General features: G+C 38.0%; 3 protein-coding genes across 7 annotated transcripts; 1 reads left to right on the top strand and 2 right to left on the bottom strand.

The window, feature by feature from the left end:
• The first annotated feature begins 21,065 nt into the window (after positions 1 to 21,065).
• LOC144998904 (protein transport protein SEC24 C-like) lies at positions 21,066 to 27,094 on the top strand. 2 transcript variants are annotated; one of them, XM_078958632.1, is made up of 25 exons: positions 21,066 to 21,215; positions 21,424 to 22,178; positions 22,271 to 22,525; positions 22,615 to 22,689; positions 22,773 to 22,871; positions 22,973 to 23,084; positions 23,167 to 23,294; positions 23,385 to 23,504; positions 23,590 to 23,670; positions 23,776 to 23,853; positions 23,957 to 24,049; positions 24,152 to 24,206; positions 24,283 to 24,359; positions 24,536 to 24,607; positions 24,697 to 24,780; positions 24,869 to 24,988; positions 25,057 to 25,125; positions 25,230 to 25,307; positions 25,415 to 25,553; positions 25,654 to 25,818; positions 25,928 to 26,073; positions 26,194 to 26,379; positions 26,454 to 26,542; positions 26,640 to 26,671; positions 26,771 to 27,094. In XM_078958632.1, the coding sequence occupies exons 2-25, from the start codon at positions 21,435 to 21,437 to the stop codon at positions 26,875 to 26,877; spliced, it is 3,204 nt and encodes a 1,067-aa protein (XP_078814758.1). In that variant the 5' UTR covers positions 21,066 to 21,215; positions 21,424 to 21,434; the 3' UTR covers positions 26,878 to 27,094. The 2 variants fall into 2 exon arrangements, with proteins under 2 accessions (XP_078814758.1, XP_078814759.1); XM_078958633.1 differs by having other exon boundaries at positions 21,075 to 21,215; positions 21,415 to 22,178.
• A 5,697-nt stretch (positions 27,095 to 32,791) lies between these two features.
• Positions 32,792 to 36,648, bottom strand: LOC144998905 (Transducin/WD40 repeat-like superfamily protein). Of its 4 annotated transcripts, none has more exons than XM_078958636.1 (10): positions 36,451 to 36,648; positions 36,037 to 36,149; positions 35,756 to 35,833; positions 35,553 to 35,618; positions 35,392 to 35,481; positions 35,185 to 35,317; positions 34,936 to 35,054; positions 34,278 to 34,345; positions 34,123 to 34,171; positions 32,792 to 33,999 (listed from the first exon to the last, which is right to left on the bottom strand). In XM_078958636.1, exons 3-10 carry the CDS (start codon positions 35,765 to 35,767, stop codon positions 32,980 to 32,982), a joined length of 1,557 nt encoding a protein of 518 aa, XP_078814762.1. In that variant the 5' UTR covers positions 35,768 to 35,833; positions 36,037 to 36,149; positions 36,451 to 36,648; the 3' UTR covers positions 32,792 to 32,979. The 4 variants fall into 4 exon arrangements, with proteins under 4 accessions (XP_078814762.1, XP_078814761.1, XP_078814760.1 ...); XM_078958635.1 differs by having other exon boundaries at positions 35,756 to 35,841; positions 36,451 to 36,630; XM_078958634.1 differs by lacking the exon at positions 36,037 to 36,149 and having other exon boundaries at positions 35,756 to 35,841.
• Positions 36,649 to 40,415: 3,767 nt separating this feature from the next.
• Positions 40,416 to 49,493, bottom strand: LOC144998908 (Protein kinase superfamily protein). The gene is made up of 21 exons (XM_078958640.1): positions 48,696 to 49,493; positions 48,146 to 48,244; positions 48,028 to 48,075; positions 47,782 to 47,928; positions 47,396 to 47,515; positions 47,239 to 47,325; positions 46,914 to 46,988; positions 46,573 to 46,647; positions 46,269 to 46,355; positions 46,073 to 46,159; positions 45,485 to 45,757; positions 45,310 to 45,396; positions 45,016 to 45,117; positions 44,724 to 44,930; positions 44,545 to 44,625; positions 44,126 to 44,218; positions 43,669 to 44,040; positions 43,307 to 43,588; positions 42,140 to 42,523; positions 41,324 to 41,567; positions 40,416 to 41,235 (listed from the first exon to the last, which is right to left on the bottom strand). Exons 1-21 carry the CDS (start codon positions 48,775 to 48,777, stop codon positions 40,590 to 40,592), a joined length of 3,678 nt encoding a protein of 1,225 aa, XP_078814766.1. The 5' UTR covers positions 48,778 to 49,493; the 3' UTR covers positions 40,416 to 40,589.
• Between the last annotated feature and the right edge of the window lie 22,596 nt (positions 49,494 to 72,089).

The raw sequence follows: 72,089 nt of genomic DNA on the forward strand, positions 1-72,089 counted from the left end.
ACAGGCGGGGCTCGATGTATTTTGATGGAGGAGGCCCATCGGTCGAGATTCTCGATCCATCCGGGGGCCACCAAAATATATTTTGGATTTGAAGAGGGATTACTGGTGGCCTTGCATGAAGAGAGATGTGGCATGGGTAGTTGAGAGATGCTTAACTTGTCGTCAGGTCAAGGCAGAGCACTAGCAACCACATGGCCCGTTGCAGCCCCTAGAGATACCCCAGTGGGAGTGGGAACAAATTTCCATGGATTTTATCACCAATTTACCAAGCACTGAATGGGGTGTCAATACGATATGGGTGATTGTATAACGGTTGACGAAGAGTGCTCACTTCCTGACTATCAGTGAGAGCTCTTCTACGGAGAAATTAGTTGAGATATACGTTTGAGAGGTGGTAGGGCGGCATGGGTGCCGACATTGATAGTGTCAGATCGAGATGTGCGTGTTACTTCCAGGTTCTAGAAGAAATTTCATGATGAGTTGGGTACCCGGTTGCACTTCAGTACCACATATCACCCACAAACAGACGGGCAGAGCGAGCGGACGATTCAGACGCTCGAGGACATGTTGCATGCATGTGTTATGGACTACGGTGGGAGTTGGGACACTTATTTTCCCTTGGCTGAGTTTTCATACAACAACAGCCATCATTCCAGTATTGGTATGCCTCCTTTTGAGCTTTTATATGGGAGGAGGTGTTAGACTCCCATCTGTTGGGGAGAGATATGGAAGAGAGTGATGGGGGCACCGAGATAGTGTGTAAGACGATAGAGAAGATTCAGTAAGTTATATAGAGGTTACTGACAGCCCAGAGTCGTCAGAAGTTACGCCGACTGGTGTCATTCAAAGTTAGAGGGTGATCCGATTCAGGAAACGGTGCAAGTAGGGCCCTAGATACATTGGTCCTTTTAGGGTGATAGAATGAGTGGGTAAGGTAGCTTATAGATTGGATCTGCCTGCAGAGCTAAGCTAGATTCATAACACCTTCCACGTGTCCTAGCTGAGGAAGCGTGTAGCCGATGAGACGACAGTGGTTCCTTTATAGGACATTTAGGTTGATGAAAGCCTAAACTATATTGAGAGGCCGATAGCGATCTTGGATAGGAAGGTGAAGGTCTCAAGGAATAAATAAGTGTCCCTGGTTCAAGTCCAGTGGCAACATCGGAAAGGATCCGAGTGGACTTGGGAGTCGAAGTCGAAGATGCGCGAGTAGTACCCAGAGTTATTTCTAGAAGATGACTTCGAGGGAGAATTTTGATTCTAGTGGGGGAGAACTATAACATCTCGAGACCAGGTATATCTCAGTAGCCCTTACTTTATTGTAGTTTTCAGGTTTGGTCCTTAATTGAGAGAAGGTGGTAGTTGAGTACGCAGGGTGTACACAAGTGTATGCTCAGAGTACTCATGTGCATGATTTGGATGCGGAAGCCACCTAGTACGTTGGGCATACCAGAGGGTACGTTGGGCGTATTAGGCTCAGAATGAAAACCCTAATTGTGGGGTGTGTCCATATTTAAGGAATATGATGGCGTCATTTCTGGCCACCATTTCCAGCCTTTAACCCCCTCAAAACTCTAATTCTCGTTCTCTTAGCTTAAGTGGCTATTTTAAGCTTCTAAGTGTTCTTGTGGGATTCTTTGAGTCAAGAAGGAGCATTGAAGAGAATAGAGTTGGAGTTCAGGCTTTAGATCCGAGTTTCCCTGTGGTTGGTGCATCATTTGAAGGTATCAAGCTCAAATCTTTCTCATTCTTTTGATTTATGCATATTATGATTCATTTTAGGGTATTGTCCCAAAGCTTGAAGCTTTATGAGTTTGTTGAACTCCAGAGCCTAATACATGTCCCTTTAAGTGTCTCTAGTGGAGTGGACTCATAAAAAATGGGATCTTGGACGTCAAAATCACCCCATGCATGAGATATGAGCAATTTTGTGAGTAAAGAGTGAGAGTTTTTGGGTTTTAGACCTTCTCAGCCATGCAAAGGCTTAAAGTCACAAACTTTATGGAGTATGAGCCTTTAGTGAGTCCAGATCTGAGAGTATAGCTATGGTCTTAACGGATTAACACCAAGAGAGTGCGAAAAAACAAGTCTGGGACGTACGTTGAGCGTACTCCCAGGTACGCGTAGCGTAGCATAAAAAGATCCCCGATGCATGCATGGTGAAGTAGTACCCCCCAACGTAAAGAGGTTGTATGCCCAGCGTACACACTACTGTTGACTTTTAGGGTTTGGTCAAACTATGGACTATAGAGGCCATGGAAGGGTAAAATGGTCTTTTATCAGTCTGAGAACTTGTAGTGGGTTTAGCCCAACAGCTTTTGTGGGTCGTTTATTAATTAGAGATAATTATGGTATATGTTAGGCGGAGGCTAGACCGGTGATTCGAGTACGAGACATATTTGCTTTACTTACGAGGTGAGTTTTCTCACTGCACATACCTGAGTGGTGAGTGGTAATACTAAGTGACCAGAGGGTCTTATTTGAGTTATGTGTATTCTGCATTTTGTCTTTGTGATATATGTTATATTATTCTATGCATTACTGAGATCGGACCGGAGGGTCCAATCCGAGCTGTGAGACTGGAGGGTCTTCACTGAGATATAAGACTGGAGGGTCCAACCTGAGCTGTGAGACCGTAGGGTCCTCACTAAGACACATGACCGGTGGGCTTGAGCCGTGAGACCGGAGGGTCCTCACCGACACGTATGACCGGAGGGTCAATGCTGAGCTATAGCCATGAGAGGCTTATTATTTGTGTATGTGGTATTTTGGGGAACTCACTAAGCTTCGTGCTTACCGTGTTGTGTGTTATGTGCTTTAGGTACTTCTCAGGATCGCGGGAAGGCACCGACTTGATTGTACACATCTGTTCGAGACTATGCTTGAGGATTCTGGGATACTATTATTTATTTTGTGGATTTCTGTTAGACATTTGAGACAATTTTGGTTTTTGGGAAATATGACATGAGTTTTTATGTGTTTTAAAAATGAAATTTTTGTTTGAAAATTTACGGTGTTACACCATCCCCGTGAGGGAGGTTCTAGAAGTTCTTTATTGCTTAACTTTTGAACATTGTCACCTTTAGTCCATACAATTCCAATTAATTTAATCAATCATAAATTTTATTCCAATTTATTTTTGGTTAATTCTAAATTAATAATTACTATTTCTAATTCATATATTAGTCATATAATATATTAATAAATTATTTATTTTAATTTCTAATTAATTTATTATTCATAAAATAAACTAACATATTATCCTCTCTTTCTAAATGCAATTCTTATCATTGCTAGTTCTAAGGGTAACCTAAAAAGGACTTTGCTTTTCTCAATTGCATATACCAAAAGACTGTGCCAAAAGAATTGCTACCTTTCTGTTCGATATTGAATTGACCTAGACATCGAGATTTCATATACCAAAAGAATTGTACATCGCTAGGAAGACTGGTCGTTCTTCCCCTTTCAGTCTATTAATAGCTCTAGGCAACTACCTAACGGACTAAGAAGAAGCCCAAAGAAAGAGTCTTCTTACAGGTTAGTTGATAGCTTTCCAGCATCATTACTGAATCCTTTCATTGACCTTTCTTTTCTATAATGAAAAAAGCCCTCCTCTCGGTGATGTGGGTGAGAAACCCAAATCAGAAAAGCTTTTCAAGAATATATCAATTTAGTTATTGGTTTAGACACCATAATCCAACACTCAATTGTCAAGAATTATACCTAGTCCTTGGTCAAGCTCCCGACAAGGAAGAAAGCATTACAGAACAAATGAGTGTTTCGGGTCACAAATGAGATTGATGGCACCAAACGATACAAGTCAAAGGGTTTCAATAGAAGAGAGGAGTTGATTACAATGAGATATTCTCTTAAGTTGTAAAGATGACTACAATCAAAATGATCATGGGTATTGTAGCCTCTAAAGATCTCCATCTAGAGAAACTAGACGTGAACACAGCCTTTCTTCATGGTGACCTGGAAGAAGACATCTACACAGCACAACCAGAGGGTTTTCCCACAGTTGGTAAGGAAAATTTGGTGTGCAAACTGAAGAAAATTTGAATGGATTGAAGAAAGCTCCAAGATAGTGGTACTTGAAGTTTAATAGCTTAACGCAAATGTGTGGGTGCAATATATGTAAAATGGATCACTGTTGTTACTTAAAGAAATTCAACTCCTTATACATTAACCTATTATTATATGTTGATGACATGTTGATTGCTGGGTCCAATATGCAGTAGATCAACAAGCTTAAAAAGCAGGTTTCTAGAGAGCTTGAGATGAAGGACCAAGGAGATACTAAGCAGATATTGGGCATGAGCATAGCCAAGAATAGAGTTATAGGTATACTAAAGCTTTCACAAGCTAAGTACATCAAGAAAGTTTTAGAAAGTTCAATATGGAAGATGCTAAAACCAAAAGTGCAACTTTAGGAAGTCAGTTGAGACTCTCAAAGAAGCAATCCCTAAAGACGGAAGAAGACATTGAACATATGACTAAAGCTCCCTACACATATGCGATTGGAAGCATGATGTATGTTATGTTATACACCAGACCAGACATTGCTCATGCAGTGGGTGTTGTAAGCAAGTTCATGTCAAATCCAGGAAGAGCGCATTCAGAGGGAGTAAAGTGGCTATTACGCTACTTGAAAGGAACATCTGAGTTTGCCCTATATTTCAAAAGAAAGGGGTAGCTTTAGAAGGGTCCACCAATGTAGATTTGGGTGGATGTGTATATTTGAGTAAAAGCACAACGAGGTATGTGTTTACGATCAAAGGTACAAATCAGTTGGATGTCTAGGTGACAAAAAACTGTTGCTCTATCAACCACAGAAACGGAGTATATGGTTATTGCAAAAGAAACCAAAGATACTATATAGTTAAGGAATTTCCTATCAGAACATAGAATACAACATGAGGATTGTATACTACATTGTGACAACCAGAGTGCAGTTTACTAGACAAAGAATTTGGTATTTCATAGTAGAGCGAAACACATTCATATAAGGCACCATTTCATTTGAGAGTTAATTAACGATGAAACTCTCTGAATAAAATCCTTGGAATGAAGAATCCAACATATATGTTGTCACACCCCCAAACCAGACGGCGGAAACGTCCGAGGGATCGCGTGATTTAAATTGAATATCATCACAATGAATATACATGAATCATAACATAAACATCACCATGCATCAATATATTACAACTAGAATTGTTCACATCAAGTACATTGTTTTAACATTACATATCCATACATAAATTGTTTGATAGATATCATAAGCAAAACACCCTAACATACTTGGTATTACCCTTCCGCTTATCTGTTACCTGAGAATACAAGTTATTTTGGAAACGTCAACATATGAAATGTTGGTGAGTTCATAAGCAAGGTTGTGAATAAAATGATTTGTATAGTTTGTAAAACCCAGAAAATCCGATATTTTCTGAAAAGTCAATAGTTTATCAAAGTGTGAAAAGTCAATAGTTTATCAAAGTGTGAAAATCCGATATTTTCCGAGTAGTATTGATTTCCCCGGAAAACCCGATGTTTTCTGATGTCGAAAGATATACATGATTACTAATTGTTAACCCGCCACACGAATGGCTTTTGATTACTCATCCTTGAATACTTGGATGGTGTTGGATAAACCTAGTGAGTCGTTGTAACGATGTCCGGTGAAGACAAGTTATAACAGCCAACTACGAACGTCCCATAGAGGTGTCGTCCGTTGTTACTTAGTTAATCCAAACCACCTTGATTACTGTTGAATAACGTCCTAATTCCATCTACTTTGATTACTCAGAAGCCTTAGCGAACGAAGAGAAGAGGAGTACGAAGTCATGCTACTATCGTAAGTACCTTAGGCTGTCGGGGATGCGAAAGACACGATGGCCCAACTCGCATTTGATTACTTTGACCTTACTAGCAATACTAATGGACCACTAGGGCCCTATAGCACATAAAAGCCATTAAAAGTCATTTTATATGGAATTAGGCCATAGGAGGCCCAATAACACATAAGCGTTATCCCTTTGGGCCCAAAGATCATGTTAATGGACTTGCAAGGTCCAACAAGCATGATTTGAAACTTTCAAGCCCAAAGTTTGAATAATTACCCATCTTAGGTATCGCATATGTATTGGAGGGTCGATTTAACGGTTGTTGTTTTTATATCGATTCGAGACAGATCAATTCGTTTATAATGATATTTGGAGTTAAACGCGTATTCGTCTTTCGATTTTTCGTAAGTCGTGGTTTTGTATTTTACTTAATGAAATAATTTGCTTAAAACAGTGGTTGACCTTTTCAACACCTTCCTTTTTATAAAAATAACAGTTTTAGTCCTTTTATATAAAAGAAAAGACATTTTTAGCCCTTAAAATATTTTCTTGAGACTTTTGCATCATAGACTTGTTGAAATGATAGTTTTAACTCAAAACTTATTTTGTTAACAGTTTCACCCCTTTCAGAATAGTATTTTTAGATGTAAAACCCAACTTTTTGCAATTTTTACAGTTTTGGCCCAAAATCCAAAAACTTTACATTTTTTATCCTTTTTGGAAATGAAAAGCATTTTTGACTCTTGAAATAGTTTTGTTACACTTTTTATCCCTTGTTTTGAAGAAAGTTCATTTCATCCCCTTTAATTGTCCTTTTTTTTCGCAATTTTGGGCTTATTGGGCCGAAAAGCCCAAAATTAGCCCATTAAGCTAAAAATTTACATTTCATGTCCTTTGAAATTTTTAATGTTCATAAAAACAATTATTTTAATTGTTTTGACTCTTTAACCCTTAATAAATCGTGATTTGGCAACTTTTAAACCAAATTTTGTATATTTGACAATTTAAGCCCAAAAATGTGTTTTATGTTGAAGTATGTTTAACACAATCTTATAAGTTATTATTCTTGACTTGTTTGGTGTAAATAACTTAGATCATGTTTTTTTTACTTTCCCATGTCATAGATCTCGAGTTAACACCCCTTTTTAGTTACATGTTCATCACAAAAACATATAAAATCATACATACATGCATAAAATCGCACATAGCATACACATACACATAGATCTACACATTTTCTTGTATTCTCCCCCATAAAACATATGAAAACCGAAAATAGAGGGGTATGAAGCTCACCTTGAGTTGTGGGTTCGGTTTTTGAAGAGAGAAATGAAGAAGATTCGATCCTAGCAAGTCTTTCTTGAAAGATTTTGACTTAGATGTGTTCTAAGATGCAAGATCACGAGTTTGATTAGATCTAGAAGAGATTTTTGATGAAATGAAGTAGGTAGATCATGGATTAAACATCAACTTACCTTAGATGATGAGTTTTGTGGTTTGATTTCCTTGAAAAGCCTCCTAAATTTCGAGAATCTGATGAAGGATGAAGGGAGTTTCTTTGAGAGAGTTTGAGTGAAATGTGTGTGTTTGTGTTGTTTCGGCCGAGAGAAAAAGAAAGAGGAAGAGATAGATCTTGATGGGATGTTTGCATGGAGATATGAGATGAATGCATGGAGATCCAAGGGGAAAATGTGAGGTGGCAATGCTAAAGTCAACCCTTTCTCTCTTGGGTTGTTGGGCCAAGAAAGGAGAGGGGAAAAGGAATAAAATTGGGCTTTTTGCCCTTAGGCCCATCTTGTGCTTTACTTAGATGATTATTGGCCCAACTAAACCAAAGCATGATTTTTTATGACCCATTAGGACTAATGTAAATTGGTTGTGACCCAATAAGGCCCAAAACATTAAGTTTCATGTATATGGGTCCAATTTGGGCCCATTTAAGAGTTCTAAGCCCAAAATAGTCAAATTGGAAGCTTATGGGTCCATTAGGCCCAATAAAGGAATCCTAGTACAAAATGGACTTAAACCGGGATTTCAAGGGTTTCCAATTCTTTATTAACTATTTGTAGTGCTTGAATGAAGTGTTTGATGAAGTTTTGTTGTTACTGAATAAGCATCATACATGCTTTCACATTGTTGGTTCACAATTGGTATAATTGTTGTAGTTACAAAGCATCAAAATTTCTAGTTGTGACATCATCCCCCCGTTAAAGGGAATTTCGTCCCGAAATTCTTTTGAAAGCTAGATTTGTGGATGTGAGAATAGGTGAGGGTACTTCTTCTTCATTTGATCTTCGCATTCCCATGTGAACTTTGGTCCGTGTCGTACGTTCCATCGAACCTTCACAATCGCAATGCGACTTTGTTTAGTACGCTTCACCTCTATGTTCATGATTTTGACTGGTTCTTTGATGAACAGGAGATTCTTGTTGATTTCTATTTCATCAAGGGGAATGACGAGGGTTTCATTGGATAAGCACTTCTTTATATTGGAAACATGGAACACAGGGTGTACACTGCTGAGCTCAGCGAGTAGCTACAGTCTATACGCTACTGAACCAATTCGAGCAAGCATCTCAAAAGGTCCAATGTATCGCGGATTCAGTTTTCCCCGTCTTCCAAAATGAATAACCCCTTTCCAGGGAGAGACTTTTAACAACACCCGATCTCCGACTTGAAACTCCAAGGGCTTTCGCCGTTTATCATCGTAGCTCTTCTGTCGATCGCGTGATGCTTGTAGTCGAGCTCTGATCTGAATTATCTTCTCGGTTGTCTCGCGTATGATTTTCGGTCCCGTTAAGGCATTGTTTGGCGTTTGACCTCTTGTTAGCTGGGTGTCTCCTACCTCAACCCAACACAACGGTGATCTACATTTACGCCTGTATAATGCTTTGAAAGGAGCGACTTTGATACTCGAGTGATAACTGTTGTTATATAAGAACTCGATCAGAGGTAAGTGGGTATCCCACGATTTTCCAAAGTCTATCACACACGCGCGGATCATATCTTCTAGCGTTTGAATGGTTCGCTCGCTTTGACCATCCGTTTGTGGGTGATAAGCAGTGCTCATGTCAAGTTGTGTTCCTATAGCTTTCTAAAGCGATTGCCAAAAGCGGTAAGTAAATCTACTATCTCTATCTGAGATGATAGATACGGGTAATCCGTGGAGTCTCACGATTTCTTTGATGTAGATTCTTGTCAGGCTCTCCATCTTGTATGATTCTTTTATTGGTAGGAAATGGGAGGATTTCATTAATCTATCAACTATTACTCAAATTGTGTCCAAACCATCCGTTGACTTGGGTAGTTTGGTTACAAAATCCATGGTAATCCTTTCCCATTTCCACTCTGGAATTATTGGTTGCTGTAGTAATCCGGAGGGCTTCTGATATTCCACCTTTACTTTAGCACAAGTGAGGCACTTGCTAACGTAAGTGGCAATCTCTGCCTTCGTATTATGCCACCAATAATGTTGCTTAACATCCAAGTACATTTTGTCTGAACCTGGATGGATGGAGTATCGCGTTTTGTGGGCTTCGTTCATGACTACCTCTCTCAATCCCCCAAGTTTAGGGACCTAGATGCAGTTCATGAAATAATATGTTCCGCCCTCTTTCGCTTCGAGATTCTTTTCAATTCCACGTAATGCTTCGCTTGTTTTGTTCTCTGCCTTCATGGCATCGAACTGGGCTGCCCTGATCTAAGAGGTTAATTGGGATTGGATGGTTATCGAGAGAGTTTTCACGCGGTGATTTGAGTATTCTTTCCGACTCAAGGCATCAGCTACCACGTTAGCCTTGCCTGGGTGGTACTTGATTTCACACTCATAATCGTTTAGTAACTCAACCCATGTTCGTTGTCTCATGTTCAACTCTTTTTGATTTAGGATATGATAGAGGCTCTTGTGGTCCGTAAAAATGGTGCACTTTGTACCGTAAAGGTAGTGCCTCTAGATTTTTAAGACGAAGACCATGGCTCCCAACTCCAGATCGTGGGTTGTATAATTCACTTCGTGTGTCTTTAGCTGTCGTGATGATTAAGATATCAACTTCCCACGCTGCATAAGTACATAACCTAAGCCCTGATTCGACGCATCGCAGTATACTACGAAATCTTCTGTTCCTGCTGGTAATGATAGCACCGACGCACTGCAGAGTGCTTGTTTCAGATTTCGGAATGCAGCTTCTTGCTTGTCCTTCCATTCAAAGGGTACGCCCTTTTGTGTAAGCATGGTAAGCGGTTTGGATGTCTTAGAGAAATTCTGGATGAATCTCTTGTAATAGCCTGCGAGACCCAGAAATTGGCAAATTTATGTGGGTGTTGTTGGGACTGCCCATCCTTTGATGGCTTTGACCTTAGAAGGATCCACGTGTATTCCTTCTTGGTTAACAACATGACCGAAGAAGTTCACACTACGATGCCAGAACTCACACTTAGAGAGCTTTGCGTATAACTTTTTGGTTCACAGGGTTTCCAGGATTTGTCGAAGATGTTGGCCATGATCTTCTTTGCTTCGAGAGTAAACTACAATGTCATCAATGAAAACAATGACAAAGTTGTCGAGGAATGGTCGGCAGATTTGGTTCATTAGGTCCATGAATGTGGCAGGGGCATTCGTTAGACCGAAGGGCATTACAAAAAATTCATAATTCCCATATCGAGTTCGGAAAGCAGTTTTGGGGATATCCTCTTCCCGGACCATGAGTTGGTGGTAACTAGATCGCAGATCTATTTTAGAGAAATAGCTTGCTCCTTGGAGCTGGTCAAATAGATCATCGATTCGCGGGAGTAGATAACGATTTTTGACGGTGAGCTTATTTAGTTCTTTGTAATCAATGCACATCCTAAAAGATCCGTCCTTCTTCTTGACAAAGAGAACTGGAGCTCCCTATAGTGAGAAACTGGGTCGGATGAATCCTTTGTCCAAAAGTTCATTGAGTTGATTGGACAATTCTTGCATCTCCGCAAGAGCTAATCGGTAAGGCGATTTAGCGATGGGAGTGGCTCCTGGCACAAGGTCAATTCGAAATTCGATTTGTCTTTCGAGGGGTATCCCTGGAAGATCATCAGGGAAGACATCCGGGAATTCGCGAGTTACTGGAATGTCTCGAACATTAACCTCTTCCTTGGATTTATCTACTATATGAGACAGGAACGTCAAGTCTTTCTTTCGCAGATACTTTTGTGCCTTGATGCACGAGATAAGATGAAGGTTCGTGTTGGGTTTGTCTCTGTATATAATTAAGGTTTCGCGATTTGAAAGGTGAAGGAGAACGGCCTTCTCGTGACACATAACTTCGGCATGGTGGGGGCTTAACCAATCCATGCCAATAATCACATCGAAACTCCTAATGGAAACATACATTAAGTTTATTTGAAAGACGTGATGATTTAAGGCTAGGGATACATCCGATAAATATATCCCCGATGGATTCTATTTTCCCATTAACCATTTCCACCGTGAAGGTTTCGTCGAGCTTCTGGGGTTATTGTTTTAACAAGTGTTTAAATTTATTGCTCACAAAACTTCGCTCTGATCTGGTATCAAATAAGATGCATGCATAAGTGTGGTTTAGGAGAAACGTACCGGTAACGACAGAGGGATCCAGAATCACTTCTCCCTGACCCATAGCTAGCACCCTTCCTGCTCCTCCGTTCCCAGGGTTGTTGGTGTTGGGGCAGTTTCGACGGATATGCCCAGTCTTTCCACATCCATAGAAGGTGGGGCTTGATCCTGTGTTATTGTGGCTATTATTGGTTTAGTTGTTGTTGTTGTTGTTGCGATTATTGTTGTTGTTGTTTCCTTGTGGTTGGTTCTGGGATGGATAGGTCCTACAATATCTTGCCGTGTGACCCTTCCGATTGCAACTAGTGCATTGCATCTCCTTGCATTCGCCATTATGATGTAAATCACACTTGTTGCACTTTAGGAGGTTCCCAGAATACTGCTTGGGAGTGCTTGGATTAGCTGAGGCTGGAGCATGTGGTGTGAAGGGTACTCGGGTGGTTGCAACATTGACTGTCACTGTTTGTTGTTTCTTTGCCGATTCCGAGCTTTGTCTCCCTTTTCTCTTGTTGTTCTTTCCTTTCTGGTTGTCACTCTTTTTCTTTCCTTCAATTTCCGCTGGCTTCTCGCCCTTCTTGTTGTTGTGGTCGTACAACCTCTTGGCCAACCTCTTGGCACTGTCGAAGGTTTCAGGATTTGCAGCGATTACATTTCCTTGAATTAGGGAGGTCAATCCCCAGATGAATCGTTCGATTTTCTTTCCTTCTAACGTAATCATGCCAGGGCACAACAATGACAGCTCGGTAAACCTTGATATGTATGCATCTATATCAGAGTTTCGGACGGTGAGATTCCACAACTCTTGCTCCATTTTCTGAATTTCATCACGAGGGCAGTACTTGGCCATCAGCATTTCTTTCATCTCTGCCCATGGCGTGGAATCGGATACGGGAAGAGTCATGGCTTCTACGTGTCCGTTCCACCAAGTGAGAGCTTGGTCAACGAAAGTGCATGCGGAAAACTTCACCTTCATCTCCTCAGGGCATTCACATATCTCAAACACCGATTTCACATTCTCAATACATCTTTTCAGGGTTAACATTCCTCTAGTGTCGTTAAAGGTTCGTGGTTTAGCATTGGTGAAATCCTTGTAGGAGCACGTTTTGGTAGGTCCTTGATTTATCCCGTTGTTCGAACTTCCAGCCCCTTGTCCGTTGACTCCTCCATTGTTCCCTTGGTGAATTTTTGCCATTGCTACGGTGACCGCAGCAGATACAGCTGCTTGGAATGCAGCTGAGTCGACTTCGGGTGGGGTTAGCCCAGGGTTTTCGCGGGTTGGTTGTCGAGGCATCTTTCTATCACGAAACGAAAAGATGTTGAGTGCTCAAGTTTTTGTGGATTTGTGGCCTAATGACTAGGTTTATATCATGTATTTAGGTAGTTTCGTATATCAACATATAAACATAGAAGCATAACACATAACAAGTAATAACATCACAACAAAACACATATATTTTTCATTAATAATATTTGTATTTTGTTACATGAAAATTGGCTCTAAAGAGCATACATAAGTGGTGCAAGTTCGGCAGCATAACGACTCTATGAGTACTGTAATCACTTAAACATAGAGTCGATGGTACATAGCATAGATCATAGTTCATAATACTAAGGACTGATATGGCTAATCTTAGTCGCGGTGGGATGTTCCAGGGGGTGGTGTTGTGGAAGTGGATGCTCCCTAAAGGCGAGCCACCTGTCGTTCCGCATCTTGGAGTCGAGCCTCCCACCTTACCTGCCTCATGTGGAACTCTCGGATAACCTCTCGTGTCTCCTGCTCTGCACGCTCGACCCTAGTCCCCATCTGGTGTATCTGATCGGCGATGCTCTGAGCTAGGTCGCCAGAGTTCCACAATCGTCTCACCATAACCGGAAGAGCACGATCGGCCGATCCTCCATCCCTCGGGTCATAAAACTCGTGTGACATGCCGAACGGGGGTCGCTATCCCTACTGTCTGCTCCACCTCCAAAGATCAATACCCCAGGGGGTGTTGGACCAGTGGGGCCCACCCGATAAGTGGGCACCCTAATTGGATAAGGGGGTTGATGACTTCGGACTCCGCGTCTGAGTCACCATCTTCGTCATCGCTAGGCTCCTCCTCGAGACCTCCTTCGACTTCCTCTTCTTCCTAGTTTACCACTGGCTCAGCAGGTCCATCCTCGGTTTCTTCCTCAGGTTCCTCTTCAGGCTCCTCCTCGGGTTCCTCTTCAGATTCTTCCAACAATTCGTTGTTTCCCTGGTTAGGGAAATAAGGATCTTCGGGGTGATGGAAACCAGCCATGCTGTCTGTGAGAGTGCATAAACATGCTAACATTATTTCTAAGACGTTTTAATTATTGTATAAGTTGTGTGGATGTTCTTCTTTTTGGTAATAGAGGGGTACGTTGTTAGGTTTACTTACTATCGTGATTTCCTCGGGGCTTGCGATAGTTGTACCTCAGAGGAAATGTAGTTGATCAGGCTACATTCACTCCTTAATACGACTATGAACAGTCTCGGCTTAACCGAGATGTCAGCATTATCTTGTTTGGTTTAAAACTATGCTATTTTTCCTGTGTCTTACAAGTAGGAGTGTTTTATTGTTGTGTTTTTATTTGTTTTGTTTTGTTCAGAGTTGTTTTGTCCCCTTTTTGGTTTAGAGTTTCATATCAATGTGTGGTTATATATGCTAGTTCACTATAAACAGAGCTCTGATACCAACCTGTCACACCCCCGAACCAGACGGCAGAAACGTCTGTAGGCTCGCGTGACTTAAATTGAATATCATCACAATGAATATACATGAATCATAACATAAACATCACCATGCATCAATATATTACAACTAGAATTGTTCACATCAAGTACATTGTTTTAACATTACATATCCATACATAAATTGTTTGATAGATATCATAAGCAAAACACCCTAACATACTTGGTATTACCCTTCCGCTTATCTGTTACCTGAGAATACAAGTAATTTTGGAAAACATCAACATATGAAATGTTGGTGAGTTCATAAGCAAGGTTGTGAATAAAATGATTTGTATAGTTTGTAAAACCCAGAAAATCCAATATTTTCTGAAAAGTCAATAGTTTATCAAAGTGTGAAGATCCATAAGTTGATGCATGAATGATTTTAAAACATATAAAAAAAAAGTGTTTTTGTATTATAGTTATATAATTTCCGAGTGAGTAGTATTGATTTCCCCGGAAAACCCGATGTTTTCCGATGTCGAAAGATATACGTGATTACTAATTGTTAACCCGCCACATGAATGGCTTTTGATTACTCATCCATGAATACTTGGATGGTGTTGGATAAACCTAGTGAGTCGTTGTAACGATGTCCGGTGAAGACAAGTTATAACAGCCAACTACGAACATCCCATAGAGGTTTCGTCCGTTGTTACTCAGTTAATCCAAACCACCTTGATTACTGTTGAATAACGTCCTAATTCCATCTACTTTGATTACTCAGAAGCCTTAGCGAACGAAGAGAAGAGGAGTACGAAGTCATGCTAATATCGTAAGTACCTTAGGCTATCGGGGAAGCGAAAGACACGATGGCCCAACTCGCATTTGATTACTTTGACCTTACTAGCAATACTAATGGACCACTAGGGCCCAATAGCACATAAAAGCCATTAAAAGTCATTTTATATGGAATTGGGCCATAGGAGGCCCAATAACACATAAGCGTTATCCCTTTGGGCCCAAAGATCATGTTAATGGACTTGCTAGGTCCAACAAGCATGATTTGAAACTTTCAATCCTAAAGTTTGAATAATTACCCATCTTAGGTATCGCATATGTATTGGAGGGTTCGATTTAACGGTTGTTGTTTTTATATCGATTCGAGACCGATCGATTCGTTTATAACGATATTTGGAGTTAAACGTGTATTCGTATTTCGATTTTTCGTAACTCGTGGTTTTGTATTTGACTTAATGAAATAATTTGCTTAAAACAGTGGTTGACCTTTTCAACACCTTCCTTTTTATAAAAATAACAGTTTTAGTCCTTTTATATAAAAGAAAAGACATTTTTAGCCCTTAAAATATTTTCTTGAGACTTTTGCATCATAGACTTGTTGAAATGATAGTTTTAACTCAAAACTTATTTTGTTAACAGTTTCACCCCTTTCAGAATAGTATTTTTAGATGTAAAACCCAACTTTTTGCAATTTTTACAGTTTTGGCCCAAAATCCAAAAACTTTACATTTTTTATCCTTTTTGGAAATGAAAAGCATTTTTGACTCTTGAAATAGTTTTGTTACACTTTTTATCCCTTGTTTTGAAGAAAGTTCATTTCATCCCCTTTAATTGTCCTTTTTTTTCGCAATTTTGGTCTTATTGGGCCGAAAAGCCCAAAATTAGCCCATTAAGCTAAAAATTTACATTTCATGTCCTTTGAAATTTTTAATGTTCATAAAAACAATTATTTTAATTGTTTTGACTCTTTAACCCTTAATAAATCGTGATTTGGCAACTTTTAAACCAAATTTTGTATATTTGACAATTTAAGCCCAAAAATGTGTTTTATGTTGAAGTATGTTTAACACAATCTTATAAGTTATTATTCTTGACTTGTTTGGTGTAAATAACTTAGATCATGTTTTTTTTACTTTCCCATGTCATAGATCTCGAGTTAACACCCCTTTTTAGTTACATGTTCATCACAAAAACATATAAAATCATACATACATGCATAAAATCGCACATAGCATACACATACACATAGATCTACACATTTTCTTGTATTCTCCCCCATAAAACATATGAAAACCGAAAATAGAGGGGGTATGAAGCTCACCTTGAGTTGTGGGTTCGGTTTTTGAAGAGAGAAATGAAGAAGATTCGATCCTAGCAAGTCTTTCTTGAAAGATTTTGACTTAGATGTGTTCTAAGATGCAAGATCACGAGTTTGATTAGATCTAGAAGAGATTTTTGATGAAATGAAGTAGGTAGATCATGGATTAAACATCAACTTACCTTAGATGATGAGTTTTGTGGTTTGATTTCCTTGAAAAGCCTCCTAAATTTCGAGAATCTGATGAAGGATGAAGGGAGTTTCTTTGAGAGAGTTTGAGTGAAATGTGTGTGTTTGTGTTGTTTCAGCCGAGAGAAAAAGAGAGAGGAAGAGATAGATCTTGATGGGATGTTTGCATGGAGATATGAGATGAATGCATGGAGATCCAAGGGGAAAATGTGAGGTGGCAATGCTAAAGTCAACCCTTTCTCTCTTGGGTTGTTGGGCCAAGAAAGGAGAGGGGAAAAGGAATAAAATTGGGCTTTTTGCCCTTAGGCCCATCTTGTGCTTTACTTAGATGATTATTGGCCCAACTAAACCAAAGCATGATTTTTTATGACCCATTAGGACTAATGTAAATTGGTTGTGACCCAATAAGGCCCAAAACATTAAGTTTCATGTATATGGGTCCAATTTGGGCCCATTTAAGAGTTCTAAGCCCAAAATAGTCAAATTGGAAGCTTATGGGTCCATTAGGCCCAATAAAGGAATCCTAGTACAAAATGGACTTAAACCGGGATTTCAAGGGTTTCCAATTCTTTATTAACTATTTGTAGTGCTTGAATGAAGTGTTTGATGAAGTTTTGTTGTTACTGAATAAGCATCATACATGCTTTCACATTGTTGGTTCACAATTGGTATAATTGTTGTAGTTACAAAGCATCAAAATTTCTAGTTGTGACATATGTTCACCAAAGTGGTTACCACTGAGAAGTTGAAGCTTTGTATGACTTTGACTGAACTTTCAAAAGTTTGAGGAAAAGAGCATGTTAGGAAATGAGAGAGAGAGAGAGAGAGAGAGAGAAAGAGAGAGAGAGAGAGAGAGAGAAAGAAAGAGATAATGATTAAGGAATGTTGCAATGGTTGGATGGTATAGAAAGACTAAGTTGTCCAAGCCTCCAAGTAGGGGATTGTTAAGATTTGTAGAGTCATGATAAGTTTCCCATAGTTCAAGGACCATAAGTGTAACTTGGCATGTTTGGTGGAATAGGAAATGACTTCAAAGTCAATTTACAGGGCCTTCTTGGCACGCATTTGCGCGTTGTCTGAGCGTTTTACGACACGCATTGCGCGTTGTAAAAGGCTGTTTTTCTAGTAGTGCAAGTTGGAGAATATACATTTACACTAGTAAATGTGAAGCCTTGCAATCAAAAGTCAAACAAAATGACAATGTATGCATTTGATCTTACGGTGCATTAAATGCATGGTCAAAATTTGAGGCACTTTTTGTTTCTTGTAAGCTAAAATTCGGTAGTGTGCGGTTAAGAATGTGAAGGAGGTTTTTGGTTGGCAAACTATTCAAAAAGTTCAAAAGGTGGCTTCATCATTTTCACATGTATGTGAATGAAACTCAAACTTACGGCTCCAACACATATAAATATGTATTTGTCGTAAGTAGAATGTGTGCAACACAAAGAGCATAGATACACATGTAAGAAAAGTGAGATAGTTTCTATTTTTTGCACAGAGCCTTATTTTTGATAGCCAAAAATACGAATGATACTTTAAAGCGAGTGATCAGAATATAAGTGGATTTTAGCAATGTATGATTGTAATTTTCTTTGGTGTTAATAAAATCTTCTCTCGCTCGTTCGTCGGTGGATGTAGGTCAGATTACACCGAACCACGTTATATATTGTGTTTAGTTTCGTTTGTAATTTTTCAGTAGTTTTATTTCGTGAGTGTTACCAAAATTGTTAATCGTTTTGTCAGAAATGCTTAACTTGTTTTGTTATATTCCCAACAATGACAACTAATTAACGATTATTTTTCACAAAAAATCTTCAAACTACTCAACATAAAGATGTTGTTTCCTAGCTGCATGTTATTACATTCCCTCTAGCTTGAATGATGTGTTAGTTTTCACAAAAATAATCATTATTTTAGTTAGTTGTTGGAAGTTTAATGAAATGATAGTTCGATCATTCTACGTAATATTCTATTAGAGAGTTGGATAGATGTCATTGATATATATATATATATATATATATATATATATATATATATATATATATATATATATATATATATATATATATATATATATATATATTCTTGTTTGATATGAATACACACAAGAATCTTCTTCAATCTCTCTTAAAATTTTAAATCTAGCAAGGCATGATAATTCTTATACAATACGGACACGACCCTTTTCACTATACATGTTATGAGTTGGAGGGTTTGGAACCTCAATCCGAACACGACCCGTCAACCGACTTATTTATATGGGTTTGTGGGTTGCGGGTCAAATTTCAAATTCGCATATTAGATTTGTAGGTTGTAGGTCAGATTCAAGTTTATGAGTTCGTAGGTCATATACAAACATGAGCTAAATACGAGTATTATACCCAAGTCGGTAAATATATGGTTTTATCTAAATATATCAAAGGTGGGTTTATTAATCAAACAAGTGTTTTCCATTGTCTTACACAAAGAAGAAGCCTTTCTTTTATCAAGATTTACAACCACAATCTTCTTTCTGTCTAATAAAATTCTCATTATTTTTTGTATTCTAAGACTCAATAAATATGTACACTTAAAACCATATTCAAAATATACAACGACTAACAAAACAATATAATTCCTCATATCTTTTTGCAAATATATATGTAGTATAAAAAAAACACACACAATTAAGGTTATCAAGGGCAAATAAATAAATAAATAATGCTTTCCTATGTCAACAGTAAGCATAGACGACAAAGAGTAATATCCATTCATCTCAAATGCACAATACAAGCACATCACGTGCACTATTAGTATGTCTTTAAAATATAAACGGGCCACGAGTCAATCCGCAGTTTTAATGCAAACCTGTATTACGACCCATTTTAAATTCGACCCATTTAATACTCGACCCATTTTATAAGATGCTCCTTCTTGTTGGGTTGACTAGAACCTTCTTAAAAACTACTTTTGGCGTTTACCACTACAACTTCTTCACATATCCTTCAATGAGTGCAAATTTGAGATGGATTTATCACAAGGATAATAACTTAAAATGGGAATATATTTTTTGATTTGTACACATTTGGTCATTGAGTTTTTTCGTTCATATTTAGCCCTTTAACTTGTTAAACTGTACACATCCAGTCCGTATGATCGGTTACTCCAGGTTATCCGGAAAAAATGACTTATTATGGTAATATGTTTCTCATTTTGTACACATTTAGTCATTAATATTTTTGTACACATTTAGTCCTTAATATTTTTTTTGTTTCAAAATAAGTTATTTTTTGTTTTTGTACAAATTCAGTACTATTGAATGATTTATTTAGGGTTTTTCTCACGACATCTAACATGTGACTATCATTGATGACAGGAACGGTTCTCTTTGGGTGTCCGCATTGGCACTGACAACCCCTGCTTGTTCTGTACGCAGTGTAAATTTTTCGATATTTTTCGGTTTTTTTCTACTTACCGGCAACACCTACTACCAAATCATGCATCCGTCCCTGATTGATGAGGTGTTTGGGTTGTTGATGCTTATGTTCATCGCGGCATCGACTGCTTGGTTGCATAGGTCTTGTGGTTTGGCTTAGGTTTTATATTCCGAACGCCGTAACTTCTTATACGATATCTGATTTTAACGATCTTTATATCTACGTGTTCGTTTTTAAGTCTTCAACTTTTGTTAAGATTACTTCTGTTAAAATATAATATGTTTTTACTTACGATTTTATAAAAAAACATCCATATATGCATTCATAAAAAACGTATGGATATAAAGACCGTAATTAAAAAATATATTATTTTTTAACGAGAGTAATCTAAATGAAAGTTGTAGTAGAGTAAAATACAAACGCAAAGATATAAAGATCTTTAAAATCCGAGATAGTATGAAAAAGTTATGACGTTCAAAATACATGACCTAAACAATCAAGTAGTCGAGATCACGATTGACATAAACATCAAAAAACTAAAACACCTCGTTAATGATTGTTCCATTCAAAATGTTGTGAGAAAAACTTAAAGAAAACATTCATAAGTATTGAATGAGTACAAAAACAAAAATAAATTATTTTGCAACAAAAAAAAAAGTTAAGAACTAAATGTGTACAAAAATATTAAGGACTAAATGTGTACAAAATGAGAAATATATTACCCTAGTAAGACATTTTTACCGGTTAACCTGAAATAACTGGTAATAAGGACTCAATGTATACAATTTAATAAGTTGAAAATGTAAATATAAACAAAAAATAAATTCAGTGATCAAATGTGTACAAATCAAATAATATATTACGTTTTTAAGTTATTATCCCTTTATCCCAATTATTAATGTCATTGTATTTTCCTTAGAAACAATAATAAAACTGATGGTTTTTTTCCTTAAAAACAATAATAAAACTGTGAGAAATATATGGATTAATTTGGTTTACATTTTATCTTTAACATATCAAATATCCAACTAACAAACTTAAATAAAATGCACTTAAACCGGCTACATCCATATAGACTCAATTGCATTAAATTAAAGGATCATTTATTTGTAGAGTCCAACCTGAATCCTACCCTATCGTTAACCATAATTTTGGACTACTGTTCATAAATGTACAAGAAACGATACACATAGTACAAACCACACATCATGAGACATGAGTCATGATGACTCTTTACGCCTAATAGACCAGAGCCATGTAAGCCTACTACTACCAAATAACGTCAAGAACTTCCTGTTTTAATTTGGGCTCTTCTTTCTTCTTCGATCATCGCTGGCGTCTTTGACACCCCCATCCCCATAATTTCCACTTCACTGATCCGATCACTGGAATTAAACTACAGGTATGTCTATCAGCATAGGTTTCATCTCATTATTCTAGATCTTTTTCGAATTTGTGTTCAACTTTCGATAACGGCTCATCAATTCGCTTCTATATGAAGTTCTGTTTATGGGTTTTCGTTGTTGTTGATTGTTGATCTGTAAAAACTGGATCTTTTATCAGATTTAGTACGAAATTGTGCGAATTTTGATTGTATATAGTGTTTTTAGGGATCGTTTGAATGGCGACTCCCGGTGGACCTAGACCAGGTAATCTCCCACCGAATTATAACCCTAATTCAATCGCCGATAATATGCAGAACCTTCAACTTAATCGCCCTAATCAGCCACCTAACCTAGGCAATGGACCGAGAGGTCCACCTCCACCGTTTGGGCAACAACCCCCACCCCAATCCCAATCTCAGCCCTTTCCGTCGCCATTTTCTAGACCTAATCGTCCAGGACCTCCACCACCGGGTGTTGTTCCTAGAGGTGTAATGCCTCCATCTACTGGACCTCCACCTGGTACATTACCTCCTTTCATGGCTGCCAACCGAGGTCCACCTGGAGCTAATCCACCACCACCATCATCTGCTTCAAGACCGATGCCCTCTGGACCTTTTTCATCCTCCCCTTTGACAACCGGACCACCTTCACTCCCGCCAAACGCCGGTGTTCCTCCCATGAACAACGGGCCGCCAACTCAAGGTGGCCCTCAATATCCTCCCGCCATCAGCATGAGACCAAGACCATCAACCGGACCACCACCCATGCCACAAACCATGTCATCATCATCTTCAGTAGGCCAACCCTTACATTCATTTCTTGGAGGCCCTGATAATCAACCACCACGAGGACCACCACCATTTTCAGCACCTCCAAGAGGCATGCAGATGCAACCACCCTCTTCAGGACCTCCAACATTTTCAGCTCCACCACAAAATCCTCCATATGGAGCTCAACCATGGCAAATGCAATCCCGACAAGTAAGTTTCTTTTTTTTATAAATCTCTTTCATAACATGTATCATGATTCTTGATTCATGATTGATGATCTGTTACTTGATAAATGTTTGTAGAATGCAGCACCACCTCCATTAATGTCACCTCCCTCACTGTCACCTGGATCTGTTCAACCACCAAGAATGTTTGGGATGCCACCACCACTTCATAATCAACAATCAATGGCTACAATATCACCTGCAATGGGCCCAAGTGGAAATGTGGTTTCAGGCCCATCAAAGATTGACCCAAACCAAATCCCACGCCCTGTTCCAACTTCATCTGTTCTTCTTCATGAAACTCGCCAAGGCAACCAGGCAAATCCCCCTCCGGTATTCTAAACTTATCATTTATCATTTATCTTAACTTTTCTAAATCTCATATTCATATATATTATTATATATGTTGTGTGATATTGAAGCCTGCTACAAGTGAGTTTATTGTAAGAGACACTGGAAATTGCAGTCCTAGGTACATGAGGTGCACCATTAATCAGGTGATACTTTTCATCTACTTTTCTTGTGAAATGTTTATTGATTACTTGAATTGTAACATTCATTTTTGTTGTTGTTTGTTTAGATTCCTTGCACTTCAGATCTTTTAAACACATCTGGCATGCAATTGGCTTTATTGGTTCAGCCATTAGCTCTTCCACATCCATCCGAGGAGCCTATCCAAGTAAGACTGGAAATTGGAAAAATACTTGTTTTCTTGAAATTTGTGAAATTGAAATATCAATATACTGAAAAAAAAAGAAAAATGTGTGAATTATTTTCCAGATAGTGGATTTTGGTGAAGGTGGACCTGTTCGTTGTTCTCGTTGCAAAGGCTACATCAATCCATTCATGAAATTTGTTGATCAGGGAAGACGTTTCATCTGTAACTTTTGTGGTGAGTATTTACTTTTCATATCTCTTGATTGTTATAACTTATAAATAATAAAAAAATATATATGTTTTTTTTATTTTTTCAGGCTTCACGGATGAAACTCCACGTGACTATCAGTGCAATCTTGGGCCAGATGGCAGGAGAAGAGATGCAGATGAAAGGCCTGAGCTTTGTAGAGGAACAGTTGAATTTGTTGCCACAAGGGAATTTCTGGTGAGCTTTTTAGTTTGTTATCCATTAAACACATCAAGTAAAATAAGAAACAGAAAAATTATATTATTGTATTATTATTATTATTCATAGGTACGTGATCCAATGCCAGCTGTATTCTTCTTCCTGATTGATGTATCAATGAACGCCTTGCAAACTGGTGCAACTGCAGGAGCTTGTAGTGCTATTAGCCGAGTTATTGCTGATCTTCCAGTGAGTTTAATATATATAAAAAATATAAAATTATTACTAAAGTTTGTATAAAGTTAATGATTTGTTTATAAAATGATTGTTACAGGAGAGTCCTCAAACAATGGTGGGAATTGCTACATTTGATGTGACTATACATTTTTACAATCTGAAACGTGCATTGCAGCAGGTGAAACCATAAATAATCACAGATGATTATTATATAACATTTTTTTTAAAAAAGGAAAAAAGAAAAAAGTTTGTGCTTAATCTTTAGACATGTTGTTGTTTGCAGCCATTAATGCTCATAGTTCCTGATATAGAAGATGTTTACACTCCTCTTGAAACTGATGTTATTGTTCAGCTTTCAGAGGTAAAGTTCTCTACTTGTTATTTAGTTTAAATTTAAATATTGTGTTTCAAAGTTATTATTATTATTTATTAATATATTATTATTATTGTTGTTATCATTAAAGTGTCGTCAACATCTGGAATTGTTGCTGGAAAGCATTCCAACTATGTTTCAGAATAATAAAACAGCTGATTCAGCTTTTGGTGCTGGGATGAAGGTGCTAAATTTTCATTTTGATTATATAAAAAAAATAATTGAAATTCAAAATTCAAAATTATATATCCAAATAATTGAATTTTTTTTTTTTTTTTCTACTCAGGCTGCTTTTCTGGCAATGAAGAGTACAGGAGGCAAACTTTTGGTATTTCAATCAGGCAAGTTTAGAATCGTTTTATATTTGGAGATTCGAGGGCAGAAACGTAATTTTGGCAGTTTTTTGTTATTTTATAGTCTTGCCTTCTGCTGGTATTGCTGCTCTTTCTGCTAGAGAGGCTGAAGGAAGAACTAATATCTCTGCAGGAGAGAAGGTATTTTGTTTACAGAATATTTGAGAAAGCAATTTCATATTTAGGGAAAAAGAAGGAAAAAATAATTTGTAAAAAGTATCCTTTTTCTGTTAAGTATTAAGTCAGAAAGAAACATCTAGTGGCTTAATGGGATTAAATGATACAAAATTCATTAATTTTATGTTGTTGAAATGCAGGAACCTCATAGATTACTTCAACCAGTAGACAATACTATGAAGACAATGGCTATTGAATTTGCAGAATACCAGGTGAAGAAGCTTTTTTTATAACTTACAATCCTTTCTTTTTAATTAATTGATTAAAATATTTTACCAATTTAAATGAATATTATTTTCAGGTCTCTGTTGATGTATTCATTACTACTCAAAGTTATGTTGACATTGCTTCAATCTCTGTTATCCCAAAGACAACTGGAGGCCAGGTAAGTCAATCATCAAACACTCTGTGTCACTTTTCTTGATGTTTTCAAAATTTTATATTTATAAATTTCACATTTTTTTTTTCTTCAGTTATATTATTATCATCCATTTTCTGCCCTTTCTGATCCTGCAAAACTCTACAATGATCTTCGATGGAATGTCACAAGGCCACAAGGTTTTGAAGCTGTGATGCGTGTTAGATGCAGTCAGGTGACACCTTAAGCTTACTGGAGGGCATTTCCGTCTTTTTGCTTTGTTTATTTATTTTTGTTCTGTAGGGACTTCAAGTACAAGAATACTCAGGAAACTTCTGTAAACGCATTCCTACAGATGTTGACTTACCTGCGGTTTTACACTATTCTCTAAACTTAAACCTACATACATGATACATATATGTATATATGTTCTTCATTCTTGTTAAATTTTGAATTGAAAAAATGATATTTTTCAGGTTGATTGTGACAAATCTCTAATGGTAACTTTGAAACATGATGATAAATTAACCGATGGAACAGAATGTTCTTTCCAGGTATATATATACTTTAAGCATTGGGTCCTTTCTTTCAAATTAGGGTTAAAATGAAAGCTTTTTATTAATTATAGCTCCTTAATGTCTTACATTGGTATTTTATCCAGTGTGCACTTCTTTATACTACTGTATATGGGCAAAGAAGAATACGAGTGTCCACCTTATCCTTACCATGCACCACCATGCTTAGCAATCTTTTTCGTTCAGCTGATCTAGACACTCAATTTTCTTGTTTTCTAAAGCAAGGTAAACTAATAACAGATTCTTTATTAATTTCCTTTTTTCTATTTTCATATCAGTAAATACTAGATACTCAAAAAGCTCCAACTGTGTTGATATTTTTCAGCTGCAAATGAAATCCCAATTACGCCCTTATTACAAGTGAGGGATCGAGTCACAGATCTTAGTATCAACATTCTTCATTCTTACAGGAAATTTTGTGCAACTGTTTCATCATCTGGACAACTCATTCTTCCTGAGGCTCTCAAGTTGTTGCCTTTATACACTCTCGGTATGTTTATAGCATTCTACTTTCATTTCAGAATGAAATATAATCATATAGTAAATAGATGAATGAGAAAGTAGATTGCTATTTTTTTTTATGATGATTTTTTTTTCAGCTTTGATTAAAAGTATTGGATTGAGAACGGATGGGAGAATAGATGATAGATCATTTTGGATCAGCTATGTGACTTCTCTTTCTGTTCAATTAGCAATCCCACTTGTGTATCCTAGAATGATCAGTGTTCATGACCTTATTTCAAAGGTATAGAATGAATCATTAAAAAAAAGTTGAATCTTTATATGCATAAACAAACAGATTGAGAGCTTACATTACATTACATGGGTTGGGTTGGGTTTTTATCTGGTGTTTGTGGGTCCACAGGAAACGGATGGATCTGGATCGGTTATTCCTGCACCTATACCATTATCTAGTGAACATGTGAGTGATGAAGGAATCTATCTTCTTGAAAATGGTGAAGATTGTTTAGTTTATGTTGGAAGCTCTGTTGATCCTGATGTAACACAAAAACTGTTTGGTATATCGTCTGCTGGTGAAATCCCTACTCAGGTATGTATGAATGAGGGCAAATTTGTAAATAGTGAAAGACAAGATCTTTTTCTGACTTGTGTTTGTGTGTTTAGTTTGTGTTGCAGCAGTATGAGAACCCTTTGTCAAAGAAGCTACATGAGGTCATAAACGAGATACGAAGCCAAAGATGTAACTACTTAAGGTATGTGAAGTTTTTTTTTTTTTTTTTTTTTTTTTGAATTGAATTGAAGAAGATAAATGATTGTTTTTTTTTTTAATGGTATTCTACTTTTTTGCAGGTTAAAATTATGCAAGAAAGGTGACCAATCAGGTCAGTTTATGACATCATTTCATGGGCGTAGCAGTTTGTTGTTGATAATCTAATTTCACTGTTTGATAAATGTCTAAAATGCCCTTGAATGTATTTCAGGAATGATGTTCTTTTCTTATATGGTGGAAGACAAGTCTCCAAATGGTTTGTCATATGTTGAGTTTCTGGTGCATGTTCATCGGCAAATTCAGAGTAAGATGCAATAGTTAATGTTGTTTGAAGAGCCACACAATCCATTTTTGTTTATGGGTTTTGGGTAGTATTTATATGGGGGCAAAATGGACAAGTTTTGAGGGATAGTTCCATCCATTTTTTTTTTTTATGGTTGAGCAAAGTTTTGTTAGTTTGATTTTTGTTTGAAGTTATTTAAAGTGTAGAGCATAAAATAAACAGATTTGATTATAATGAGATATAAGTTGTATATGAATGGAGTTTTTCTCTTCGAGTCAAGTCTCTCAAACATGTCACCATTTGAACACATCTTTAAACACAAACCAAACTTCTCCTTTTTGAAGATCTTACCTTAATTCCTTGTGATCCCTCTCCTACATCACCAACTAGCTCTCCTCATACATCATCTTCCCAACCTCCTCCTATATCACCACAAAGACCTTTTTCCCCTTCAACTCCACCTTCTAACAACTCCCCTATACCTCAGCCAGATTCACCTATTTCTCCTCCACCACGAGTCCATCCTTCAAACCTACGGCCTCATCCAAAACTAAGGATCCCCTACAATCCATCGGCCTATCACACTTCTACTGCCCTTGTAACCGAACCCACCACCTTTGTTGTTGCCAACGAAGACCCTAACTAGCGAAATGTCATGGCTGAGGAATACGTTGCATTACTTCGTAATGGTACTTGGTCTTTAATTCTGCCAATGCCAATGTAGTTGATTGTAAATAGGTGTACAAAATCAAGAGAGATCAAACATGTGGCATTAAATGTTACAAGGCTCGTTTGGTGGCTAAAGGTTTCAATCAACAACTCGGATCGGCTATCATGAAACCTTTAGTAACCATGGTTAAATTCACTATTGTTCGTGTGGTTCTCTCCCTTGTCGTCTCACAACGATGGCCGCTTGACAGTTGGATGTTTAGAATGCTTTTTTACACGGTGATCTAACTGAGACAGTTTATCTACGCCAAACTCCAGACTTGTTGATCGGCAGAAACCAAATCATGTTTGTCTCCTTCACAAGTCTTTGTATGGGCTCAAGCAGATCCCTTACGCCCGATTTCATCGCTTATCCATGGTATTACTATCTTTTTGCTTTAAAAGATCTAAAACAGATCATTCACTTTTTATCTATTCCTATAGTGCTACACTATTATATATGATGGTCTATGTTGATGATATAATTATGTCAAGTAATAATCAAATAGTCATCGATCGGATTATCAAAAATTTGAGTCGAACCTTTGTTGTTCAGGATATAGGTACTCTTTCCTACTTTCTAGGTATTGAAGTTACTCCTAAAGGCTCAAATATGTTTTTATCAGAAATATATTTTGGAGATCCTTCAAAAGGTTGGTCTCTCTCATGCCAAACCTGTCACAACACCTATCACTACAACTACAAACTTGGCTCTTGATGACGGCCCGTCTTTTGAGAATCCAGTTTGATATTGTTAGGTTGTTGGTACTCTACAGTATGCCACCTTGTCACGATCGGATATTACCTTTGCAATCAACAAAGTCTGCCAGTTTATGCACTCTCCGGCAATGAATCATTGGTCCACTGTAAAGAGGATTCTTAGGTATCTACAGTGTACAACAGATTATGGTCTTCTGTCGGCACCATCCTTACCCCCATATGAAAGATTTAGCCCTATTTATTTATAAGAGGAAAGCTCCCAGGTTCCACATCTTAAGGAAGTGCATGACCATATTGGAAGCACAAAGGTTCATTCGCAATGGGACAACTCACCCAGCCATGATGAATGACAGAAGAGATTGAGCACAAAATGGAGTTTCCCTCTTGGGCGTTTTTTAGTGCAAGAAAGGACTAACAACGATCCTATCCTAAAGGAGGAGTAGGAGCAGAGCGGAGAATCTTTTTTTATTCCAGCCGAGAAGACTAGTAAAAGGAAGGATCAAGATGACCATCGATACACCGGGGGGATACACTATCGATCTCGGTTCCAATCTGATCTCATGGTCGGCCAGGAAACAGAAGACTGTATATCAGTCATCAATAAAGTTCGAGTACAGAGTCTTAGCAGATACGGTTGCTGAAATCACTTGGCCGGAAGCTCTCCTATGTGAACTTCAAGTTCCCATGACTAAAGTTTTTGTTTTATGGTGTGATAACATAGGAACCACATTTCTGTCGTCCAATCATGCTTTCAATGCTCGCACAAAGCATGTAGAGGTGGACTTTCATTTTGTCAGAGAAAAGGTTGCCGAAAAGAAGAACTCAATTCTGTTGGGTGAAAGTCGTCAAGCATAAGGATAATGAGAAAAAAAAAAGGAATGAATGAAAAAATGACATTTAGATCGACTTTATACAATAGTTTTGTTAATAGGATTTATTCATAAATAAACGTGAATCTTAATGACCATCTAATAACTAATACGTGAAATTTTCAGAATTCACGTTAAAAATAAATCTATAGCAACAATAAAAAAAAATATTGATGTTTTACTTCAATGCGAAACGGTGAAACGCAATGTTTCAAAAAATATGGCATCGACGACAAAATCGACAACAACACATTATCTTATAAAAAAAGGTTTCAAAGCATCTTCATTAGCTTGCGACAACTTTTAATGAGTAACTCCAAGTCTCAAACAATTTTAAAAATTTAAACACTTATATTTTGATTTTGTTTTACTGTAAAAGCTTACTATTTCTTTTTTTTTTTTTTTTAAAAAAAACTATACCTATAGTTTTTATAATTATCGTCTTTACAATAACTATATCATTTTTGGAATTTTATAAAAATACAATAATTATGGTTATATATAAAAATTATTGAAAAACTTTTTATAACTTTTTTAGTAATTTAAAACTAGAATATCATATTAAAAACTTGAACCTATAAATAGATGGAACAATTATAAACTTGGTTGGGTCTTATTATATACACACCATACTATTATCATATAACATTATAAACCTTTACTTTTTTCATCATTAGCTTATAATAATCATATTCATAATATGTCACTAACTTTTATACATTTTCTTAGTCTCGAGGGAGTGAAGCATATCATGTCATGCTGCCACATCATCTTTGAAACCATACAATGTTAATCATATCATTTTTGTCATACAACATAAAGGACATGAGATTTTTAAGGAATAGATCAACTTAGTAAAAAATAAAAATAAATAAACACACTCACATACATATGCTCTCTCCTCTCTCTTTCATCGACACTAACATGCAATTTTCTTTTGTCACTTTGTCATGTCATCTTTGAGGGATGGTATTTGTATGACATGTTAAGCAAATGTCCAACATTTTTGCCACCCACTCCCTCAAAGCCTTATGTGATGTTATTAAAGTAATATTTAATTGAGAATTAAGTTGAATAAATATTCTAAATATTTTATTATTTGTTTATAAAAAAAATTAAATGTTAAGCCGAAAAGTAGATATATAAATGATTATATTGTTATGAGAGATTTAATGAGAGAAAGATATTTAATGAGAGAGGATATCACCCTCCACTTTCAGGTTTACAGGAGGTTATAAACCTAGTTAGACTTAATTCTAATCAGGATACATGAACATGAGCCATTAATGCCGACAATGTTAAAAGATGTTTGAATGCTACTTGTTTGACCATATTTTGGTTTATTGGTCTTTTCGGAATAGGTTGCTTTTTAGCAACCGCAAGCCTACTAAGTCTTTAATTTGAGATTCTATTTAGTCTTAATCGTTCTTTTGGATTAGAGTTAAAAATTCTAAGTTTTGTGTTAATTGGTTAGAATCGGTGAAATGTCCTCTATGTCAAGCTTTTCATATGTAGCCCATTGCTTTTGCTAGTTCTTTTAATGTTAATGCTCCTTTCCAAAAAAATTCTATAAACCTCCAATCAGAAATGTTAAAATTTAGAATCAAGTGTCATGAAAGGTGGTGTATAAAAAAAATCTCCTGCTTATTACTTGATGAACTATCCTTCCTCTTTACGGCTTTTTGTTTTGAACTTTTTAACATCATTTTTTTTAGGGAATATGACTTATCAAGGTAATTAATTTTTCGGTATGTTCACATCTGGGTAACTATCTTTTTTTTTGTACATATATAGGTAACAAAATTTTTGGAAGTGTTTACATATGACCATTATTACCTGCTATAGCAGGTTAAATCCTAGATGTGAACGCTTTCAACAAATTTGTTACCTAGATGTGTACAAAAAAATAGTTACCCAAATATGAACAAAACGAAAAGTAAAAATTAAATTACATGAATAGTCCTTGTGGTTTGGGGGAATTTGTGGTTTTAGTCGCTAATTTATTTTTTTAACTTAAATGGTATCTACTGTTTATTTTTGTTGCGTGTTTGGTCCTCGTCTTACCTAAAAATACTATTGTGCCCTTATTAATTTATTTTTTAAGTAATTTTCTTATCTATGTATTTATTTTTTACATATTTATAAAAATTAATAGACCACACATATTTGTATCTCCTCGGATGATCCCTACTATTTATTTTTTAATTAATTTAATTTTTTAACTCGGATGATCCATACTATTTAATTTTGTTACGAACTTGGTCTCTGTCTTACCTAAAAAAACTATTGTGTCCTTATTAATTTTTTTTTAATTAGTTTTCTTGTTTATGTACTTATGCTTTATATGTTTAAAAAAACTTAGTAGACCTCACATATATGTATCTCCTCACCATCCCATCTTTCATCATTCTCAACTTCTATTTATTTTTCATCTTTAGTGATATTGACGTCTTCATCATCACTTCTTTTTTCGGTCATTCAACTCCGTCGAATGAACACCACAACCCATTAGAGATGAAGAGACAGTAGGTTATGGTGTTGGTTCGTCATAGTTGAAGTACCAAAAAAAAGAAAGACGTTGAAGACGTCGATGTTACTAAAGATGGAAAAGAAATAGAGGATTGGGAGGATCAGAGATAAGATAGTGAATGGTAAGACTCAAATTAAATTTCTCAAATGTGGTTTCAGGTTTACGGTGATGAGACACATATATGTGGGGTATATTAATTTTTTTTATAAAAAATAAATACATAAATAAGAAAATTAATTAAAAAAATTAATAAGGGAAAAATAGTATTTTTAGATAAGACAGAGACCAAACGCGTAACAAAAATAACAGTAAGGATCATCCGAGTTAAAAAAAAATAAATTAATTAAAAATAAACAGTAGAGATCATCCAAGGAGATACAACTATGTGTGGTCTATTAATTTTTTTTAAATATATAAAAAATAAATACATAGATAATAAAATTAATTAAAAAAATAAATTAATAAGGGCACAATAGTATTTTTAGGTAAGATGGGGACCAAACACGCAACAAAAATAAACAGTAGATACCATTTAAGTTAAAAAAATAAATTAGCGATCAAAACCACAAATTCCCCCAAACCACAGGGACTATTCATGTAATTTAATTTTTAATTTTGGTTTTGTTCATATTTGGGTAACTATTTTTTTTGTACACATCTAGGTAACAAACTTGTTGAAAACGTTCACATCTAGGATTTAACCTGTTATAGCAGGTCATAATGGTCATATGTGAACACTTTCAAAAAGTTTGTTACCTAGATATATACAAAAAAAAGATAATTACCCAAATGTGAACATACCGAAAAATTAATTACCTTGATAAATCATATTCCCCTTTTTTTTTTAATATATATTTTATGTTTTGACCGCCAAACAATTTTTAGTGAAGGATATTTTTGACATTTTTCTTGTATATTATATTATTATTATCTGATTCACATATACAGAAACATTTCTTTTGACTAAATACATCCATGTCTTATAGTTATTGCATTAAACGAAGAGAATGAGCTTTATGTATTCAGACATTAGGGGCTAGAGATGTCTAATTTTTTCAAAAAATTTACAACCTTTGGTTTATAGATATGTCATTCCGTTTCATTTCATTCCAACCAATCACATTCCGATTCATGCTGTGACATTCTATTCATTTCATTTCAAAAACATTCTAAGAAGCAAACAACCTCTTAGTGAAACAAGTTTGACTTTGAACTTAAACAAAATTTTGGTAGATTGATTCTCGAATCTCAAGCTCTGGTTTCTTTTGGTTTTCTAATACAAAATTAACAAAATTTCTCAAAACCAAATCTTACTTTCCTTTTTTGCTAACAAAAGGCTGCAAAGCAATTGGCAATTCATTCACCTCAGTAATCCTCTTCTGCTTCTTCTTATTATCCCTTCCTTCATTCTCCTCAACAAAACCCCTCTTTGCATTCTCAATCCCCTCCTGTTTCTTCCTCGCCACCTTACTCGGCTTACTCCTCCCTTTCGTCTTCTTCTTCACCGCCACATTCTTAGCGGCAGCCACCGCTGCCGCCTTCTCCTCCTCCACTTCCGCCTTCGTCTTCTTCTCCTTCCTCTTCACCTCCCTCATATTCCCAACCTTCGTGGGGTCCAGCATCACCGATTCCGGCGGCAGTTTATCAAGCAACACCCTCACCTCCTTCTCCCGCCTCTCCTTCACCGTCTCAAACGGATTCGCCACCCACGAATCAAAGTTCGGTTCCCCGGAGCCCGGAACCAGAATCGAGGAGAATCCCATGGAATGTCCGATTCCGAGCACGTCTTCGTAAGGTCGGAATTGGATTCTATTGATTTGGTAACCTTTCGCCATTGTATGAATCATGTATCGATTGTAATTTGAAGAATCTGAAGTCTGTAGAATCTGTGTGAATGAACCTGTGGAAGCTGCAAGGAGGCCTTTTTGGCTGAAACTTAGGGTTTTAGCATTTCCAGGGAGAGTTTGTAGGGTTTTGTAGGTTCTTAAATCCCAGATTTTGATTTTCTTGTCCATTCCGGAGGTGGCCATGAGGTGGCCGTTTGGGTGGAAGGAGATGGCGGTGACCGGGCCATGGTGGCAGAGGATTTTGATCAGCGGGGTGGAGGTGGTGGGCTTCCACATGCAGACTGTGCCGCCCGAGTGGCCGGAGGTGATGACACTGTTGTAGGGGTTTAGTTGTAAAACGTCCGACCGACCAAGGGCAGTTCGGTAATTTCCCACTATTTGGCCGGTGGTGATGTCTTGGTAGCGGAGGTGACTGGATTTGTTTATGGATGATAGAAGGAAGTGGTTTTTGAGAAATTGAAGCTTCAACACTGCTCCATGTTCCTAAACAACAAATTTTTTTTAAAAAAAAACATAATTTAAAAATCAATCCAATTAAAGGAGTGAAAGTATGTTGCTATTTTTTGAATTATGAAAATTTTAAAATTTATGAATGGTGGGACCGACCTTCAGGCAATGAAGTTCCGTGCCAGCACGGTTGTAAATATATGTGTATCTGTATATAATTTTTAAAAAAAAATAATAATCATTTACTCGATATATAAAATAAGAAAGATTTTCCAATTTATAACTTAATTTACTAGAAGGAAAAGAATCTTTACTTCTTTTGTGCTGCAGCAAAGAACAATTCATTGTGCAAAAACACCGCATCTCGCACAGTTTCTCTAACCTGAAACAATCAACAACTCAAATTCTTAACTAATTGCAACAAAATAAGTAGATAAAGGTCTTTAAATCATGAACATTTTAAGGAATAGAATCCCAATTATCATTAGAGTAAATTACACGAATGGTCCCTATGGTTTGGGTAATTTGCACGTTTGGTCCCTAACTTACTTTTTTAACTCGGAAGGTCCTTACTGTTTGTTTTTGTTACGTGTTTGGTCCCTTCTATTTGTTTTTGTTACGCGTTTGGTCCCTATCTTACCTAAAAAGACTATTATTTGATTAGGGAAAGATGATGGGATAGGTAGGGTAAGGTGAGTGGAGTGGGGTTGAGAGTATGTTTATTTAAATAAATTAAAAAATCAAGGGCAAAATAGTCTTTTTAGGTAAGATAGGGACCAAGCGTGTAACAAAAACAAACAGTAGGGACTTTCCGAGTTAAAAAAATAAGTTAGGGACCAAACGTGCAAATTATCCTAAACCATAGGGACCATTCGTGTAATTTACTCTTATCATTAATAAGATACACCAATAAGAAAAAAACTGTTTTCAAGTAGAAGAAGTATTAAGGTTTCAAAGTGTAAATCTAATTACCTGAAAGTCCTTAACAGGTTTCAAAGTATGCATGTCCATAATCGCCAGGTGGCCTTTTCGTCCAGCTGTCAACATATATCTCCCACTTGAGGTGTAATCAATGGTGTAAGGACCAAGATCTGTTCAACCACATTCAGTTTGTAACATAAGAAAGCTCATTTCAGCTTTTTGGAATATGTGCAGAATGTTTTTAAATACTTGAGCATTAGATTCAAAACAAGATGATGAATGATGAATGAAGGTAGGAACCTGGTAAGATGATATCAAATTGATTCTTTCTACTAGCAACATCCACTTCCTGAGCAATAGACTGTTGACTAAACCTCCATGTTTTTTCAATACCTTCAGGTTCCAGAAGGCCACTCTCAGTTTGCATAAGCCACTGATGTAAAAACAAATAAACACATAAACACATTGAAGAAAACCAAAAGTGTAAAAACAGCAATGAAACTCCACCTTCTCAGCTTTAGCAGCAGCATTAGCAGACTTTTTATATAATTCTTCTCTGTTAGCAAGTTGGCCTTTCAATTTTTTGTCTTTCAAACCCTGTCAAAAATCAGGAATGATTCAGATTGAAATGTTAACAAAGCTGAATGTGTTGTGGTATCAATCAGTACCTCTAAATCAGCACTTTCACCTCTCTGGTATTTTTTAACTTTCACATCAATGTCATCCGAAAAATCCTGAAATCAAAGTAAGTATCCACATGCTAAGTAGATAGAATTCGTATTATTAATTTGTATTGATATTAATAGAAGCATGTGTAACACACACACACACACACAGAGGAATACAACACGATAAAAATTGGGATACTTGCCTGTATCTCCATGTTCTTATGAAAGTTGACCAGGTGGCTGTGAGCTTTGGGGGAGACAGCGTCTGGTGCTTGCGACCTCTGAATTGCTGTGATGAATTATTAAAATGACCATTTTACCCTTTTGTTTTGTCATGGCAGGTTTTATGGAGACAATAAAGGAGTAGTTTGTTATTTTTTATTGTATTTAGCATGTAGTCTGTAAATAGGTTAGATAGTTTTCATTAAATGTGTAATCAGTTTTCTTTCTTGAAAGTAATATAGCAGTGAGAAAACCTAATAACCTTGAGCAATATAAGAGAGTCGTTATCAGGGTGTGTATGTTCTGGGGTCGTTTGCAGCTGGGTTAAAGGAAGGTTGATTGCCAACAATTTCAACGTTTCAGCATAACACAAATCTGATTTCAGCAAATCATACCAATTCTTTACAAATATCATATCCATTGAACACATGATAATCGAACATAAAAGCAGAAAACAGATTTGAACATAAAAAATCGACAAAGTCAGAACAAAAAAATAACCTGATTTGAACATAAAAACAGAAAAAGTTATCGATTTGAACTCGAGTTTGAAGAGAATTCGATATTCAGATGAAGAAGAGAAAGCTGAATTCGTTTATTTCAGACAACCCATTCATAAAAACAGAAAAAAAAAAAAAAAAATCGAGTTTCTGGGGGAAAGAAGGAAGAAACGAACCTGGTTTGTCGGAGTCGGCAATGTCGTTTAAGATGGCGGCGGCGGCGTCGTTGCAGGCGTCGTCGGAGGAGGATAAGTGGTGAAGGGAAGAGGAACGCCCAACGAAGATGGAGGAGAAGAGGAGGCGCTGTTTTGGTGAAGGCTCTCGATCATTTAGGGCACAATAAACGTGTGTTTTTTTAAAAAAAATTGAGACTTTGTTTAATATCTCAAAAATTAAGTGGCATCTACACTTGACAAAACTGCACAAATGGTTTGATGTCGAGTAAAATTTATCATTTTGATCCAAAAAATATTTAAACTATCAGATGTTCAAATTTTTTATTTTATCGTAAGTTTAATCCAATTTGTTTTGAATTATTTTATGATTTTATCTTGATTTTACCCTTAACTTTTATTTTTTAATTTTATTTATTTATTTAAATATTTAACTGATTAAAAAAATAAAAAAAAATTTAAAAGTAAAAACAAAATACACACACTCTCTCTCTCTCCCTCTCTCTCTCTCCCCATAAACGACACTTCGTTTTTTCCTGAAACCCAAAAGGAGGAAGCAACCTCCATCACCCACTTATCGGTTTTATTTTTTTAATTTTATTTATTTATTTAAATATTTAACTGATTAAAAAAATAAAAAAGAATTTAAAAATAAAGAAAAAACTCTCTCTCTCTCGCCATAAACGACACTTCGTTTTTTCCTAAAACCCAAAAGGAGGAAGCAGCCTCCATCACCCACTCATCGGAGAAACAACATCCAAACATCCCTCGTTGCTGCTTTATTCCCTGACCACCAACGACACCAAGAAATACCCCATCACCACCGAGGACCACCTTTACCGATCAAAACCAACCCAACTCCCTCACCAGTGGCGAGGGAATGGAGGGGCTGTCGGATGCCTAGCCCCCTCCAATATAAATATTTGTTTGATATATATACTCAAAGCACAATAGATAACCGTCTAATTTATAAGACCATATAATAATATAAACTGTTTAAATTGAAAAGCCCCCCTTATGATTTGTTAATCTAATAAATTATAACCACAAAATCCCAAGTAATATCTTATTTTAATTTAATTAGCATAAGTACATAACTGGCGGTTGTTGGGTTTAGAATTAAACCTAACCACATCTCCATTTAATCAAACGAGGAGTTTGAAGACTGGTCTCTTGCTTTTTCTACTGCTATGGTAATTAATCAAGGTAACATTTAATTTTTATTACATCTAGTTTTTTTAGTAATTTGTAATTGATAATAATTTCAATTAGTAAGTAGCCCTTTGTTTATAAATAATATTTTTAATAGATTATTCATCAAGAGTTCAAGGCAATTTGTAGTTATTTTTATTCATTGAGGAGGTTAACTTCTAGTTAATAAATTATTTTCAACTATACTTTTGAAGATTAGGTTAACAGAGACAAATTTTTAATTCTTTGCGATTTTTTCTTTTAAAATTGTGGACCTATCATTTTATTTGTATATAACATTATGTTTTAATATATTATTATGATACAATGTTGCATTCATAGTTACATTTATTCGTTGAGGAGTTTAATTTTCAAATAACAAATTGTTTCCAACTATATTTTTTGAAGATTTAGGTTAACGGAGAAAAAAAATTAATTTTTTGTGATTTTTTCTTTTAAAATTATAGACCTATTATTTTATTCGTATATAACATTGTGTTTTAATATATTATTGTGATGCAAGGCTTTCAGACCCCTTTATTTTTAAATCCTGGCTCCGCCCCTGTCCCTCACTGCCTTTATCGATCAAACCCAACCAAACTCCCTTCCCTTCTCTTCGTTCGGAAGGAAAGCAAAACAGGAGGCAACAAGGACAGCAACGAGGACGAAACGAGAAGGCCATAAAACGTCTGTATATAAATCGTAGTATCTATAGAATCCTAACAAATTTACTGGTTCATAAAACGTTGAAAGCTAATATTAAAATTAAGAACCTTTAGCTAACTATAAGCCAAAACATAATAAATATACCAGTGAATGTGAATACTGATTAGCAAGTTAGAGAGATCATCGGCGAGGTAGTGTGACAGATTTTAACTCCGGGGAGACGGTGGCAAGGCAACAACCTGCTTCATTTTTCTTGGGATATATATATATATATATATATATATATATATATATATATATATATATATATATATATATATATATATATATGGACCCACCTCTTAGTAGGGTCTAAACACCCCACTACTTGTACATTACATCCGCCATTAGATAGAGTACCGGGTACGAGTGGACACACCGTGTGTGAGGCACCAACAAATTCAACCCTCATGTGGATTGTGGAGTCAGTCCCGTTACTTAAGGGAAAAACCATTTAAGAGAATATCATATCATTTTTCTTCTTCTTTTACATTGTACCTTATGAATCGTTAGTTGTACCTAAATATGAGAGGTGTAAGAGATGATAATTTGCATGTGTTTAAAGAAATAAGTGAAATAACGAGAACAAAAAGAAAAATGTGGAGATAATATGATTTCACGAAAGGTAGGGATGACACATATGGATATCCACCGTCCTAAGGGTTTGTTTTGTTTTCCTTTGGCCACCTCCAACAAATTTCATTCGTAATGGAGCAAATTTCATAAAAAATTTTATATAATAATGGAGCAAATTTCACAATAGGGATGAGAATTTGGTCCGAAAACCTGAACCGAACCGATACCCGAACATAATCGAATCGAATTAGGCCCGAATAAGCAATTCGATTCGGTTCTCGAGTATCTATATTAGGCTTATTCGGTTCTCAAGTTATTCGGTCTGGTTTACCTAGATAAGGGCTTATTCGGTTCTAAATACCCAACTCAGAATTGAAAAGTCATTTTTTTAATCGTATTTTTCTTGCTACATCAAATGACATACATCTAGTCGATCCGGTCGTGTTTCTCCTTGTCCCTCCTTCGGTGATTGAGTCATACATTCAAAAAAAAAAAAAAAACTATTGCATTTTATTACCGAAGTCGACTTCATACTCAATTGAACTACACAAATTCTAACCGTTTTTTGCCCCTTTCAAACAATTATATATACTTTGCATTATTTTTAATTATCAAATTTGTTTCTTTAAAAGATTTGTTATGGAATCATTAACTACAAAAATCATAAAAAAAAAATATAATGTTTATAATCATATTGTAAATAGTATTCAGGTTATAGATTCTTTTCGGATATATTAGGTCCTTAATTATCTTGTACGTGTTATTCGGGTAATAACCGAACCGAACCAAACTCGTATTAGTTAGTTGGCCCGGTTTTTGGTTCATGCAATTACCATTATTCGGTTTTCAGGTTATTCAGGTTCGAATCGGTTCGATCAGGTTCCAATCCGAATAACAACCTAGTTTACAAAAAAACATAAAGAAATCGATCATAAATATTGAACGTGTAAAAAAAATGAAGATACCAGTTATAAAGATTGAATGCGTATATACATATTAATGATTAAATGTGTGTAAAATGAAAATTATATTATCATATTAAATCATTTTTTTCAGATTAACCTTGACCGAATGTGTATAAAAAACAAGTTAAATGGACAAAATAAATCAATAACTAAATTATACAAAATAAAAAGTATATCACCTCTATTAAGTTTTCATTTTTTATTAATCACCGAAAAGTTTCCTTTGGCTTCTAATAATGAAACTAGAATAAAGAATACCTATACGATATCAAATATTTTGAAGTTTCAAAACAGGTCCTGTTGTTTGTCTATTTACATTCAAAATCTATCCTGTATTTCAAGTTATAACCTTTCTGCCCCTGCTTATTTTTCTTTCATTTCAGTTATTTTTTAACTTCGACTTAGTAGTGATTTCAATTTTCCTAATGTTAAGTATACAACTTTACAGAATTTGCTTGATGGCCCTTCAAGTCTTGAAAAATTATGATGATGCACAAACTTTCAAAGAAAAAGTTGCACCAAAACTACTACTTTATAAAAACCGGCCCAATCTCTCATTTGCTGCTATTATGTGTATATTTACAAATATACCAAGGAAACAAATTCCTAGTACAATGTAACATTTTATCTATACATTTCACATACAGCAATTTGCCCGCCAAAACAACACTGAAAAAAAAAAGTCAATCAAACCCAAAAAAAAAGTCAACGTGACCGTGACAATAACCTCAAAACTTCACCATAATCGCTCATACTCCCACTCGAAAACCTCTTCATTCTTTCCCATAACTGCAATCGTCTCCTGGGCCTCAATGGGCCCGAACTCGAGCTTATCCTATACGAATCTACATCAAGCCCGAGTCCCGAAAACCCTCTCTCCACATCTAACGGGCTCTCATAGCCCGTATAGTTGGAACGGTTCGGGCCTGATTCAGGCCCGGCCCGTTGGTCATACTCCATGGATGCTAAATCCTCTTGGCTACAACTCCTTGACCCCAAATCTTGTGTCTCTTCACACTCATTACACACCAATTTCAAAGCCTGAACCACCTCACCCATAAAAGGTCGGTGAGACACCTCGGGTTGCACACACATGGAAGCGATTGCAGCCACTTTGGCTATACTATCAAACGGGACTTCTGGGCTCAATGACGGGTCGATCAACAAGTTTAACCCTTCTGGGCTCGGGAGTAAGGGTCGGGCCCACGCAACTAGGTTTTCTTGGCCCGATGGCATTGACATGTCAACGGGCTTTCTTCCGGTTAGTAGCTCGAGAAGTACCACACCGTAGCTATAAACATCACTCTTTACAAGAAGATGGCCCGTCATCGCGTATTCGGGGGCCACGTATCTAAAAAAAAAATCAAGAAATTTGTATGATTTGGAGTGTGAAGTGTTTTTTTTTTTTGGAGGGAAAGAAATCAAAGGATGTAATGTACCCGAATGTGCCCATGACACGGGTGGAAATGTGTCGGTTTTCTTCATCTAAAGCGGTTCGGGCCAACCCGAAATCGGAAACTTTTGGAGTGAAGTCGTCTTCTAAGAGAATGTTGCTAGATTTGAAGTCGCGGTGTATGACTCTTGGGCTTGAGTCTTCGTGCAAGTAAGCTAGTCCACGGGCTGCACCGAGGGCTATCTTTAACCGGGCCCCCCAATCCAAGGGTGAGGTTTCCTTGTCAATTCCTGAAACAACCAAAGTTTACAATCTCCATAAACAAAAATAGAGCACAAAAAGTCAACCATTTTGAGTTTCCAAAGTCGATTAAAATATTTTTTTGGCTTAGATGATGTTTGACATTTGTTATGTAGCAGATGATATGACAAGACAAGTTGTACTGAGATGAGACTAATGTCGATGGAACAAAATTTGTAATTTTTTGTCTTATCACAAAACATGGAAGACATGACATGACATGACACAACATGTTATACTGTTGTCTAAAAAGATGGAAGACATGACATGACATGACAATAACAGAAGCTTTTAGGATGTCGACGGGACAAAAACTACAATTTTTTTGTCCCATTCAAAAAGGTGAAAGAAAGGACATGACAAAACACATTATACTGCGTTTGTCACACATTGCACCGGAACCAAAGTCAACAAGACAAAAACTGCAATTTTTTGTCTCGCCCAAAAAGACACCGCATAGACTCGCTCTTTTCTCGTCCATTTAAAAGACATAAATACCCTTCTCACACTGCTCATCTTAAAAATATATCATAGCTATACCAAAAATATATCATAGCTATACCATGAAGATGAGATTCAACGCTGCCATTTGGGATGAGCTCATAAACCAAACACCGGTTTTTTTCCTCAGTACAAATACCGATCAACCGAACCAAGTTTCTATGATGCAAGCGGCTAAGCATCTCCACTTCAGCCAAGAATTCCCGACCTCCTTGTTGATCATCTCTCTTAAGCACTTTAACTGCAACTTTTGTTCCATCTTCAAGAACACCACTATACACACGTCCAAATCCACCTTCACCAAGAACTCCCAATTCATTGAAGTTATCCGTTGCTTTCTCCATCTCACTTGAACTAAATGTCTTTGCGGATCCCGTGTATGCTATACTAGAACGGAACGATAGTGAATTTGACTCAGGCCCACTTCCGATCGATGCACCCATCCCTACAATACAAGTTTTAGATATATGAAAATGAGGTGTTGTTTCTTTTCAACTTCATCTGATAAGCTATATATAAGTGTTTCTTTTTTACTTTATGTAGAAAGAACGAGTTGATGGAGAAAGTCTTTCTCCATCAAGTCGGAACTTTTTCACAAATTTCCCCTTGTGCATGTTTTTTCATATATTTTTAAACATTATTTATCTAGTCAAAGCTCCCACATTTGTGTACATGTATGTATGTATATGTATGTATAGCCACCCTTATATTTTGACTTTTAGGGGGTCAAATAATTGAAAAACCAATATGAACTTTATTATTGAAATTTAGGGAAAACAACTATGCAGGCTACCAAACTATTATAAAAGTTCCGTTTAGGTCATCGAACTATAAAAAACTACAAACGAGAAACTGCACAATGGGGTTCATCAACACCAAATCCTCCCAAAAATGACAAAAATAGCCCCAAACTATGGGCTAGTTTTCGTTTAGTGACTTAAGTTCAAAACTGAATTGAAGGGTATAAAGTCCAATTTACCACTTTCTAGTGTAATTTCTGCCAGATTTGGTGTAAATAAAGCCATTTACATAGTTTGGTGTACTCGAAGCTCAAGGGTATAATAGTCATTTCACCATTTTTCAGTATAATTTCACCCAGATTTGGTGTAAATGAACCCGAATACATAGTTCGGTGTACTTTCATATTTTTATCCCAAAAAAAAACCCTTCTTCAATAGTTAGAGTGACATCCGTAATCACTAAAACTTTTATTTAAATTTCAAGTTACCTGATGATTTTGTGACAGAAGGCAAAGTAGCCGGTGGGTTTGACCCTGACTGAGTCCTGATCCTATCTTTAAACAACAAAACCCAAACCACAACACTAACTAGAACCACAGCTACAACCACTGAGAAAGCTATTATAGCAATCAAACCACTATTCAGCTTATTGCTACGCCTCTGTTTACTCACATCAACACCCAATGGTTTCACATCCCTTCCATTGTTTCCATGACCATATGGTTCACCATTATAGCTTGAAGATGGCAAAGGTGGTGATGGAGGAAGCCCTGAAAAAAAAAATAAGTTCTCCAAGATAAGCACTTTGACTTTTCAGGTCAAACAAACTCATTATCATCACTTCATATACCTGGATATTTCACGAAAAGAACTTCATAATCGCCAAAAAGCGAGGACTTAATTGGAACTTGTTTCATCCATAATCTTTGAGCCACAACATATGCTGTATAATTTTCAAAAATTTCACCAAGGGGTACTAAGTTGATTATAGCAATTGTTTTTTCTTGATCTTGGTTGTCTTCATTTGCTCCCATGATTCGGACTTGACTTGATTTTAGAAAGAGTCCAGAAGCCATTTCAAATGCCAGCTCAGATACCAATGGGAAGAAGGTGTATAATGAGATGCTAAGGCGAAGCTCCACTTGCATTGGTAATACACATTTGCATGGTGTTCCAGGAGGGGTGTTTGTCAATGGATCCACACATACTATTGATGAGCAATCTACAAATTCAATAAAAAGAGTAAAATCAAGAAATCTTGAATGGATTCTTGATGAGGGAAATAACTCAATAAGCAATATATATACCTTCATTGGGAGGTGGAGGTGGTAATGCTTGAAATGGCTTTGGAATCATTGGTGGAGAATGAGAAGGGGAAACTTTAGGAGAGAGAATCGGCACTTGAAAATATAAAGATCATAAAAAGATAAGCTTGCGAAGGGTAAAATGGTCATTTTTATCAAATTCAGACTTCGTTTGGTCTAAAAAAGGAACAATCTTTGTTGATACAACATTAACCCCTATCTCTGTTTAGAAATTTGACTTGATACAGAAAGAAAGACTTAATAGAGAAAGTCAAGGAATGAAGGCTTTCCCCCATTAAGTCCTATCTGTTAACAAATTTTCCTTCATTTAGTTTTTCTTTCCATTTCCCTAAGGGTGTTGCCATTTTCTCACTTAAATATTACACATTATTTATTCAGATAACATTTGAGGAGTTTCTTACTTGTAGATTGTACAGGTGGAGGTGTTGTAGATGGAGAGATCAAAGGTGAAATAGAGTTTTCAATTGGAGGCACAGCTGAATCTGCAAATCATTTGAAAAAAAAATTGTAACTTTTTGCAATATAAAAGTAGAAAAGATTAAAAAAAAAATGATAGTGTGCATGCATAGATAATGCATACCTAGACTTGGTGGTGGAGGGGTATGGCGGCTTGGCTTACTCGCCGGACCTGGTGGCGGTGGTTGTGGGCGGTGGTGCATTGGCCTACTTGCTGGTCCAGGTGGTGGTGGTGGTGGATACAATGGTGGCAAAGATGGTGGTGGATGAGATTCTGAAGGTGGAGACTTGTAACCTGAATGTGGAGGAGGAGCATGATGCACAACTGGAGCTACATAAAAGAAAGAACAATTATTAAAATAATAATTTTTGGTTATACTCCATATAATATAAAAATATAAAAAGAAAAAAAAAACCTTTAACCGGAGAACGTGGGGGTGGAGTGATGTTGGTTGTTTGATTTGGTGGAGAAGAAACCGGAGAAGTGTCTCTTGGAATAGGAGTTGATATGGGAGAAACTGCAAAATTAATAATTAATTTATTAATTATATGTTTATATAGCATCCTACTTTCATTTTTTTCTATTACAACATTGTACTTTGCTATAATGAACACGTACATGGAACTACTTTGCTATTTCTTGCATTTAGCCCTTTATTTTTAAACAGCCAATATATATTTTGGGATAGATGAAGTAAAAAAAAAGACACCTGGTAAATTTGGAGGAGGAATGGATGAGTTATGGTGGATTGGCTGGAAATTTCCTGGTGAGTTTCTTGGAGGCAATGCAACAGGCCCTTCATCAGTAAATGAAAAAAAAAAAAAAAAAAAAAGCTCAGATGAATGGAAATAGATAAGCTGCATAAATATGAATTTATAGTTCACCTGGTAAATTAGATGGTGGTGGTGATGATGATGCAACAGGAGATGGTGGTGGTGATGATGATGCAACAGAAGATGGTGGTGGTGGTGATGCAACAAGAGATGGTGGTGGTGATGATGCAACAGATGTTGGTGGTGATGATGTAAAAGATGGTGGTGGTGATGATGCAACAGATGGTGGTGGTGATGATGTAAAAGATGGTGGTGGTGGTGATGCAACAGAAGATGGTGGTGGTGATGCAACAGAGGATGGTGGTGGTGGTGATGCAACAGGCACTGAGATTGTAAATTTTATGACATTAAATTGTAGTTAAGAGGTTATGGCACAAACAAATAAAATACAAAAAATAGCAACATACGTTGATTAATTTGTGTATTATAGCATCCTACTTTCATTTCATTTAATTACAACATTATTGATTATACGTTCGATTTTTTTTTCCTTATCAAAGCATTGTATTTGGAAACCGATCTTTCTTATAGCAATGAAAATTGCTTATAATTACATGACATTGCTATAATAAACTAATTAATGAAAGTACGTTGCTATTTCTTGCATTTAAACTGTTAAAGAAACATACTTTTGCTTACCTGGCGAATTTGGCGGAGGTATGGCGGATATAGGCGGAGCTGGAGGTGAATTTATTGGCAATGTGCTTGGGGGTGAAGCCATAGGGGCTGATTAGCAAATTTTATGAGAAAATATTAGTCAAAAAACATAAAATCAAATTAAAAATACTAAGAAAATATTATTTATGAAAATATTAACCAAAAGATTTTATCCCACCTGGTGAATTTGGTGGAGGTATGGTGGATATAGGCGGAGTTGGAGGTGAATTTATTGGCAATGTGCTTGGAGGTGATGCAGAAGGGGCTGATTATGATTCATGAAAAAATGTCAAAATATTATTCTTGAATTTGAAACAAATACATGGTAATATGTTATAATCTTAAATGTAAGATTCATCATTGAGGAAAGAAATGGTACAAGAGTAATTCATTTGCTAACAAAAAATCTATCCATGTTTTGTAATGATTACCAAGGGCAAAAAGGTAATTTTCAATTGAATGTAAACTTTATCTGTAGTCACCTGGTAAGTTAGGAGAAGGTAGAGGCAATGTAGGAGGTGAACTTGGTAATGTGCTTGGGGATAAATCAACAGGAACTGCACATATTTATAAAGATTTATGATTAAAAAAAAAAAAAATCATATTTTAAATTTTTAAAGAATGTCACTTTTGGTCAATTCATATATTAATTCTTTAACTAATTAAAATATTTCCATTTCACTAGTGTTGATTATATTTCACACCACATTATCATTATGATCAAAACTCCCCCCAAAATTGAAGTACTTTATGAACCGATATTCATCCACGATTTGCAATGATTACTAAGGGTAAAAAGGTAATTTTCAATTTCAATTTAAACCTGGCAAGATAGGAGGAGATGGAGGCAATGCAGGTGGTGAACTTGGTAAGGTGCTTGGTGGTAACTCAACAGGAACTGCATACCAAATAACACAGTAAATATCAAGTAAAACAACCTTTTTCAAAAAACCTTATAATAAACATCAATTACAATTCACACACACCCAAATGATGTTTTAAGAAAAACATGCACTTTTTATATATAAAAAGTCAAAATTTATACCGGTTTTCATCGTGTAAACTAAAAATTCCAATCGGCCTTTTCTTATTTAGTTTGGGATTTTCAAATAGAGAAAATAAAAATAAATAAATAAATATTCCATTACGTGGCAAGTTAGGAGGTGGTATGGGCAATGTAGGATTTGTTGGTGGTGATGCCTCTGGCAACTTGTTTGGAGGCGACGCCATGGGCCCTACACATAAATTATTAAATTTTAAATATAATATATATATATATACACACACACACACACACAGACGCACCAGGCAAAATGATTGGTGGTGATTGGGGCACAGATGGTGGCACTTGTGGCATAGATGTTGGCACTTGAGCCACGGGTGGCGGATTTTGAAGCATGTCTTGTGGTGGTGGTGCTATTTGTACTGCATTGAAAATTCTTAAAAGTCAATGCAATGAGTGTTTCCTTTTGACTTAATGGGGACATGACTTAATCTGGTAAATTATATATATATATATATACGGGTGTTTCCTTTTAACTTTTTGCTAAAAAAACGACTTAATATAGAAAGTCACATAAAGAAAGCTTTCCTATTTAAGTAATTAAGTCCTACCTTTTTACAAATTAATCTTCATTTTTCATTTTCTCAAATACTTTTTAAATATCATTTATCCAGACAACACAGTTTACCTGACATGGTTGGTGGACTGACAGGAGATTTAGAATCCGGTCCCTTTTCCGGTTGAGGAATCGGTGGCACGGATACCGGAACGGGTGGCGGGACAGCTGGCGGGCTTGGTGGTGAGATTTCTGGGATTGATGTGATTGGCCCTTCAACTAATGTCATGTATTTTCAACATTAATTTTGAAGTATGCAACCAAATCAATGTAAATTTTGAATTTTGACCTTAAAAATTTAAGTGTAAATGAGCATACCTCCTGCATTTGGTGGTGGTTGATTTGGAGATTCAATATGGGGAGGATCTGAAAGGGAATTGGTAATTGAATTAGATTTTTTTTTTTTAAATGTTTTTTATAAAAATAAAAGTTTTACCATTTGGTTGAGATGTTGGACCAGGTGAATTACTAATTATTTGGCCTTCATTAATGGGAGGAACACCAGAAAAACTAGCCGATGGTGATATTGTTTGCCCTGAAAGTAAACAGTATAAATATATTTTAATACAAGAATGAAATCGATTTTTTTAATTTTCTTAAAGGCGATAAAGTTCATGAATTTTCTGGAAATATCATAAATCTTCCGAATCTAATAACGAATATAAGTTTTTTTTTTTTTTTTGCTAAATTGCGAAGATTCATCAAATCATGATTACAAACTGATTGAATTACCATATTCATGTGCACACATTTTTTGACAGTAATTCATATTTTCACAATTAGTAATCACAAAACAAGAACAGCTTGCTCCATCAAGATTTATCAGGAATGTAGCTCAAACACGAGAATAAGAATCAAAAAGGAAGAAACAACCAAATCCACTTCACAATTTCATAAATTTCCCAAATGGGATCTCGAGAAATGTCTAGATTTGGATATTATCCTTACAGAATCCAAAATCTTGAGAAGGGTAATAAGGGAATTACCTGAAGATACTTCAAGAAGCAGAGTACTAGCAATGGCACAAACTTGAAACACCAAGAAGAAGTACTTCACCATCAAACCCATCCCATGAATACGAAGAATTAGTAATCCCCAAAACACCAAACCCAAATTGATCCAAAAAGAATCAAACCCAAATAATAAAAATAATAATAACTCTTGTTATTTATTATAATAATAGACTGAACATGTAAAAACTTGAAGCAACAATAAAAGAAGAGAGAGAAAAAGGGTTTAGATCAAAGGACACCCACAAACAGTGAGCGACAAGCAATGAAGAGAAGGAGATGGAGTTCCTTGAAACACTCCAAAAAGGGTTTCGGTTTTTTTATTATAAGAGCATAAAATTATGCTCTGTAATATGCAGAGCTGATTCTTAAAGATCGACAGGATCATGTTACTATTACAGTTACATACAACTGTTATCTTTTGTTTTCAAGAATAAAACTAAATTTAAGTATATAGTATTAAAATGAAAAGAACATATTCTCGTATATTACCAATCTTTATAATAACCCATGATTAAAAACAATAACACTCGAGACAATCAAGATTAATTCTTTATTGTATTAACTTCTGCAAAAATTAACACCTTTTTCAAGAATACCAAACAGATTATAAAAAAAGAGGGGGTTTGGTGGGATTGAGGAGGGAGGAATGGATGTCTAGAGACTTTTTTACAGGGGGATTTTCTTGAAATTGTGAAAATAGAGGAAACCCCACCAAATGTTTTGTGAAAAAAAGAGTTAAGAATTAAAATTGTCGGTTTCTGTTGAAAATTTTAGAAAAGGGTTTGATGGGTGGATTAAAAGGGGGTTGCTTTGACCGATTCGGTTCCTGGATTTTGGTTGATGGTGTTGGCCATTCAAGAAGGTGGAAATTAAGAGAGATGGCATGTGCCTATTTGCATTTGACAGCTCACCTTCTTTTTGTGTGAATGTCAAACAAATCACGATAACGATATTGTGTTAATTTTTAGGTAAATCTTCAATTTGGTACATAACATTATTTTGGAGATTAAATACAATTTACAATCAGATGGGTTAATCTATATGTATAAATGGTAATACATAAAATATGGGCCTATACAAAATAATGCACAACATGCTAATACTCTAATAAGTCATTGCAGTTTGAAAACGGTTAAATTTATTTTGAAATTTATGAATAGATATGCATCTGAGTCTAAATGAGAAGTAGCTTCAGTGTCCATATACCAATCGGTGTAGGGTTGATCAATGGATATAGTGTTGAAGGCTTAAACCAAGTCAATAGCGTGGATATCAAAAAGTGGGAACCACTCCCATGGTAGAGAAAAAGGTGTGTCGGCATGAAGTGCATCATATTGGTGTTGCCGTGTTGGGAGGTGGCGATACAAATTTGTTGGGAGTTGCGTTGGTTATACCCGACTGTGATGAGGCAGCAACTTGGTTGTTGCTTTGTTTTGGTGGCATTGTTGCTGTTGGAAGCCGTTGTTAGGCGAGGAAAAGGCCACAGAGGTGACATTGCCCAACCATAAGTGTGACATAGTACACGGTAATGAAGCCACTAAAAGTAGGTGGGTTGTAAGCGTCGGTTAGAGCATTAGGACGTTGGTTTTCATAAAATTCACATCTTCGGTTGTTAGAGGAACCATTAGATTAGTTGTTACATAGTGAGTTATTGATGGCTCTATAAAAGGGTTGGAGACTTGAGTTGATATGTGAAGTATTATAGATGAAAAAGACAAGCCATTATGGGCCAGAAGAGATATGGGAACTTGAGACATGTGTTGTTCCTCTAGTGAGAGCATGGAGCGAGCTCGTAGAAAAGTAATGAGTGAATTGCGGTAGCAGATCATAGTGGCTATATTGTCAATTTCTCTAGATAATACATTGATTAAATAACTAACAAAAAAATGTGTTTTACATGGTTCATTGATCAAATAAGTGACAAAATGTGTTCGGGAACCGGGGCATCTATATTGGCAAATAGATCAGACAAAAGTTTCATCTTCTCGCAACATTATGTAATGGATCGATCAATAAGAACCATGGTGCGTAATTAATTGTCAAATTCAATAGTACGTTCATCTTTATTGTCACAAATAAATGTTTTAGATCTAATCCACACAAAATGGGTGATAGCCCCTTTTTGAGACTCATGTTGAGTAGATATTGTATGATTATACCATAAATCCACATATTGTCCAATTAGTCAAACTTAAACAATTCCACATCATCGATGCCGTTAGATTTTGATAAGTCCTCAAGATGTCAGACTACGACATAACCAGTACAACAAGTTTCAAATAATTATCTCTAAACATCGTCGTTGAGATCAAGAATGGGAGAAACATAAGTTATTTATGTTAGTGATGTTGTAGGGTTTGTTTTTTAGGTGTAGTGGCATCAATCCAGAAACTTGAGAATCGATTTACTCTATGCAAGAGTAATATTAAGAAAGTTGTAGTTCACTCTGAAACACTCCAAAAATACAGTCCAAAATTTTCGTTTTTAATTCATTTAAGAAAAACCATAATTCAACCATCATCATATAGAAAAATCATAAATCGTGTATCTCAAAACATCATATCAAATACTGTATCAAAATCATATAAAAAAATCATAGACTAAAACATCCCAGGCTAATTGTGGTGTGTATCATGCGATCATCCCAAGCCCTTCCCCTTACTAGTGGAAGTACCTTAAACCAAAACTGAAAACCGTAAGCACGAAGCTTAGTGAGCTCCCCCAAACTACCACAAACCATACACATAACATATAATCATATCTTCCCCCTCTCCCTCTGCTACATCAAGTCTAGCTCGGCATCGACTTTTCCGGCATCGGGCCCTGCCCGACATTGAACCCTATTCGACATCATGCCCAGCCCATCATCGAGCAGATCTCGGCATACATATGAAAATATCAACTAACATATGACATAAACACATATACTAACATGTAAACACTTCTCGGGCCCTGCCCGACATCGGACCGAGATTCGAAAGCATACTAACATTCCTCGGGAACCGCCCGGACATCGGACCGGAGTTCGAAAACATACTACCATAACATATTAACTAGACATTCCTCGAGATTTCCCCGTCATCGGACCTAAGTCCGGTACACCTGACACATAACATACACATGCAATAATCACAAAAACATCAAGCATACAAGCATTCCTCAGGACCACCCCGACATCGAATCGAGATTTGGAAAAGCATATGAACCTACATCGGGCCTCACCCAGCATCGAACTGTAGTCCGGAACTACTACTATCTAAACAGTCCAACATTGGTGCCTTAGACCCATTCCTACAAGAGAATACTTACCTCGCAAAGCTGTCTGCAAAATCTTGCGGTGAGGAATATCTGGTAGCTGCTCCAACAACTCCCCGACTATCAATATCATAATAATACTTAGTTAAGATCTGATAATCCTTCTTAGGGTAAAATGACCATTTTTCCCTTGGTCAAAGTCAAAGTCAAAGTCAAGTCAAGGTCAACTCCCGGTCAACCCAACTCGTCTAGTTATCCCCTAACTCGTCGAGTTCTATGCTATCCTGTCTCGTGATAAACTGAGCCAACTCATCAAGTCCCTTCACAGACTCGTCGAATTCTATATAGTACGAAATTGGGATAAAAACGAGTCAACTCGTCGAGTGCCTTCACATACTCGTCGAGTTCTTCAGTTTCCTAGTCTTAATCACATCCATCTAGCTGAGTCACTTCCTAAACTCAACGGGTTCACTCAAAATCAGATAAGGTTGGGGAACCACGACTCAACTCCCCGAGTCACATGAAAAACTCGTCGAGTCCCCCATATGACAAATCCATACAGTCGACTCTAATCAATTCCAATGCTTCCAACTCATATAGCTAGACTCCTTAGGCTAGCATTACACGTAAAGTTGCTAACTTTACGTGCATGCATGATGTTATGAAGCTACAACACCAATACCAAGCAAAAATGGAGGTCTACATCATGGAATAGGGCCATGGCTGAATAAAGGTGGAAACTTTGAGCTTCTAGAGCTCAAGAGTGCCCAGATCTGAAGTCCTTACATCACCAAGAGTTCAAATCTCGTAAATGACCTTGGAAATGGTCCAAAAGTGACAACATATAATCCTAGAAGAAGATCTAGGTGAAGAAAAGCCAAGGTATAAGATTTATACCTCCAAAGGGTCTAAAATGCAACACAAGTTCCAGATCTACTACCTCTTCTTGAATCACCAAGGGTTTCCTTCCTTATTCTAGCTTCAAATCACACAAATAGCAAGAAAAAGCTCAAGAACACTCAAGGGTTGATTAGGGTTTCGAGAGTAGGGTGTGAAGGTGATGGAGGCTGGGGTGGAGGCTATTTATGATGCTTAAATAGGGTGCAAACCCTAAAGATTAGGGTTTCCTCCTGACGACCCTACTCGTCGAGTCCAGGCTCTCGACTCATCGAGTAGTTCACTTAAACCCCGCATCCAAACTGACATCTACTCGACGAGGTAGGGTTACCAACTCATCAAGTAGCTCTTACAAAATGAATACTTAAATGAATTAAATGCGTACCAGGAACGGGACGTTACAATTCTCCCCCACTTGTCTTAGACTTCGTCCTCGAAGTCTGTTGTGCTTGAAAACAACTCTGGGTATTGCTCCTTCATCTCCTCCTCGGGCTCCCAAGTCCACTCCGAGCCCTTGCGGTGCTGCCACTGCACCTTCACTAGCTCGACCCTCTTGTTCCTCAGCTCCTTCGTCTTGCGATCCAGAATCGCCACCTGTCTCTCAATGTAATTCAGGCCGTCATCAACCTGAATATCCTCTAAGGGTAAAATTGTCGTGTCATCCACTAAGCACTTCCATAGCTGGGAAACATGGAAAGTGTTGTGGATCTGGTTGAGATCTGCGAGAAGATCTAGTCTTTACGCTACCTTGCCTACCCGATTTATAACTCTGAAGGGGTCGATATACATGGGGCCCAGCTTGCCCCGTTTCCGGAATCGGATGACACCCTTCCAGGGTGACTGTAGCATCCAAAAACTTCCAACCAATTTAAACTTTTCAAAAACAATCCATGTTCCATTAGTTATTACAAAAAGGTTTCCAAATATTATATTATCATAGTATCCCAGAAACTACATCATAAAAATGAGGAGTGCTACGATCACGCCTTTGCCTTGCCACGATCTCCTGATGTACCTGAAACAATAAATGAAAATTGTAAGCCCAAAAGCTTAGTGAGTTACCCCCAAAATACTCATACATATACAACCATACACATACAGGAATGAACAACATACTATGGGTCCATTCAACCATCGGGATGGAATACCCCTGGCCATCAACCATCGTGTTGGAATGCTAATATACTATGAGTCCAATCATCCTCGGGATGGAATACTCTCGGCCCACAACCATCGGGTTGGAATGCCCACACACCTACACATACAGTAACTACTATGGGTCTAATCATCCATCAGGATGGAATACCTCAGGCCCTCAACCATCGGGTTGGAATCCCCACCTACTATGAGTCTAATCATCCTACTGGGATGGAATACTCCTGGCCCACAACCATCGGGTTGGTATGCCCACCTACTGAGTCCAATCATCCTACCGGGATGGAATACTCCTGTCCCACAACCATCAGGTTGGAATGCCCACCTACTATCAAACATGTGCACCTATCGGATAACCATATAACAGTCTATAGAGACAACATTCTAGGGCCCTATCATCCTCGAGATGGAATACCCTCCACCACCAATCAACCAAGCGCACATATAACAGGTAATCCCTACCAGCATATAGACAATCAGACTTAACTATAGGTCACTAAGCATAACTACATCCAATCTACCAGGATACTAATCTATCATGTCATAAACGTAACTATCTCAAATACAAATCAAATAACCGGCATTGGTGCCTTATACCCTTGAGTATAGTGAGGATAACTCACCTTAAAAATGTCGAACTGAAGAGATGAGATCAAAACTCCCAATCACTGCCACAAACACCATCGCCTAAAACTTCATTGAAACCATAACCATCAGAGCCCAAATTACCAAAATACCTTTTGAAGCCAAACTAGTCAACTCTTGGTCAAAGTCACAGTCCTGGTCAAAGTCAACCTTCCTGGTTGACCCTACTCTCCGAGTCATCCTAGTGACTCACCGAGTTCATGAACTCAGAACCCACAATTTGCGACCGGACTCAATGAGTCATGGGGTGACTCGGCTGTCCTAGCATGTCTAACTCACCGAGTCACCACTCAACTCATTGATTTGCATCATAACCATTTGGGTTTGGGTTTGCGACCCAACTCATCGAGTCCAAGAATAGACTCGCTGATTATAATTAAGCCATCCCTATTCAGACGATTTCAGACCATCTCACTGCTTCCAACTCATAGATATGGACTCCTAGGGCTAGTTTCACACATAAAGTTTCCAACTTTACGTGCATGCAAGGCGATATAGGCTCAACACAAGCTAGAAGGAAGGTTCAAGACAAGAATGCTCTTATACATGCACAAAGGCTGATGTTTTATTCTTCCATGGACCAAAACCAGCCTAGATCTTAAGTTACAACCTCAGGTCTAGTCCTTACACCCGAAATGGATCCCCATCAAGCTAAAAAGCCCCAAAACCTTAACCATGAATAGATCTAAAAGGTAAAATCTCAAGGTAACATCTTGTTACCTCAGAAATGCGCCCAAAATGAAGTAGATTCCGGATCTACAAGGATTCTTTGATGCTAGCCTCTTGATCTACAAGCTTCCTTCTCTATATTCCTCCTCCAAAGCTCAAATCTCTTCAATAATGGAAGCTCACACGATTTTAGGGTCTACTGAATCTCAAGGGTAACAAGGAGGCTGAGGGGAGGACATAAGGTCCTTTAAATAGGGTGCAAAACCTAAGATTTAGGGTTTTCTCTTCCTAGCACTGACTCGTCGAGTCCAACCGCCGACTCGGCGAGTCAGGTCACGTATCACGTGCCCAACACACGTTCCGACTCGACGAATTAAAGCTCCAACTCGTTGAGTCTACTTTTCCATTCACACTTTACACCCATGAAATCTTGCTTCCGAACTTGGTATGTTACAGTGACACCTTCAGGAGGATCATGTCGCCTTCCCGAAACTCCAAATCCGAACGTCGCTTGTCAGCGTAGCTCTTGTGCTGACTCTGAGCTGTCCGGAGCCTGCTCCGGACATGCTGGATCCCTTTGTGGTCTTAAGTTTTACCTCAATACTCCCCATGACCCTCTGACTGACCTCACCCAATAGATTGGGTTCCTACACTTCCTCTCGTAGAGCATCTCGAAGGGAGAACGGTCTATACTGGCGTGGTAACTGTTGTTATACAAAAATTCCGCTAACAGAAGATATGTATCTCAACTACCACCAAAATCCAAAACACATGCACGAAGCATGTCCTCGAGAGTCTGAATCGTCCTCTCGCTCTATCTGTCGGTCTGGGGTTGGAAAGCAGTGCTGAAGTGGAGATGAGTACCCATCTCGTCGTGAAACCGCTTCTAAAATCTGGAAGTAAAACGGACATCTCGGTCTGACACCACTGAGACAGACACTCCATGATGTGATACTACCTCTCACACATAAATCTTGGCCAACTTCTTTGCCGATATGTTCTCCTAGATCGGGATAAAGTGAGTGCTCTTGGTCAACCCATCCACGATGACCCATATCGAATCGACCCACGTGCGATCCTGGGAAGTTTAGTGATGAAATCCATAGTAATGTCCTCCCACTTCCACCGGGGATGTCTAACGAATGCATATTGTCATGAGGCCTCTGGTGCTCTACCTTGACCTTCCTGTAGGTCGTACATCTCTCTACATACTAGGCTACATCCCGCTTCATGCAGGGCCACCAATAATCGGGTCGAAGATCTTTGCACATCTTCGTCGCCTCGGGATGGATGGACAACCTGGAATTGTGGGCCTCATCCATCAATATCTACTATACTCCACCCCAGTACAACACCCAGACCCTCCCATGTAGGGTCAACAACCCACGGTTATCATAATAAAAGGAGGCTACATGGCCTATGATTCGCTCGCACTTACGACGATCCTCCTTCAGGCCCTCGACCTGCGCCTCTCAGATCTGCTCGAGCAATGGAGTAATCAGTGTTATCCTTAGACAGATGTCTTGGATCGGGGGCACTACTGCCTTGCAGCTTAAGGCGGCGGCCACGACGTTGGCCTTCTCTGGATGGTAAAGGATCTCACAATCGTAATCCTTCACCATATCTAACTACCGACGCTACCTCATGTTCAGATTTGGATGATACATGAGGTACCTCATGATATGTTTTGAGCACTACATCATTACTTATGGTGTACATGCAAACCCTAATGCTTCGGATCTAGTTTGTCTAATGAACATGCAATTGAATTATCCAAAGCTATAAACCCTAGATCTAATAAATAACAATTGAAATTAGGGTTTAGATCTTACCTTTGATTGTTATGTAGCAATAACAATCTATTCCTCCTTGTAATTGGCTTCAGAAAGTTTAGTGCCTCAAGTGTTGCACCTCTAATGGAGTCACAAACACCACTAGCAATACAGATGACGAGGAGAAGAAAGGAGGCACCAAAAAACGTCTAAAAACCCTAAGGAATCAGTTAGACATGTTTTTGGTGCCCTAGGGGTCCTTAAATATGTGAGGATATTCGGGTTTTGAACTTAGGAAACCCGAATCTGACTGCTTAGGCTCTAAGAAGCCCATGGACTCCTTGGGCTTCCCCATAAATTTCATCCACTCCACTCTATGGAGTCCATTAGCCCATTCTTGCAACTATCTTATAATTGCAACATCAATCCCCTTTCTTTTTTAGCCACAAAAATTAATTATCAATTAATTCTTGACTAATAGTAATTAAACAACATGATTTCTCCTTTAATATATTATTCATATAATATATTAATAAATCATAGTTAATCCTCTCTCTCTCCTTAATTCTTCCTACAAGTTGCTATGGTGAAGGCAACCCAAAAGGACCATGCTCATAATCAGGTCAAGTACATAACAAAATAGTTATGGACTTAGACACTAATCCAACAGTTTCCCACTTGGATAAGTCTAATAACTATTATGCATAACTTCAGAACCTGCTCAGCAATCGTAGCTTCCAAAATCCGTTGTCAACTTCAGAACACATCAACTTAGTCCCGACTTGGCCAAGCGCTTAGGTATCATCACTAAATCATCGAGGGGCTCACAAATATCGCTTTTATCCCATTTTGGGAAAAAAAGAATGGATAAACTTCGACTCCAATGCTTGCTTGCTCTCACTCATCAGATCACACACAATAATAAGTTTTATAACACCAAGTTATTGGTGTGTTTACTTATTATCAATGTGCAACCGAATCGTAATTACAACTCACACGTCTCGGTTTCAAGAATATACAATATTATCATCTCACAATCACTCATGATAAAATCCATGAAGTGATTCAAGTGAGCATAGGTTTAATCCAATACTCTAATCTTATCAAAGCACTCATGAACTTTGCAGCAAACTTATGCTATATCTAAACACTTTAGACAATCTACAAACAGATTCATGACAATCTTCCTTCATACCTACTTCCAACGTATGACTGACTGTGGAGGTTCGAATAACCCGGTTATTCTTGAAGTCAAAACATGCAAAGTGAAACACAATAATAATAATTAATCCTATATGGCCTCAATACTTTTGAGTATAAATAAAACACCTCTTATTTAGTCACCATATTGATTACTCATTATTGATTGTATAATGTTTCGGATAATCAACTTAACACTCGAATTATAACAATAGTTGTCCCATGCACCAAGCATGCACACTATGTTTCTTATAGTCCTTACTTTGTGAAATAGATCAATTGAAACTTTTCCAATGATGCTCATTTCAGAATTCCTAATCCTTATCATAAGTATAAGAATACCAAATTCTTGCCACTATCAGAATATGCTAGATTCTAACATTTTATGCAACGATCCTTTCATAAAGTCACAACACAAAGTCACCAAGACTCAGCCAATGAATTCACAAGGTTCTTTACTAGAAATTGTTACAAGATAATTCCATAGTCGTGAAGTCTCTCATTCAAAGTACATTCCTTTTAACATCCTTCTTGCATAAATTTTTCTGATCTAGACATAGATTCTTAATATCCAACTCCCATTATTGAAACATTTCCATATTTTTCACATGACAACTCATTCTAAATAGAATCTTATCTATTCATAATAATGTCGATATGGTCCATCCAGTACTATACTTCCAACTACTCACAAGCGACCAATCCTCATCAAACTTTGGATTGTCCTTTGATAGTTGTTTAATTATTTTAGTCAAAATCGATTCTACTCCCTTTTCCCTCTTAATGCACTAGGCATTTGGAAAATTTTAGAATGGTCAAATATTATAGCATATGCAATCGATCCTATACCCGAAGCGTATGGGACACGATGCATAATGTCTTACATAAAGATATGATACTTTATCAATCTTCTGCCATAACATTTTATGTGCCACGTTCTTACAATTCGAACTATGAAGAGGGATGCCGTAATCATAATCGAATTTTGAGAACACACTATGTATCATTGATTAAATTTATTAACATTTCTTGATATAAGCTTTAGATTTTGAAATGAAGTATAATATTCTCGCCCTTAATTATAGCAAAACAACTTTTCAACCCCTACAACTTTGCAATGTGAATCTTTGTTTTCTATAACTAATATTGCTAACTCGCAATACTTAAAATAATAATCATGCTCCCACTAACATGATGATTATAACCATACAAGCAAAACACTTATACTCCCACTAGCTTTGGCATGTATTCAAAAAAACACTTGAACTTCTAGAAAGCAATACTTCGTGAATTCTACAAAATTCATATTTCTAATACTAGATGCTTCGATAAGACTTTATCAAGCTTCTTAAACTCATACACCTTTCCTTAAATAGCTTATATGTGTGCCTAAACAATTCTAGAACTCAAGTTACTAAGTTCCTAAATGTTCAAACTAATTGCCAAATCTCATAATTCGAACTATGAAAAGGGATATCATAATCATAATCAAATTAGAGAATACAAATTTTCACAAACGCTATCTCCTTAAAATCTATCTTAGTGAAAGCATTTCCTCACGATCATTTTCACAAACGAAGAGAAACCTTATGACATTTAGATTTTATGGTGTATGTGTTCTTATCCATGCGAATTTATCAAAACAACAATCATAAAACGATGATCACGACAAATTCAACTCTTATGGATTGAACTTGTTTTATCTTGATTTCTTGCCTCATGGTAGCACGGATGCCCACCATGTCTTCCATGTTGTCAAGAAGCTCACCCCTTCCTATCAATGTACTTTTGTAACACCTTGATCCTCAAGTACTAATATTAGTATTGCTTCATTCAAGTTTTGAAGGACCTACTCGATGAGTTGGCTTCCCTGCTCGTCGAGTAGTAGCGGGTTAGTCCGCGAAGTTTAATGACCTACTCGCTGAGTCCAGGAAGGCACTCGACGAGTAGATTATGGCAGATGAAACCCTAAGTTCGGGACCATGCACCCTATTTAAAGGGGCCATTAGCCTCCCCTAGCTTTCCCTTTACAGCTCCTCATCTTCCAAAACTCTTATTCGTGTGTGTGTGTGTGTGTGACATTTAGTGGGTTTAAGCTTGAAGGAAGGACTTGGTGAAGGGAACACTTGAGGAAGCAAGCTAAAGGCAGCAAAGAACTCATGGGGATTCAAGATCCACCCTTATGAAGCACTCCCTGAAGGTATTAGGCCATTCCTTGGCTCATTTCCACCTAAAACCCTCTTTTGCATGAAATCTAAGAAAGGGCTTTTGAGTTTAAGCCAAGATCTGATGTTGTAACTTCAGATCTGCACTCCTTTTGGACTTTAGATGCATAAAGTTATTAGTTGTGCCTAGCATGAGCCTTCCCCTCAAGTGTATAACTCCATTCTAAGCTTAGATTGCTATTTGAGAGCTTAAAAGCCTTGCATACACGTAAAGTTTGCAACTTTGTGTGAGAAGCATACCTTAGAAGTTTGGATCAGTAATTTGGAGGCTTTGTATGGCTCAAATGGGTCTGCATGGCCTTAGATTTGTTGGAACTCAGTGAGTCGCATAGGGTGACTCGGCGAGTCTTATGAAGATAGGCATGGACTCGACGAGTTGGATGAACAACTCGGTGAGCCCGATGAATGTTGGCATAAACTCGACGAGTTGGATGAACAACTCAGCGAGTCGGATGAAGATTACCGTAGAATCGACTAGTCGAAGGAGCAACTTGACGAGTCGATTAAGACTTCCCTCATCTAGGGAATGTACGTAGACGTGTCTAGTTGCAAGCGGGGAAACTCAACGTGTATCCCTGGATTATCGATCGGACCTCATGAACTTGACGAGTCACCTGGGTGACTCGACGTGTAGAATATTTTCCTTGAAACTCAACGAGTCACTAGTTGCACTCGGCGATTTAGGGTCAACATGGACTGTTGACTCGATCTTAACTGAAGTGGACCAGGGCAGATTTTGAGGGTAATGACTGGTTATTATATGTTGCTCTTTAGGCAGTTAAGTTGGAGCAGCTCGTGGGGTATATTCAGTCGAAAGTGTTAGTTCAGCATTCGTGTCAGGTGAGTCTTCTCACCATACCTATGGGTCTAAGGCACCAAGGCCGACCCATTATGTGATTACGATAGATGTGATAGATATTCGGTGTTTGCTATGATATGTGATTGTATGTTGTATGAAGACCCCGGGGGAAGCCCGTGGCATTGGATGTAAGACCATGAGGGGTATCCCATGGCAGTCCTAGGTGAAGACCATGTGGGGGTAGCCCATTATATTGGATGTAAGACCATGCAGGGGTGCCCATGGTAGTCTTAGGTAAAGACCATGTGGGGTAGCCCATGGTACTATTACAGATTTTATGTATGCATGGCTTATGTGTTATGTGTGTAGCTTTTATGTTTATCAGGATATGTGTGTTGTGTGGATCGTGTGTGGTATGCTCTGGGGAAGTCACTAAGCATTTCGCTTACAGGTTGTTGATTGTTGCAGGTACTTCAGAGCCTAAGGGAAAAGGCAAGGCGTGATGACGTGGCGCGTACTCTACCTCTCTTTTGGATGTTTTGGGACTCTCTGATGTTTTCAGTAAAAGGCAAAAATGATGTAATGAATGTGAATTGGAAACAAATGTTTTGAAAATCTATGGAATGTGTAATCGGTTTGATTAACTAAAACCAAAAATTTTCTTTGTAAAATTTGGGTTGTTACAAGTTGGTATCAAAGTCTTGGTTTAAGAGATTCGGACACATACTCGGATGTGTCAGGACTCAAACTGAGAAAGTGGTAAATGTTTTCAAAAGTAACTTAAAAAGGATTTTAAACCCAAAAGAGGAGAGTACAACGCGCGTGATCAGCCGAGCCAAGTAAGTAGTTTCCCAATTTGAATAGCCATGTTATACTGATAATGAGCTCTGTTGATTATGTGAACTTGCTAAGTGTATGTGAAAAAAATTATATACGGTTAGGAGTCGCAGCCTCAAAATGGGTGATTTAGCCTTATTTCCTTTTCCTTGTTTGGATGTGGTCTTACGGTAGAATCTCTTATTCAAAATTCTATTTGATCCTTTATGTGTATAATTTGCATGCCTAGTAGCAACCTGCAGTGATTGGTATGATTGTTGTGTGTAGGACGATCATAGCGTATTCAGGGATTGATTCATGCGAGAGCTGTGAGTTGTAGTTTTACAAATATGATAGATTGGAAGTATTAGGTAAATAAGGGGGAAAGGTACGGGTATGTGTGGAAGGTAGTACTGGGCCCATACTATTGGAAGCACAGGACCCGTACCCGAACCCATGTTCTACCTGGGAATTAAAAAGAAGCATGGTATGGATGCAATATCAATATGGGTATCCTGATCTTTGTGTTTGTGTTATGACAGTTCAACATGGTGGTTACGCGATTTGGAGCAGGGGGATTAGGATCGGGATTGGGGTCGGGATCCGGGGATAGGTCAGGCGGCCCTACTGATGGTACTGACGAGAGGTTGCGTGAGTTGATTGCGGCCGAGGTTACGAGGGGCATCCTTGACACTACCCCAGTCATCTTTGGGACGGTCAAAGAGGGTATGATGGAGATCATGGAGGAGAGACTTAGAGCATTCAGGGTTGATATTTCTGCAGGCCAGGGTGGAGCTCGAACTTCCTCGTTTAGGGAGTTCAAGGCGTGTGGAGCTCTGGAGTTTTAGGGGGTCAGGGATCCCATTGTAAGTAGACGGTGGGTGGCAGACATTGAAAATGCTCAGTGTAAAAGTTCTTTCCCGGAGGAGGCAAAGGTCGGATTTGCTTCTTGTATGCTGAGGGACGGGGCCCACGATTGGTGGGGCGAGGTTACTAGTCAGATGGGAGCAGCCGGTGTGGTTGGCATGAAGTGGGCAGAGTTTGTCCGACGTTTCGATCAGGAGTTTGCACCGCCTATGGAGGTGCAACGGATGGTAAGAGAGTTTCATGATCTACAGCAGACTACTGAGACTGTGGCGGAGATCACCGCTAAATTTCGAGAGCGAGCTTTGCTGATTCCTCAGTATTCGACAGATGAGGACATGAGGAGGACCCAATATCACTCTATGCTGAGGGAGGACATTCGGGGGTTTGTGAGTTTCACAGGGTGCAAAACCCTGAATGAGATGGTTGAGAAGGCCCGTGAAAGGAGATGGAGTTGGAGTCCTGCACGAAGTGAAAGACTGAGCAGGTACAGGCAACGGGGACTCAGGCTAAGAAGCCCAAGACCTCTGATTCTTCGAGTAAGGGCCAACAGGGTTGAGGCCGGTGTTCCAAGTGTGGGAGATTTCATAGTGGGGCTTGTCAGACAGTAGGGATGTCAGGATGCTACTCTTGTGGCCAATAGGGCTACTTGAGTAAGGATTGCCCCAAGAAGGGCTTGATATGTTTTCAATGCAACCAGACATGTCATAAAAAGTCTGATTGTCCGAGGTTACAGGGTGGAGGAGGAGGATCTGTGGCGGCATCCGCACCCGCCATTATGAGGATTACGGATGTCCGCCCTAAGGCGGAAGCTCCAATAGTGAAGAGCCACGCTTTCCAGCTGACTACCAAGGAGGCTCGGGCAGCACCAGACGTTGTGGTTGGTATGTGATCATTATTTTCTGTTGAATTTATGTTAAATGTTTATATGTATGCTTTTTATGCTTTAGATAGGGACCTTCTTGGTCAGTGGTATGTCGGCTCATGTTTTGTTCGATTCGGGGGCTACCCGATCTTTTGTGTCTCTTGCGCTTAGCAAGAAGTTCCGAGACGCATCGTCGGACCCTGGATACCCCGCTTGAGGTGGAGATTGCAGATGACTACACTGTAAGTGCTACGAGGGTGTATCAGGACTGTGTTCTGAATATGCATGGCGAGAGGTTCCGCGTTGATTTGGTCCCCATACCATTGTGAGGATTGAAGGTGATTATTGGGATGGACTGGCTGGGGGCCAATGGGGCCATGATCGATTGTGAGCGGCAATTAGTCCGGGTTCGAACCCCAAGGGGGGGGGGAGAACTAGTTATCCAGGGCGAGAGGGCCTCGCAGGGCCCAACCTTCGGCTGCGAGGGCGAGGAAGTTCTTGCAGTGGGGCTGCATGGGATTTTTGGCATATGTTTCAGATACGCGGATGGAGGCAGTGACGGATATCGATAATGTACCAGTAGTGCGGGATTTTCGGGAAGTTTTCCCTGAAGAGTTACCCGGAGTGCCTCCAGAAAGACAAGTGGATTTCGAATCGATTTGGTACCGTGTGTCGTCCCAATAGCAAAGGCACCATATCGGTTGGCGCCACCTGAGATACAAGAATTGTCTGCACAGCTCCAAGAGCTACTAGACCGAGGGTTCATCCATCCGAGTAGTTCTCTGTAGGGAGATCTGATCCTCTTCATGAAAAAGAAGGACGGGTCACACTGGATGTGCATCGATTATAGGGAGCTAAATAAGCTGACGGTGAAGAACCGCTATCCCTTGCTTAGAATTGACAATTTGTTTGACCAACTCCAGGGGGCATCGTGGTTCTCTAAGATTGATCTTTAGTCAGGGTATCATCAGATGAGAATTCGGGATGAGGATGTACCGAAGACAACTTTCAGGACTCGTTATGGGCATTACGAGTTCGTGGTGATGCCATTTGGGCTCACTAATGCTTTGGCCACATTCATGGACCTAATGAACCGAATGTGCAGGCCGATGCTGGATCGGTCGGTGATTATTTTTATTGACGACATCCTGGTCTATTCTAAGACCGGGGAACAACACGAGCAACATTTGAGAGAGGTACTAGAGACCTTGAGGATGGAGAAGTTGTATGCAAAGTTCTCTAAGAATTCTTGTTGCGGGAAGTGCAGTTTCTGGGTCACGTCATCAATCAAGAGGGTATTTTGGTTGACCCAGCAAAGGTGGAGGTGGTGATGCGATGGGAGATGCCGCGGAATGCCTCCGAGATTCGTAGCTTCTTGGGCTTAGTGGGTTATTATCAGAGATTTTTTCAGGATTTCTCCAAGACTGTTGTGTCATTGACCCGTCTGACCAAGAAAAATGTGACTTTTCGATGGGGTGAGGACCAGCAGAGGGCTTTCGAGACCCTGAGGCGGAGGTTATGTGAGGCATCGATTCTAGTTCTGCCCGAGGGGTTGGATGATTTAGTAGTGTATTGTGACGCATCTATTTCAGGGTTGGGTGTGGTACTGATGCAGAGGGGGCACGTGATCGCTTATGCCTCGAGACAGTTGAAGCCTCACGAGGCTAATTACCCCACTCATGATATGGAATTGGGGGAAGTGGTGTTTTCCCTCAAGATTTGGAGGCATTACTTGTATGGGGTGAAATTCATTGTGTATACAGATCACAAGAGCTTAAAGTATTTAATGGACCGGCAGAACCTGAATATGCGATAGAGGAGATGGTTGGATGTGCTTAAGGATTATGACTGCAAGATACTATATCATCCAGGGAAGGATAATGTGGTGGCCGATGCGTTAAGTCGCAAGACGATGGGGTCGCCAATTAGAGGTATTTGTATGAGGGTGACGGTAAGTCCCCCCTTGATTGACATGATTCGAGGGGCTCATGTCGAGGGGGTGAGGAAAGAGAACTGGAAAATCGAAAGGATTCGGGGGCAATATCCTTTGTTTATTAAGGATAGTCACGGTTTGTTGAGGCTGTGTGGCCGAGTGTGGGTACCGATGTCAGGGGGAGTGAGATAGAGACTGTTGGAGGAGGCGCATAAGTCCAGATTTTCTATACACCCAGGTGCAACAAAAATGTATAGGGATTTGAGGCGGGGTTATTGGTGGCCATGCATGAAGCGAGAAATCGCCGAGTATGTGGAGCGGTGTTTGACCTGTAGGAAGGTCAAGGCCGAGCACCAGCACCTCATGGCAAGGCTCAGCCATTACCCATTCCCATGTGGAAATGGGAAGAGATCACTATGGATTTCGTCACGAAGATACCACAGACAACGAGGGGAATAGATGCCATATGGGTAATCGTGGATAGACTAACGAAGAGTGCCCACTTCATCCCGATCTACGAGAGTATATCTGCAGAAAATTTGGCGGATGTTTATGTTCATGAAGTGGTGGCTAGGCACGGAGTGGTGGTATCAGTGGTTTCAGATAGGGATGTTCGGTTTACATCCAGGTTTTGGAAGAAGTTCCATGAGGAACTAGGTACCCAGCTGCATTTTAGTACGACATATCACCCCAGACCGACGGCCAGAGTGAGAGGACGATCCAGACACTGGAGGACATGCTGTGGGCATGAGTGCTGGACTTTGGAGGAAGTTAGGATGCGTATCTTCCACTGGCAGAGTTTTTGTATAATAACAGCTATCATGCCAGTATTGATCAAGCACCATTTGAGATGTTATATGGGCGGAGGTGCAGGACCCCAGTGTGTTGGGACAAGGTTGGGCATCGGGTTTTGGGGACTACGGAGGTGGTACTCGAGACCACCAGATTGATTCAGCAGGTACGCGACCGGTTGCGGGTCGCACAGAGCCATCAGAAGAGTTATGCGGATCGACAGTGATCAGACCTCGAATTTCAGGAAGGGGACTTTGTTTTACTGAATGTGTCACCCTGGAAAGGGATTATTCGGTTCCGCAAAAGGGGAAAATTGGCCCCCGGTTCATAGGTCCGTTTAGGATCATAGCCCGGGTGGGCAAGGTGGCATATCGATTAGAGCTTCCAGAGGAGCTTAGTCGGATTCACAACACCTTCCATGTATCCCAGCTTCGAAAGTGTGTTGCTGACGAGTCCTCAGTCACACCCTTGGATGACATTCAGTTGGATGGGAGCCTGAATTACGTCGAAAGACCAGTTGCGATTTTCGACAGGAAGAAAAAGAAGCTCCGGAATAAAGAAGTGAAGTTGGTTAAGGTGCAATGGCAGCACCGAAGGGGTTCCGAATGGACCTGGGAATCGGAAGATGAAATGCGAGGTTTCTACCCGGAGTTATTTGAACCACCAGGCTTCGAGGGCGAAGCCTAATCCAAGTGGGGGAGAGTTGTAACACCCTGATCCTCAAGTACTAATATTAGTATTGCTTCGTTCAAGTTTTGAAGGACCTACTTGACGAGTTGGCTTCCCTACTCGTTGAGTAGTAGCGGGTTAGTCCGCGAAGTTTAATGACCTACTCGCCGAGTCCAGGAAGGCACTCGATGAGTAGATTCTGGCAGATGAAACCCTAAGTTCAGGGCCATGCGCCCTATTTAAAGGGTCCATTAGCCTCCCCCAGTTTTCCCTTTGCAGCTCCCCATCTTCCAAAACTCTGATTCATGTGTGTGTGTGTGTGTGTGACCTTTAGTGGGTTTAAGCTTGAAGGAAGGACTTGGTGAAGGGAACACTTGAGGAAGAAAGCTAGAGGCAGAAAAGAACTCGTGGGAATTCAAGATCCACCCTTATGAAGCACTCCCTGAAGGTATTAGGCCATTCCTTGGCTCATTTCCACCTAAAACCCTCTTTTGCATGAAATCTAAGAAAGGGCTTTTGAGTTTAAGCCAAGATCTGAAGTTGTAACTTCAGATCTGGACTCCTTTTGGATTTTAGATGCATAAAGTTATCAGTTATGCCTAGCATGAGCCGTCCCCTCAAGTGTATGACTCCATTCTAAGCTTAGATTGCTATTTGAGAGCTTAAAAGCCTTGCATGCACGTAAAGTTTGCAACTTTACGTGAGAAGCATACCTCAGAAGCTTGGATTTGTAATTTGGTGGCTTTGCATGGCCTCAGATCTGTAGGAACTCGGCGAGTCACATAGGTTGACTCGACGAGTCTTATGAAGATAGGCATGGAATCGACGAGTTGGATGAACAACTCGGTAAGCCTGATGAATGCTGCCATAAACTCGATGAGTTGGATGAACAACTCGGCAAGTCGGATGAAGATTATCGTAGACTCGACTAGTCGAAGAAGCAACTCGACGAGTCAATTAAGACTTCCCTCATCTATGGAATGTACATAGACGTGTCGAGTTGCAAGCGGGGAAACGCGATGTGTAGCCCTGGATTATCGATCGGACCTCGTGAACTCGACGAGTCACCTGGGTGACTCGACATGTAGAATATGTGATTGTATGTTGTGTGATGATACCGGGGGAAGCCCGTGGCATTGGATGTAAGACCATGAGGGGTATCCCATGGCAGTCCTAGGTGAAGACCATGTGGGGTAGCCCATGATATTGGATGTAAGACCATGCGGGGGAGCCCATGGCAATCCTAGGTAAAGACCATGCGGGGTAGCCCGTGGCACTATTACAGATTTTATGTATGCATGGCTTATGTGTTATGTGTGAGGCTTTTATGTTTATTAGGATATGTGTGTTGTGTGGATCGTGTGTGGTATGCTCTGGGGAACTCACTAAGGATTTCACTTACAGGTTGTTGATTGTTGCAGGTACTTCGGAGCCTAAGGGCAAAGGCAAGGCGTGATGACGTGGCGCGTACTCTACCTCTCTTTTGGATGTTTGGGGACTCTCTGATGTTGTCAGTAAAAAGGCAACAATGATCTAATGAATGTGAATTGGAAACAAATGTTTTGAAAACCTATGGAATGTGTAATCGGTTTGATTAATTAAAACGGAAAATTTTCTTTGTAAAATTTGGGTTGTTACAACTTTCCATTGATTAGGGTGTCTTGTTTCCATGCACTCCAATTGAGAACTCATAGTACTCATATTTCACAATTGACTTAAATTGGAACGGCATAGAAAACAACAATTATGTCAGCACGATTGGTTATAAACTCCAAGTCGTGTGGTAGCGAGTATCGATGAGGTTTATTCTTGAAACCTTTTCAAGATCATTTAGACTCCTACTGACCTCTTGACATATATGATTCTCTTGTCAAGAAACTTTCCTTGACAAAAACAAATATTCAAGAGTTAGTTGGAAATCCTATCAAGAGTAACACTTCACTTAATTGGTTCTAGTTGATCTTTGTCTTATCCAAGACATCATAACTTAACAATTTCAAATGTGCAAGAATAAGAAACTTTCGTATTCTACATTTGACGAGTGTAATAAACCTACTAAAGATATATTTACTGAATGTCACAATCTTAACTTTAAGATTTGATAGTTGAACGAAGTATGATTATCCTTTTTGATTTTAACCACTTCAACAATTTCTAATTCCTCTTATTAGCCACACAATGCACTAAGTTATCTTAGAAGATCAATCGAGATATGGTTCTTAATCATTAAGATAATCATAAAACTTGATAAAAGTACTCTCCCAACTTCCTAGAAAAGAGCAACTTTTATCTTTCTGCCTAATTATTTCTTATTATTCGTTCTGCCTTTCATTGAGACTTTCCTAATGATACATAATTATCCTTAAACTTGTAAGTATAATCATACTTACCAAGATTTTGGTAAATCATGACGAATCTTTTCTTGTTTTTTGTGGTAGAGTTGACCAGCGCACAACATCGCGAGCCCAATTTATTAGTCCTTCACTTGAATCTTTGTCAATGAATTTGTCTTAAATTTCCCCAAATGTAAAGTTTCTCATTCATCATACAAAACTAGTTGCATGATTCCAAGTTTCTGTCAAATTGAAACTTGGGTGATGAGAATCTTTCCTTATTTGGTAAATTTTCGACACTTCCATAAATAACATAAATAAGAATCACATCTAATTCAATATTGCTAATAATATAAACAAGCACCAATTTTCATAATTTCATTGCAAGGAAACGTAAATAAGATAAAATTAAAAATTCATTTTAGTGCAGAGAAACTTTGTCCTTACAATGCAAATCAAAGAAAACTATGCTATTACATATTGTGAAGCAATCTATCCTAACTCTAAAAGTAGCAGCTAAAACTCGATCATTGAATCCTTGCAATTTAAATCCATTTCTTCATTATCAAATTCAGCACACTTCTTCCTTAAGCTTCCTTTCTTTTCTTCGATCCTACAAAACACCAAAAATATAATCTTATCACATTATATGTTAAAAATCTAGAATAGGAACTTAACAGAGTTAGATAGTGACTTTTATACCTGAACTAGAGCCAAAACTCTTAACTCTCCCATCTCTTAGATTTCTCAGGTAGACCGAGCAGCTTTGCTTCCAATGCCCCTTCTCATGGCAATAGAAATATATGGAATCCTCTGGCACAACATATCGGACAATCACAAACTTAGTCCTTTCTGGACTTCCAATTTTTCCAGAGTCCATAGAAGTTTGGGAGTTCGATTGACCAATCAAATATGCTTGACCAGTGCGCCAAATCATTGTTGATTCGGCAACAATAAGCATATAGGTCAAATCGATGAGGGTCACATTGTAATTCATCGTATAGTACTCTCTTATGAACTCACCATACGATTCAGGAAGTGACTAAAGAACCCAGTCAACAACCAACTTTCCTGATATTTCGACACCCATCATTCTTAACCTATCTATGTGGGACTTCATCTCTAGGACGTGTGCACACACGGGTTTCCCATCCTCATGTTTCTTTGTTAACAGGGCTTCAATGAGCTTGAACCTTTCAAGCTTTTGATCTTGTGGGTCGGGGAGAACAATCGGAGGAGGTGGAGGAAGTGAAATGTCATATTCTTGATGAAAACTTTTCTCATTGGATTCGGGAAGACCATAATTAGATTCAGAAATCTACAAAACGGGAGAAAATTCAAGTTAGTTGATGAGAGTCCTTGATTTAACACCCAAATGAAACATCAAGGCTACGATCCAACACAATACTCTACAACCTAGAAGAGGGATGTCGTAATCTAGTTGCAGAATATTTGAAGGTAGGTAAATGACGATTTACCAATTTCCACCATGAAAAACGAAAAATGAAGTTTAAGTTTTAAATGAATTGAAACTCCTAGATCTTTTGAGATTCATTGAACTTTTCAATGGCATGTTTTAATCTCGATTATGACCTTCAAGTTTGCAACTGGGATGTCGAGGATCACAAACAAGGTGTGAATAACCATGCGAATCACGTTGTGCACCCAATGCTACTATCACCTAATCAATGTGCCGGTTAGCCACACACTCTCCATTGATCTATGATGAACATCGAGCCACCCTTCACTACCAATGTCAACCCCAAATTAGTGTGTCGGTTAACCACACACACTCCACTAATGTTTGACAAGGGTACAAAGTGTAATTCCATGGATTAGCACACAATTTCACATTTTGCCTAAAGTAACTATGATTTGGGAATTTGTAAAAGCATTTAGTTACTTTGTATTTCATTATACTTATAATGGAAGGTTTCGTCCTATCCTACCCATTCGGCTAACGACCCTCCACTAGTCAAGAGTGCGGTGGGTAAGAGTGGATACCCATTCAATCCCCATTTTATAGGCAATTTCCTTAAACACCCCTTAGAGATCAGTTTTGTTAATGAGGCCTACTAATGATAAGAATGACTCTTTACTCATACATATGTATAATATTAGACTTTTAATGTTACATATATTATAAGGGTGTATTTTATACTTTTAAAATACTAGGTGGTCTAATTTAATAAATTATACTTTTAATTTAGTTAAATGTAAACTAAAATTTTATGGAATTATTAACTCTCTTTTAATTATACATTTAATTAACTTGATAAGACCATAAGGATGTAATTTGAACTTTTTCAAAATACTATGGTTTTAGAATTTAATATTTCAAAATTAAACTTTTAATTATTTTTTTTAAATTCCAAAACTTGAGGGCAAATTTTGAAACTTTTCAAAACACATGGTTTAACTATTTCTAATTTCAAAACCTAAAACTATTAAGTCCAAATAAAAAACTATAAAACCTTA

The sequence above is a fragment of the Lactuca saligna genome, chromosome 5 (genome assembly GCF_052625555.1).
Source record: "Lactuca saligna cultivar CGN05327 chromosome 5, ASM5262555v1, whole genome shotgun sequence".
Taxonomy (NCBI): domain Eukaryota; kingdom Viridiplantae; phylum Streptophyta; class Magnoliopsida; order Asterales; family Asteraceae; genus Lactuca; species Lactuca saligna.

Excerpts from the sequence above, each read along its gene's own strand:
- LOC144998904 (XM_078958632.1), top strand. The coding sequence starts at position 21,435 with ATGGCGACTCCCGGTGGACCTAGACCAGGTAATCTCCCACCGAATTAT. Across the intron at positions 24,050-24,151 it reads CTTTTGGTGCTGGGATGAAG|GCTGCTTTTCTGGCAATGAA; the intron begins GTGCTAAATTTT and ends TTTTCTACTCAG. Across the intron at positions 25,126-25,229 it reads CAGATGTTGACTTACCTGCG|GTTGATTGTGACAAATCTCT; the intron begins GTTTTACACTAT and ends GATATTTTTCAG.
- LOC144998905 (XM_078958634.1), bottom strand. Across the intron at positions 35,318-35,391 it reads CTGCTGCTAAAGCTGAGAAG|TGGCTTATGCAAACTGAGAG; the intron begins GTGGAGTTTCAT and ends TTTTTACATCAG. Across the intron at positions 35,055-35,184 it reads ATTTGATATCATCTTACCAG|ATCTTGGTCCTTACACCATT; the intron begins GTTCCTACCTTC and ends GTGGTTGAACAG.
- LOC144998908 (XM_078958640.1), bottom strand. The coding sequence starts at position 48,777 with ATGGGTTTGATGGTGAAGTACTTCTTCTTGGTGTTTCAAGTTTGTGCC. Across the intron at positions 45,397-45,484 it reads ACCACCATCTAATTTACCAG|GGCCTGTTGCATTGCCTCCA; the intron begins GTGAACTATAAA and ends TTACTGATGAAG. Across the intron at positions 44,041-44,125 it reads ACCTCCACCTCCCAATGAAG|ATTGCTCATCAATAGTATGT; the intron begins GTATATATATTG and ends TTGAATTTGTAG.